Source organism: Saccopteryx bilineata, chromosome 3 (genome assembly GCF_036850765.1).
Source record: "Saccopteryx bilineata isolate mSacBil1 chromosome 3, mSacBil1_pri_phased_curated, whole genome shotgun sequence".
In the NCBI taxonomy this organism is placed as follows: Eukaryota; Metazoa; Chordata; class Mammalia; order Chiroptera; family Emballonuridae; genus Saccopteryx; species Saccopteryx bilineata.
In genome coordinates, this window is record NC_089492.1 from 43,010,285 (window position 1) to 43,082,373 (window position 72,089).

The 72,089-nt window shown below is 39.3% G+C and overlaps 2 pseudogenes; one reads left to right on the forward strand and one right to left on the reverse strand.

The window, feature by feature from the left end:
* Positions 1-29,757: 29,757 nt before the first annotated feature.
* LOC136332526 (U2 spliceosomal RNA) lies at positions 29,758-29,853 on the reverse strand (annotated as a pseudogene).
* A 28-nt stretch (positions 29,854-29,881) lies between these two features.
* Positions 29,882-29,959, forward strand: LOC136332574 (small nucleolar RNA U3; annotated as a pseudogene).
* The last annotated feature ends 42,130 nt before the right edge of the window (positions 29,960-72,089 follow it).

A 72,089-nucleotide genomic window follows, 5' to 3' on the forward strand; every position in this document is an offset into this window, starting at 1 on the left:
TTAACATTCTCTCGGTGCTATTTTTGTAGGGTCCAGGGGTTGTTAGAGATGGTGCTAGAGGCAAAGGCCATGCAGTCAGTCACACAGACAAGGGTGTAACAAGGAGCTCTGTCCTTGAGATGATGCACCTGTCTTTGCATTCTTCCCACAACAAAATAGTTCAGACTGGTCATCTCCTGTCTCAATCTTTCTTTTTTTCTTTTTTCTTTTTTCATTTTTAGTGAGAGAGAAACAGACATACAGACAAGGACAGGCAGACAGGAAAGGAGAGAGATGAGAAGCATCAACTTACAGTTGTGACACTTTAGTTGATCATTGATTGTTTTCTCATATATGCCTTGACCAGGAGGCTCCAGCTGAGCCAGTGACCCCTTGCTCAAGCCAGAGACCTTGGACTTTAAGCCAGAGACCTTTGGGTTCAAACTAGAGACCATGGGTTCATGTTGATGATCCCATGTTCAAGTCAGCGACCCCGCGCTCAAGTTTGATGACCCCACGCTCAAGCTGGCAACCTTGGGGTTTCAAACCTGGGTCCTCTGCATCCCAGGCTGATGCTCTGTCCACTGTGCCACCTCCTGGTCAGGCTCCTGTCTCAATCTTCAGGTTCCTCTCAGATGCTTGCTTCCAAGGACATTTCCTAAGCCCTCTTGCAAAGATAAACCTCTCACTGTATTTCAAAGGGAATAACTAGGAATCTATTAAGAAAGAACAAGCAAATTAACTATTTTATAACCCTTACATAATCTTTTGTTGATTAAAACTAAAAGCTACTATTACTGAAGCCAAATTTCTAACTTTTTGTGTTCTCCTATCAGTACCAGACAGTTAGGAACAATACCTACTCTCTAGAGCTGCTGAGATTATTCAGATTGGCCAATCCTAAACCAGTTTAGCCTACCTCACTCATTCCTTCTAACAGAAACCACAACGGAAGATCTTGCTCAGATTTCCCCCCCTCTCTCAGCCTCCTAACAGACCCTAGTGCTTCTCCGTGTGACCCTACCCTCTCAGTTTGCATTCCTTCTGTTTCTAGGGTACTGTGAATATAAAAACCTTCTCCTTCATCATTGTCATTTCGTGTCTTTGTGCCTTACCATACCTGATCAAAAATCCTGAGTGCTCTTAAAACTGGGGGACAGTGAGATTGGGGAATATGATCCCTTGACACCCTACCAGTAGAGTGTTGGCTGCACCTCTCAAGGGAAGGTTCAGCTCCTGTCCAGGTGGCTCTTTCCATGTGACCCTGGCCACCTAGGTTCTGGTAATCACCCCTCTCCCTCTTTGCCCATTTAGACAGGTGTGTAAGCTCTTACTATTTCCTGTGTTTCCCTATACCTTTCCCACTCCTCAGTAAATAGTCCCTTTATTAAACTGTTTGAATGATTCGAATCTGCATATGCCACTGAAACCAGAAAAGTGACCCACAGGTCCAGCTGCCTGTCACCATGAAAACCAATTACATGACACAGGTGCTGGTGCAAAGGAAAGAGGTTTATTCAAGTGCCAGCCACCAAAGAATATGGGGGGACTTCTGTCCTCAAAGCTCCACCTCTCCCTTCTGGTACAGGTAGGATTTTTATAAGGAAGGAGATGGGGGATGGAAATAAGCAAAAACAAGAACAAAGGAATCAAAAGAAGAGGTTTGAGAGTTCTTGCTAAAGGGGAGTGCGGGGTTATGTAAGCTAGCTAGAGTGTTCAGATAACAGATTGAAGGCCTCATTTCTTCAGAAGCTGGCATATCTGAAAGTTGAAGTCCATTTTCTCCTTTGGTTGTTACAGGAATTGAAGCTAGCAAGTAACTTATAACGAGGGTCCACAGATTCCCACAGTCAGGTTATCTTCTTGGCCTTGTGCAAGAATCAGAACTGCAAGCCCCAAGGATAGCAGGAGTGAGGAGAAGCAGTTATTTTTCCTACTTGGATGTTAACCCTTGATATGTATCAGCCAGAAGAGAATGGGCCTTTTAACTGTAATGAGAACTTGTCCAGAGGTGAAATACAGGGTTGATTTATTACAGAATATATAACTGTGGTTATTGGAACATGGTTATAATAGCACAAACTGGATTTAACATTTTACTCGAATCCTTTTATAAGCTTACTTTGTTGGTATTTTCTTATTTAGCTCTCTTTTATGGCTATTCAGACTAATATCGATAAATCAGTAATGTAGCATATTTATTCCTGGTTACACCATCTACTTCCTTCTTAGGACCCTCAACTAATGCAGACAGAGATACAAATCATTATAACACTGTGCCCAGTAGGTTCTTAACAGTTATTGAAGGAAATGAATTCAATAAGGAGCGTACAAAATGCTAAAAAAAAAAAAAAAAAAAAAAGAAAGAAAGAAAGAAACAAAACAGGAGGCAGAAACCAATTGTGTTGGGATTAGAGATGCTTTCAGACAGGAGTTGGCATTTGTACTGGGCCTGGAAGGATGAGAAAAATTTCATCAGACACTGCGGATTGGGGACTGAGGAATATATCCTGGATGGGAAAACCACCGCAGACAGAATGGTTGGCGACAGCAGGAAAAAGCAAGGATTTTGTGTAGAACAGTAAGAAATCCAGTTGCCAGAGGACAGTATTTGTAAAAAGGTAATGGTTGTTGATATAACTTGAATGATGACAGGGAATACATCACAGAAGTGAGGTCAAAATGGCCTAAGGACCACAGGGTTTAAAGCAGGAGTGACATGGTAGAGCCGGACTTTAAAAGAAAATAAATAGAGCAGGTTCCAGGGGCAGGGAGGGAAGTCTGCAGGGAGGAAGATCAGCAAGGAGGATCACTTATCTTTATCTTTCTAATGAGGGATGAATTTTAATTGGGCAATTAGTTAGTTGCTTCAGTATTATTATTATCCACTCATTGACACATTTTTTAGGAGTGACCAGGCAGAAAACTTGCCATTTGGATACCTCCTAACAGCTAGAGAAGAAAGCAGTTGGGAAGAAAGCACTGGGATGGAGCTTGTAAAGCCAGGAGCCACAGCCAGGGCCACTATCAGAGCAGCCCAGCCCTTGCAGGTTCGCATTGGATTCGGACAGTCGGTAAAGAAACAGCGGAGCCAAAAACTGGTGGGCCATAGTCTTTAATTTAGCTTGCACCCGGCGGGCAAGTAAAAATACACACTGGGCTCCAAAACCCAGTCACATTCAGTGCTCACAAAGCCACTGACTTATCCGAGTTTCCTAGAATCAAAGGTTTCTAGCTCACCAGACTTATTCACCTCTGTTCCCCGTCTCCTTCCTTATCCCAAATACAAACTCTACACAAACTGGCATCTCACTCAGCACTCCGCCATCTTGGCTGCTTTTCCTGGCATTCTCCACGTGGCCTCCTTCCGCTGCTGGCTCTACTTTCTCTGCTCTCTCATGCTAACCTCAGGAACCAAGAACCAAGCTCTCGTTCCGCCCCCCTTTTATAGTGTAGAAATCCAAACCCTTAATCCAATATACAAAATAGGGAAGTCTCTAATACAAAGTCACTTCTCTGAGGCATGATTGGATTGTACTGCCCTACATCAAAAAGGGTAGGAAAGGCTTAATCCCAAAACCAAGCCCCAGGCTACAAGGATTCCGCCTGCCTTTAGCCCACCCCAACACACATTAATATCACCTGGGCGGCGGCCTCCTCGTGTTATCTTTAACAAAGTGAGCATAATACACTTTATCCGCCCAACAGAGCTCATGAGTGGTCTCTGGGTTTCCAAACACCCAACAGGTCAGTCTAGACTAGAATGAGGCTCTGGAGCCATGTTGGTCAAATAAGTTTGTAAACATGATATATATGTTTGCTCGCTTGTGACTTATAATGGGTGTGGGGGACAGGCTATAAGCAGGCCAGGTTGTTGTAGCCTGAGGTTTGGTTTTGGGACTAAGCTTTTCCCCACACCCTTGACTGATTGTATGATCTGGGTGGTGCACTCTCATGAGGAATCCAATTATGCCTTGGATAAGTGACTTTGTATCGGAGACTTCCTTGTTTGTATATTGGATTAAGGGATTTTGGTTTTCTACACTATAAAGTGGGACAGACCAGGAGCTTGGACACACAGTTCCTGCTATCACAATTGCAGGGGCTCCCCTGATCCCTTGCCCTTCATGGGAAGAGCTGGTTTTCTGCTTTTCCCTTGTCTTCTTTTGTGGTTTGCCTGTCTTGGTGAGACACCAATAAACAGGATGGCCCCCCATCCTCTGACTCCGCCATTTCTTTATCGTCTGCCCGAATCCAATGGGAACCTGCATGTGAATGGTCACGATGGCGGCTCCTGGCCTTACAAGCCATCTCCAGAAAGGCACAGAAACATGGCTTCTTCTTAGCTAAGCAGGTGGTCAGAAACAACAGAGTGGCAAAGAGCTTGGGTTTGGGGGGATTAAGCACAATTTCATCTCCTTCACTTACTAGCTATGTAAACTTGGGTATATTATTAACATTTTTTATTTCTATTTCTTTGGTTCAAAATGAGGATTATAATTTTCCCTCTCCCTTCTACCATAAAGTTGTTAAAAGGATTAATATGGAAAATTCTTGGCACATTAGCACCAAGTACTCCAAAGATGTGAGCTATTATCATTAAGTATATTACAGCCATTTCCTTTCAATAACCTCTGACCATATACTACAAATGTGTTATTAAGTCCTCTGCAGAGGGATATATCCTTGTTCTCAGTACACTTAGTGTATCTGAGTTATCCCTGACAAGTTTTTCCAATTTCCTCCCCTAATCACTGCCCATGAGCAAAAAATAAACAGAAAAATTAAGTCAGAATTAAACACCAAATACTTCACATGGATTTATGGAATTCATCAATTGAAATAGGATAACAAGAGATTAGATAAGGAATGCTTCAGAGAAAAACAAATGCTGCAATAGGCAGAGTTGATTATCATTGTAGGGTTCCTTTATAGTGATCTTGGTAGTAAGGAAGTGGGTAATAAGACAAGGAGAAAAGTAGTCAAATCTTTTTTTTTTTAGAGAGAGAGAGAGAGAGACAGACAGACAGACAGACAGACAAGGACAGACAGGCAGGAAGGAAGAGAGATGAGAAGCATCAATTCTTTGTTGTGGCACCTTAGTTGTTCATTGATTGCTTTCTCATATGTCCCTTGACTGGGAGGACTACAGCAGAGTGAGTGACCTTTTGCTCAAGCCAGCGACCTTGGGCTTCAAGCCAATGACCTTTGGGCTCAAGCCAGTGACCCCATGCTCAAGCTGATGAGCCTGCGCTCAAGCCAGTGACCTTGGGATTTCAAACCTGGGTCTTCAGCATCCCAGGCTGATGCTCTATGCACTGCACCACCACCTGGCCAGGCAATAGTCAAATTCTTAAATAAATAAAACACTTATCTTCATTACCCTCAACAAAATATTGTTCTAGAATCTCTGAGTGAAGTATTAAAAATGAAAAACTACTGTAAAGGATAGCAAAAGAGAGCCATTATCCTTCTTGGACCATCCCCCAGCCACCCAGTTCCTCTCCCTAGAAGTAACCAGTTACCAATTCCTTATGAATCTTTTCGAAGATATTCTGTACATAATCAAACAAAAAACTTTTACCCCTTTTTTATTCAAATGGTAACAGAGCAAATGCACTGTACTTTTTATTCTGTTTCTCTATTTACCAATGTACCTTGATAACCATTGTAAAATCAATACACAAGAACTTTCTCATTCTTTTTTGGTTTCACAATATTGTATCATATGTATAGGCCATAATTCATTTAATGCATCTTCCACTGATAGAAATTTAGATTGTTCCCAATCTTCCGCTATTACAGAGTGCTACAATAAATAACTTTATTCCCATAGCATTTCTCACTGGTAGAGATAGCATTTTTAAAAAGTATTTCAATGTTTTCCATCTTTTGGGGGCAGGAATCACAGACACTGAGAATCTTGTGAAAGTGATGCCCCTGTAGTGATGCCTATCCAATATTCCCTCTAGCAGGCCAGTGCATCAAATTCCCAGCCATGGTGAGTAATGGGCTGCTGATGGCTCATTGTTGTCCCTTCCTCCAGAGTGCCACCTGGCCCAGAAGGTTTGGAAATTCCCCACATCCAGCAACCCTGACTGACACAGGGAGGCAAAGCTACTTCTTTATCCTCCAGCATGACCGTGGAACCAGGTTAAAGCTGGGCTTCAGCTGAGAACACTTCTCTTGGTTCTTTCCCCTGCTCTATCTGCTTTCCCTCATCCCTTTTCCCTGAGGCCATTCCCTCATGCAACCAAATACTATTTTAAGCTTTGTTTTGAAGTTACCAAACCTAAGATAGTCTTTCTCCTCAGAAGAAATATACACACAGACACCCAAGTTCAATGACAGTCTGAGGTCCAGAAAAACCTTGTGTGGAATAACACAAAACATCCCTCTAAGCACCCTAAAACATCCCTCACAAATAGAAATACCACCTCACATGTGGGATTACATTGTATTTAATCATTTCTTCTGTACTTTAATTTCTCTATTTCCTTTTCAGTAAAAGATGTCAACTTGATTAATTGCCTTTAGAACTTCAAATATTTTAATCAATAGTTGAACTTCGTAATTCTTGGGTTAATACATAGACATTTTTACTCCAAAATAGATTCCAGTTCTCAGATGCACGCCCACATGTTTTTAGTTCTGGAAAAATTGTGGAAATAATAAATATTTTCAAGTTGAATACCTGATATTCCTTTTGGGGGCAATGTGGAGGCTATTTTCTCATTTTTTTTTTATGTTAGATGCCCCAATTTCCTTAGAGATTAACAGAATTCTGGGAGACTGGGAAACATATTCTTCTGAAATTTGCCAGTTCCTGATACCTAGTTTCAAAATATATAGAAAAACCTCTTCCTACATCATTGCAAATGTTGCAGATTCTTCCAGCTGGGTTTATTGAATCAAATAGATAGATGATGAAGAATGACTTTACTTTACTAACTAAATGGCATCTATAGCAGCTCTCCATCAACAGTTATCAGAGTTTTGTTTTTTAGTGCTGCCATATATGAGGAGAAGGGATAGATAAAAGGATAAATAATAATAAGAATAATACTAATAACAGCAACAATAGCATTAATAGCAGCTGTTATTTACTGCTAATCAGTTTACATGAATTATATCTGATTTAAATCCCCTTAACCCCTAACAAAGGACACCTACCAGGAGGTGCTTTTTTTCAACCTCAATAATATATATTTATATTAAATCAAGAGTCTCTAACCTTTTCCTGATAAAAAGCAACCTGAAGCCTTATGGTCGTCCACAGTAGGGATGGGTTCAGTAGAAAAGAAGTAAGGAGCTATGGGGTAGAGAGAACTTGTTGAAAATTAAAATTGCCCATAAATGTGCCATGAACCATGGAGAGGGTCTTGAGATGGTAGAGGCTGAGCAAAGGATGACTCAGGTCTGTTGAATGAGATTTCTGAGGTGTGAATTAATCACAATCTTCTCCTTCCTGCCCTTTGGATTCTGAACCCATTGAGAACTACATAAAAGTTATATAGGAAGCAAAAAATCCACTTTATTGATATAAAGCTTATCAAAGAGCATAATTTGAACCCTCAGACACAAATTGGTCCTACCCCATTCCCCAACTTAAATCAGGGGACTGGGCATGAGAAAGCAGCATGGAGATCAGGCCTGGCCTCACAGCTTGTGAGTGTAAGAGAGAGAGGGGGGGGGGCAGGAAAAGGGGACCTCATGTGTACAAGGACTTTAACTCGTTAACATCATCTAACAGGGAACATGAATATATGGGAACAATGGGTGCCAAAATAGAGTTGTTTCCACAACTAGGTAAATCAGTCTTGCCAGAGAAATAAGATTGAGAGGTTAGAGAAAGACCAGAAACATTATTCTAGAACTCTTTCCTCTGAGGAATAGAATGGATAGTCCCTTTCCTCTATAGAAATGCTAAGACAGGTTACTGAACCTCTTGCCTCAGCCTTCGTGTCACCTAATCCTCAACAGAAACATCTGCCATAAAACCCCTTTTGCTCAATTTTAATTTTCTTTCCTCAATGAATGCTATATACCACAGGAATACCAAGATCTAGCTTCTAATAGAAATAGACAAAACAAAAACGGAAGTATAAAGAAACAGAATGCTTCAGGCAGATTCTCTACCACTGATGGGCTTCTCATGCTCACTTCACTTTTGCTCCCCTTCCTCTGGATTTAAAATATTTTATCCCATAAAGGGGAAGAGCATTTTCATAATTCTCTACTCTTGCTTCTTGGGTCCGATAAGTAAAGGTCCAAATGTCAAAGTAAATATGCTTAGGTTATCTCTGGAACACAGTTGTTCTACTCACTTGGTAAACACTGTCCATTATTTTTTAGATTTTTCTAGGAAGAAATTGGGAGTCAATCATTATCATCTTTTACATCTTTGTAAAAAAGAAAAAATAAATAAAATGAAGCATGGAAGCACATTACCTACCAAACTAAAATTTGAACCATCAAGGTAAAGAGATCTGCATGTAGCTCAAATGTGGACATATGGAAATTGCATAAAAAACATATAAAACATGTAGCCCTTTGGGAGTATTTAAAATGTTTTAGATTGGAGAAAATTTAGATAACTTTGGCTATGGTGAAAATTTTTTAGCTACAACACCAAAGTCATAATTTATGAAAAAAATACTTGATAATCTGGACTTAATTAAAATGAAAATTTCTGCTCTGTGAGAGACATTATTAAGAGAATGAGAATACAAGCCTATAATTGGAGAAGATGTTTGCCAAAGAATGTCTAATAAAGGAGTGTTATCCAAAATATATTACAAACAACTTAAAATTCAACAATAAGAAAACAAACAGCTTGATTTTAAAAATGGGCAAAAATATGAACAGACATCTCACTAATAAAGATAAAGAGATGGTAAATAAGCAATGAAAGGATGCCCAACATCATTTGTCATTAGGGGAATGCAAATTAAAACAATAATTTAGAATTGTTGTTTTAATGCTGGTAAGGATGTGAAGCAACAGGACCTCTCATTCAATACCAATGGTAATACAAACTATTATAGCCACTTTAGAAGACAGTTTGTTGGTTTCCTACAAAACAAAACATACTCTTACCAACTAAAGGATAAAAGCAAAGGTTGTTTATTCTGAATTTGCTATAGCAAGAGAGTCAGCCACTATCACTTGCATTTTGTCAGAGATTCAAAGGCAGGCAGAGGAGTAGAGAAGCTTCATAGTTGAAAAAAGGGAAGGTTTCATGCTTGCTCTGGTTGAAGGCTATTGGCCTGAGGAAGCTATAGGTGGGCCAACCAGAAGTGAAGCATCCTATGTGATGGTTAGGGGGAAAAATTTGGTGTTTTCTGCCTAGTTCTTGGGAGCAAGAACAAAGAATAGGGAAGTTGTCAGTTATTAATTAAGTTCTGGTCACTTTGTACAGATTTTTATAGAAGTTATTATTTAGTTTCCTGGGTTGTCACTGAGGATGGCAGTTGGCTTCCTCAAATCCAACAGCAAGTTGGTTGCCTGGATTGTTCATTGTAGATAAAGAGGTTGGTTTTCTGGGGCGGTAACTGTAAGTTGTGGGTCAAAGTTCTATTCTGACATATAGTCTGGCCATTGTTCATTTATGTAATCAGTCTCTCAATAGATAAATTATGGTACAACCAGATAGTGGGATATTACTCAGCACTAAAAAGAAATGAGCCCTGACCGGTTAGCTCAGTTGGTTAGAGCATCTTCCCAAAACAACAAGGTTGCAGGTCCACTCCCGGTCAGGCCACACATGGGAAGCAACTAATGAATACACAATTAAGTGAAATAATGAATGAATGCTTCCCGCCCCCCCTTCCTCGGTCTCTCTAAAAATATCAATCAATTAAAAAAATTACACCCTGGCCAAATATCTCAGTTGGTTGGAGCATTGCCCTTAAGCACAGAGGTTGCAGGTTGGATACGCGGTCAGGGCACATATAGAAACAGCTCAATGTTCCTTTTTCTCTGTCTCTCTCTGTGCCTCTCTCTCTCTCTCTTTCTTTTTAGTGAGAGGAGGGGAAGCAGAGACAGACTCCCACATGAGCCCCAACCTGGATCCACCCCGCAAACCCACTAGGAGGTGATGCTCTGCCCATCTGGGGCCCTTGCTCAGTTGCTGCCGGAGCCATTTCTTAGTGCCTGAGGAGGAGGCCATGGATCCATCCTCAGAGCCTGGAGCCAACTTCCTCCAATGGAACCTTGGTTGTGGGAGCGGAAGAGAGAGATAGAAAGGAGAAGGGGAAGGGTGGAGAAGCAGATGGGTGCTTCTCCTGTGTGCCTTGACCGGGAATCGAACCCAGGACATCTAGGACATCTACACGCCAGGCCAACGCTCTACCACTGAGCCAGCTGGCCAGGGCAATTTAGCTCTCTTATGAAAATCATCATCAGTTCAAACAATTTGTCTGATTGATGAAGAGGAGAGTTAAAAATCAAAATAGCAAGCAGGCTCCCAAAGAGTTTTTTCTGTTGACCTTGGGATTCTGAAAGAAAGTAAAGCAGGGCCTGTGCAAAGTCCTCACCAAGATTTATGGGCAGAAACTTAAATACTGCAGCGATTTCACCTCTGTTTAATTGCTCCATTGTCAAAGACCTCCACAGTGGAAAATCTGAGTCTGAGATGTAGGGGGGGATAGCTTTGAGGGTTCACAGTGTCTGAGACACCATAGCTGAGAAAAGAAAAACCTCACTTTTGCAGAGGCACTTGGCCACATTTTGCGCCCATCCGAAGTAACAGCTCTTGAATTAAAAGGTCAATGTGTGAGGTAAGGACTCCTGACTGCCCACAAATATTTTTAATACATTGTATGTCCCTATACTCATCACTTTGATTTAGTATCTCTTGTCTCAATCTTGACCAAAGATTCTTCTCCTACTAACATACACATGCAAGAACATGCTTAACTTTCCAAAATAGAACAGCTTGCCAAAGAAAAACTCTGGGACATTTGTTGTTAAAAACAGCATCCATTTCTTAGAATTAGTACTAATCAAAGCCAAGAGTTAATGTCTTAAAACTGACATGATGAGATGTTTCTAATTTAGTCTACATGGGGCATTTACATGGTAGAAAACAGAAAACCTCTACCAAAACCCAGATCATCACAGTACAGGTAGTATGTTTTAATTCAGAGAATTGACCGTAAGCTTGGTTAATAGCGAATCATTTCTAATTTTCTCTGTTTTTCTATTTTTTAAAATTTGTTCTAAATAATGTTTACATGGCAACCAATATAAATAACAAGTCACCCAACTGAAAGACTTCCAACAAGCGAATACAAAAATAAGAGTACAGGACACTGCTGGCTGCTGTTGAAATGGTTTCATAGATGTAGCTAAACCCAGAATTTATGCTCATACTTAAACACATGCATGGAATCTCCTACAGCCAAATTTATTCAGCCCACCTGGGTAAGTTCACAATATGGCCAAGATCCTTATTATAAAGAAAAGGGAGGCAAGGGAAGCACTTAATCCATCTTCCTTGGATTTCTGAGAAGCCAACATCTTTAGCTTTGGCCAAGTGGGATGTATTTAGGTGATCATCTTAAATTCTTCCAGATCTTTAATTTAAAGTGGTTATTGATTTCCCCTAGAAGCCAACTGGCAGATAGAGACACTGGAGCTCAAACAGGAGCATTGGTAAAAGGAGTACACGTACAATGGATGGGCAGCAATTCCACTCCTAGGTACACACCCAAGGAATTGAACTCAGGGGCTCAGACACATACTTGTACATGAGTGACCATAGCAGCACTGTTCACAAGCAGAAACAACTTAAATGTCCAAATGTTTTATATATATAATTAATTATATCATATATACAATAGAGCAGAAAGTTAGGCCGACATGAGCAGAGCAGGAACAATAGGCTAGATATAGACGGGTCACCAAGGCGGAAAGCCCCAAGTGCCTAACCACCCGCAAAACTGAGAAGACAAATATTGTAAGGTGGGACCTTACCCCCAGCATGACTTTTCCTTCCCTAGCATATTGCTGTCATGTGGTAGACTTCCAGAGAGGAGGAACAAGGGGGCTGGAGAACAGCCTCATCAGACTCCTATGAAAGCTCTTGCACAATTACTCCCTTAAACATTAAGTCCTCAGGATAAAGAGATTCTGACCCACATCAAATAATCTTAGGAACAAAGCCTCTAGTCTACTGACCAGAGACCAAGTTTTGGTCAACTAGAGATGACATGTAAGCCTTATTTGTATATCAGCTCCAGAACCAGAAAATCAGCAAAACTAGATGAAGCAATGCCAAACTTGACATCAGGACCAGATGCAATGACGAATGACCCCTTACCCTAGTGCAAACCAATCAGTAGAGACCACAACCCTGAAAGGACACACATGGAAAGCTGATTCATATTCTATTGAGATCCTCCCCTGAGACCTCCAGTTAAAAACCTTCAAGATGAAGGTCTCAGTGCATGTGCTCTCTCTCTCTCTGGAGCATACCTGTACCTTCCCTTCACCCCCCCTTCCTCTCAGGTATGTTACCTTTGCCTTTCTTTCTCCTAAACTCCAAGGGCTCTTCTTTTGCTCTGTAACTTGTTTCCTGAGTCTACACAGCCCAGCTGGCTCACTTATCCTATGGCTCATTTCTACCTCAGTGACTTTCTAAATAAACTTTGTCTTCTATTTGAGTCTTGGCTCTGAATTCTTTCCTAGCCAACTCAAGAACTGAGGCCTAACATCTGAGGCTGTTTTCTGTTCTCTCTCTCTCTCTCTCTCTCTCTCTCTCTCTCTCTCTCTCACACACACACACACACACACACACATACACACACACACACACACACACACACACACTGGAATAGTATGCAGCCCTAAAAAGGAATGAAATTCTGACACATGCCACCAAATAAACCTCAAAAACATTATGCTAAGTGAAAGAAGTCAGAACCAAAGGTCACATATTATATGATTCTATTTATATAAAATAAGGTCAGAATGGATAACTTCATAGAGACAGAAAGCAGAGAGATAGTAGCCAGAGGCTGGTAAAAGTGTAGGTACTTAATAGGTATAAGATTTATTTTTAGGAAGATGAAAATATTTTGGAACCAAATAGAGGTGATGGTTGTACAATGTGTAAATGCAATAAATGCCACTGCATTATATAGTGTAAAATAGTTAATTTTATGTTATGTGAATTTTACCTCAACAAAAAGCAAGGAAAATGGCCAAGGGATGACATACAGATCCCACCAGAGAGGAAGAAAGTGTCTATCCTGTATCTCAAGCCGTAGAGCCTCTCTACCTTCCCCACCAAAGATCTCATTGGGTTGCTAAAGATGTGTGGGGTTCCTGGAAGTTAAGAAATCTCCATGTCACTGGCTGGTCAAGTTCTGTGGCTCTACCTCCTCAGAGTTGTTTAAGTATTACATAACACATAGTACAGAATGCATATGGCATTTGCCTGGTACTCAGTTAAGTGCTTAATAAATGATTGCTGTTTTTATCCCATGAGATTTAGGGAGGCATCCTGGAGGAAGTGATTCCTTTGCTGAGCTCTGAAAAATGTTGAAAGTTGGCCAAATAAAGAAATAAGGAGAGCATTTCAGGCTAAAGGTTTGGGAAGAACAGATACAGAGGCATAAATCAGCAATATTGCTAAAAGTTAAGGTGTCAAAAAGTGGGCAGCCAAAAAAATCAGGAGGGGCCAAGTTGTAGAGAGGATTGCATGCCATGTTAAGAAGCTCAGGCAGCATTTTCCAGCTAATAAAGGAATGCTGTGAACATCTAGCGCCTCCCCCTCTTTTTCCCAAGCTTTAAGTCAGCTCTTGATAGCTTCATTCAGCAACCGTCCCACCCGTAGACTAAAACCTGAAACTTACCCTGACAGCTGGGGGATGCATAATAGAGCCTCCAAGAGACCCACCTGGCATGATACAGTCCACTGCAAAGCCTTGGACACCCTCTCATGTAGGATGAGAGCCACAGGTTTTCCAGGATTTCCAGATGAAACCTGATATCCACTCCTTAATTCTGTCCAAGAGCATGGCCACCTTCAGAGCAGAGCCAGACCCAGCTCTCCAGCGCCCCGTTGTACTTTCTTGCTCTTGCCAGTGCCTTCCAGAAATGGAGAGCCTCTCCTTCTCTCTTCTATCCTCTATGGACAGACATTCTGCCAGGTACGAACACATTTCCTGGACCATGCTGCCTTCCAGCTGCTTGTTTGCTCTAAGTACCATTTTTAAGCATTTGCTACATACCAAGTCTATTGCTTGTTGGGCTTTTTAACTCCATTGCTTTAAGCTTCCCAGTAACACGACAAATCAATGAAAATTTTAAAAACAAAACAAAACAAGACAAAAACACAAACTAAATCTAGATCTTCCGCCTCCAAAGCCAGCAACATCTCATAGGTTGTGCTGCCTTTCTCAAAAGTTAGTCCCCTCTCCAGGAAGCATTCCATCAGAGGTGAGAGGACAGTTTGAGAAAAAAGTTTTATAAGCTCCTTGAAACTACCAGTTTATAATTCTGCCCAATGACTGGGAATATAAGATCAAACTGTAAAAGAGAGAGAGAAAACAATATAGAAAGGCCCATATTGTTAACAACATGCTAACTCATAACCTATCTACTTTTCACTGTCTTCTTCTCAAGAAAAGAGAGAACAGTAGAGGGATTGAATGGCCATGGTATAGATTTAGCATTCAGTAATCCAAAACAAAGATACATGTAAGAAAAGCATATTCTTACAATTCATATTCTTATAGGCAAGAATTATGTTGGCAAATCAGGCCGAGAGTCCCTCTCCATGATGACATCAACTTGGAAAAGAAATAGAGCCATGTGCAACAGCGCAGAACTGCAAAACCCTGGTTTGCCAAGAGTGAACTAGATGGTACCTGATTTTTGCTGCTTTGCTAATTTGCTGAATTTATAAAGCAAAAATCGAAAGCAAGACCTTCTTCCATGTCTAGCCAACTATTTCTGTGAGTCTGTCTGCATGACCCAAACATTTGGGTGGCAGAGTTCCAGGCCATTATTCTGTTATTTTGACAACTTTTCATCTGTGCCCATGCACTGGAAAGCTGGAGAGCTGTGTGCAATGGTTTGGTCTTAGAACAGTAAATATTTTCAAAGTGATGAGGTATTTACAAGCTGAAAGTGCAACTAGGGTCCAGTGTTTCCAGGAATAACATGTATAAAAGCCCAGAGGCTCTTAGTAAAGTAAGTTGTGGATTTCTGCTGCTCCTGCCTTTGGCTGAGATCACATGAATTTTTATGATTTTACCCATGAGTCATGAGCATGAGACTGTTAAACAGCCAAATTGGGATTTTCATCCAGATTGATAAATTCCATAAAACCCTCTCCACTATAGTTTCAGATGATAGTTTTGAAGAAGGCATTCACAGACATTTTGTAAAAGTGATCAGCATTGACATGGTAGAATAAATGCATCCTTACTATATCCTGCATTGTACATATTTGTTTAATAGCAAAGAGGATGAAAATAACTAAAGAATAGAAATACAGTTGATCAACTAAAGAGATGCCTCTATTACTTCACATCATTTCTTGATCACCTGTTATGTGACAGAAACTATTGCTAGCTAACAATATAGAAATGATAAACATACTCCCTTCTTTCAAGGGAGTTCACATTTAATAGGAGAAATAAACATGTATGCAAAAAATTGCAATCCACTCATGATTATGCAGATGGGCACTTGGGGAGCACAGAGGAAGCATGGATTAGCTGGGAGGCTAAAGGTAGGCATCGCATTTAACTGGGTCTGGAAAGGCATATCAGACTTTGTCAGACAGTAAAGTTAAGGTGGGATTTCTGACAAGAATTCCACATACAAAGGCAAGGACTGCAATGAGGAAGGAAAAATTGGAAACTGACAATCATTTAACATACTCTAGTACCTTAATTTTGAGCAATTGTAGTGAGAAAAACTAAAAATCTGCAAATAACATACACTTATCAATCTGAAGTAGATTTAGATGGAGCAGCGTGGATCATGGAAATAGGGCCAGAGATAATCTAAAACCAAAAAAGATGAGACGATCTGAATTCAAATATTATGACACACGATTCCAGTGATTCTGGACTATGCATTTCCCTTAGAGTACACTGTAAAATGAGTGGATGTTAATGTTAGAATCACAATATGTACTGTTTGAGAATAAGTATGCTATCATGCTGCATATACTAATTCCAAAATGCAAGTCCAGTTATTTTCCACAAATTCTTTTGGTATGCTTATAATGACCTAAAATAAACATACCCTTCAAGTATTGATAAGGAGAGGTACAAGTAACGCATAGATCCCACTGATATTTGCCCAGTGGATAGTGTAGAGAGGCCCTTATAGAAAGGTGTCTACAAAAGATCTGGCACATAGTAAGCACGCAGTAAATGGTAGCTCAATGGTGACTAAAGGGCATATAAAAATAACTAGTGAAAATTCACAAGGTAGCCCAGGAAAGTTTGGGCTGGCTGTGTGTGGTTTCAAGTAGTCAAAGGTTGGTTAAGCAAAATTGAAAATCCAGATCTATGTATTTGCACATTAGAATCCAAATCTATACTGTCTGTGTGGCACCAGAACCCCAAGCTAAGAAATTAATATAAGAAGTAGTAGAGGAACAATTGAAAACCCTAGGGCTTCAGTAGATGCAAATGTCAAACTGTCTTGTCCAGAGAATCCATAGCCTCAGGTTTATAAAACATCCTTGCAAGGGAAATCTTTTCTAGGAATGAGCTCACGATCAAAAACTGCAAACCACATGAAGAAACAAACTACCATAAAAGGGAATCAGGTGGCATAAGAACTGAAAATAACAGAATGCTCTAAAAATTATTTGAGGCAAGTGATTTGAAGATGATGGAGAACATCGACTTGCACACTAAACTGAATCGAAAACTGTAAAGAACAATAAAAGGTAACTCCATCTGCAAATTCTTCAGCCTTCATTTGTGGACTAAGATATCAAAGTCAAAATGTTGTTTGATACCTAACTGGCCAAAACCTATCCAATCTGGTCAAACCAGTCTTTTATAAGTTATCTTGGAAAAGAAAGAGAAATGAAAACAAGCATCTCACTTTGTACAGTCAATTAAACCAGTTAAATTTTATGATAAAATTTCATAAACAATTTTATCTCTTTATGTTTTAGCTGGTGCTTTCCATTTGGTTTTAAGTGTAGGCTTCTTAGTCATTTATTTTGTTAATAAGAGCTGTCAAAACATTAACATGCTGAAAAAATACATATTTTTTGTACCTCATTGTTTCATTAAAACAACATTCCAAATGGCTTTACATGGTTTATTTTAACCTTAAGAATTCTATTTCTGGTGGGATCTTGATAACATTATACAAAGTGAAATAAGTAAATCAGAAAAAACCAGAAACTGCATTATTCCATACGTAGGTGGGACATAAAAGTGAAACTAAGAGACATTGATAAGAGTGTGGTGGTTACGGGGGGAGGGGGGAAAGGGAGAGGGAAAGGGGGAGGGGGAGGGGCACAAAGAAAACTAGATAGAAGGTGACAGAGGACAATCTGACTTTGGGTGTATGCAACATAATTGAAAGACAAGATAACCTGGACTTGTTGATCTTTGAATATATGTAACCCGATTTATTGATGTCGCCCCATTAAAAAAATAAAATTATAATTTAAAAAAAAAAGAATTCTATTTCTATGACTGCCACACTTTAGTAGGTGTTGAAGGACAAGACAATGGCTATGAAGCAGGGGACCCAAATTCCTGTGTGCTCAACTTGGGGGTTTTATGGATGAGTAAGATTTCAAAAATAATATTGAAGAGGTGATATAGAATTGCAATCTTATTGAAAGGCAGAAACCGCAGGCCAAACCAAAAAACACAAGGCTGGTGCTGCTCACAAAGGAAAATTTATTATAAAAACACCTGGGTGCAAATGAGCTGAGACCAGCAAAGGGTGTCAGTCCTGAGGGAGAGATAGGGCAGGATTTATATGGATTAGTCAAGGGGTCTTGGGCAAAAGCGGTTGACCCTTGTGCTGGGGACAATAGAATAACCAGCATGGCATTCTCCCTTGTGCAGGTAGCTCCCATCAATGAACCAAGTCTGGTCTGCCTCAGTCAGAGGGTGTCTTTCAGATGGAGAAACAAGGTAAAGTAAGAGAGCAGGAGGAGTGTTTAGAGTAAAGTAAGAGAGTTCAGAGTAGGAGGGCAGGGGTAAGAGAGTGGCTGGATTCAGTGGCAGGCAGATGCCAAGAGTAACCTGTGGAGATTCCAGGAAGAGCACATGCAGCTGCTGGATCCTGGAGGGTGACATTAGGCTATGGACATGGCATCGGGAAAGCATATCCTTTAGGTTATGAGAAGAATGGATGGTTAGTGGGTTCTAGAGGCACAGTTTTTGAGTCTCTAGGGCAGTGGTTCTCAAAGTGTATGCCAGGGCGCACTGTTGTGCCCTAGAAGATTTCCAGGTGCGCCCTATGGTATTACAGAGAAATATGTGCCTGTTGGGGACCAAAAAACCAACAGGGTTTTGGAGTTTAGATTTTGGGGGACAGAGGTGTGGAGAATTGGCTGTAAGCTGACAGTCTGCCCAACACCCCAGCTCACTTGCCTGATTAGGCTGTTAAGCTGTGGTGCTGGATTGTTTATACTACCTCCCTCCTCGGAAAGACTGGAGGCAAGTTTCTTCTATCCTTTGTTTGGTGTAAAGTTAAGATGATATGTATGGGGGTTTTCTGCACTCAACACAATTAAGAATAAAAAAGAGGAATTCTTCAATGTATTGACAAGGAAATGAGAGTTTGCCTTTCAAATATATGTCCAAACACTGAAAAAATCGCTAGGAGACAGGCTTATGTTTCTCATAAACACAAGAATGAAAAAACTTAACAAATTCACTGGGACCTGCTGAATTTACTTAATCTTACTAAGAATATATCTATATCTATATCTATATCTATATATATATATATATAAAGATAACTTTTTGTCATTTTTTTAATTTTTAATCCCTCTTTTTTTATGAATTCTAAAAAGCATAACTCAAAAAATGTAACATAAAATTGTTTGAGGCACATTTAAAATTCTACAAATAATTGTAGGTGTACTATATACAAATTTCTGAGAAACATGTTATAATAATTAAGTCAATTATTAGAGAAAAAATATAAAGTCCAAGAGTGTTTTTATGTTAATTAAACAAAATAAATACAACAAAATTAAACTTATTCTGACATTAAAAAAGACTTCAAAAAGCTTGAGAACCACTGCTCTAGGACGAGGATAGCAGCCACTGCTAATGCTCCTGGACAAGCAGGCCAGCCTGGGACTGTAGGGTCCAGTTGTTTAGAAAATATGCTACTACCTGTAGTGAGGGTCCACTTAATTGTCCCAAGAGGCCAATAGCAGTACCCTGCAGTACACTGGTGTATAGTATGAACGGCTTAGAGAGGTCTGGTCGAGTTAGAGCAGGAGCCAAGATGAGGGCCTGTGTTAGCTAGAGAAAAGGGGTCTTGATGGGAGTTGTTGGGTCAATGGAATCTGATAGATTTCCCTTGGTGTCTTGGTAAAGTGCCTTGGCCAACAGAGTGAAGGAAGGAATCCACAATTGAAAATACTCTGCTAGACCAAGAAAGGAGAGGACCTCCTGCTTTGTTTCGGGGACTGGCAAGGAAGAGATGAGGAAAAGCCAGTTCGGGGTAATTCCTCAGGAGGTGGATGAAGGTGAGGACCAGATCTAGGTAGGTGACTGTTAGGGTGTAAAGTTGTGCCTTTTGGGGGAATACTCTCTAACCCCATTCTGCAAGGAAGTTAAGAATGCAAACAGTTTGATTCTTTGAGTCTTGATCTGAGGGGATACGGAAGCGCAGATCATCAACATACTGGATAAGGGTAGAGAGTCCTAAATCTAAAGCCTGTAAATCAGTTGTTAGGGCCTGTCTAAAGAGGTGAGGGCTATGCCGGAAACCCTGAGGCAGAACCGTGCAGGTGACCTGCTGGCATAGGTGTGTCAGGATCAGTCCAGATAAAAGCAAAGAGGTCTTGTGAATTAGGGTGTAAGGGAATAGTAAAGAAAGCATTTTTTCAATCTAGCATCATAAAATGGAAAGTTCCCGCTGTAATTTGAGAGAGGGCAGTATATGGGTTGGGAACAACTGGTGTAAGAGTTGAACTGCTTGATTGATAAAGTGGAGGTCCTGAACCAAGTGATAGGATCTATCAGGTTTCTTTACAGGGAGGATTGGGGTATTAAATAGTGAATTAGTGGGGTAGAGAAGTTCTTTATGGAGCAGGTGAGTGATAATGGGTTTGAGCCTTCTTTGTGCAATGGCTGGGATGGGATATTCTTTCTGGGAGGGGAACTAAGTGGGGTCCTTAACCCTAATCTGAACTGGGGCATGATGACAGGAAATTGAAGGGATTTGATGTCCCACACTGAAGGGGTGACAAAGGAGCTGGTAAAAGGCAGTGAAGTTTCAGTGAAGTGACTCCTAGTTGTTTGGAAAAGGAGTAGGAGGTTAGCTGATCCTGAAGGGTCTAGCATGTCTCCAGGGGTAGTACAGAAAGTAAGGGTAGCTTAGACAGGATAGCCCATTCTAGGAGCAGTGTGGGACATGAGGGCAGGATTAAAAAAGCATGGGTAAAGGTTTGGACCGCCAAGGAGCAGGACAAAGGAGCCATAGAATGGGGCTGCAGGACCTGGCCATCAATTCCCACAACTGAGATACCCAAGGCTGTTCAGGGACCTCTATATTCAGGCAAAGCAGAGTCGGTTGCCCCTGTGTCTATAAGAAAAGAAACATGCCTACCTGCTACCACCAAGATTACTCAAGGCTCAGAGGATGTGATCTTCAGGGTGTCTGTCCTCAGGCACCATCAGTCTTCAGGAATGAGGCCAATGAGGTCTATGTAGGATGGACCAGTTGCCTCTGGAAGTGATGGGGACCTATCTTGAGGGGCTCGTCCACGGTCAGACTTCCAGTATGATCCTCCACAGAGGGGATATGGCTTGGGAGGTTTGCTGGGATTAGGAAAGTTCTTTGTCCAATGGCCTTCATTGCCACACCTGAAACAGGTGCCGGTCAGGGTATTATTGCTACTTTGGCCCTTGGCCTGAGGTCCGTTTTGACCATTTCAGGACTGTTGCCCCTGTTGCCCCTGTGGGCCCTTGATGGCAGCAGCAAGAATCTGATATTCAGCCACCTTCTGTTTCTTTGCCTCCTCATCTCTGTTATTAAAGACTAAAGGCCAGATGTAAGAGATCCTATTGAGGGGTTCGGGAGCCATTTTCTAACTTTTGTAATTTGCGCTAGATGCTGGGTGTAGACTGGAAAATGAAGTCCATGTTAAGGACCAGTTGTCCTTCTGTGCTAGAGGGGTCTAAGGTGGTATATCTCTGAAGAGCCTCCTTGAGGCACAAGAGGAAGAGGGCAGGATTTTTAGTGGGGTGCTAGGTGACTTCCTTTAACTTCTCATAATTTTCAGCCTTATGGGTTGCCTTCTTGATGCCCTCTATAAGGCAGAGAATCATGTGATCCCAGGCTCATTGACCTGACCTCCTAATCCTGGTAGTCTCAGTGGGGATCATGAGTGAGGACAGCTTCATCACTTACTGGTTGACTGGGGCCTTGCTGCTGGATAGAGTTAGCATGAGCCCGGGCATGAGTCTAAATTCAGTCCTTCTCTTCAGTTATGAAGAGGACTCCATGGAGATCATGCCAAGTAAATTCATAGAATTGGGTGAGATACTCAAATTCCTTTTGATACCTGGTAGGGTCAGTGAAAAGGAGCCGAGGCAATTAGATATTTGTGATAGGTTGATTAGGAAAAAAGAGATGTAAAGCCAGTAGCCACGGCCACCCTCACAGCCACCTGGCCCGTGCAGGTTTGCATTTTTTTTTATTATTAAATTTAATACAGTGACATTGATAAATCAGGGTACATATGTTGAGAGAAAATATCTCTAGATTATTTTGACATTTGATTGTGCTGTATACCCCTCCCGCAAAGTTAAATTGTCTTCTGTCACCTTCTATCTGGTTTTCTTTGTGCCCCTCCCCTCCCCTAACCCCTCTCTCCTTCTTCACCCCATTCCCCCTCCCCCAACCCCCCGCCCCTGTTGCCATCACATTCTTGTTCATGTCTCTGAGTCTCATTTTTATGACCCTTCTATGTATGGATTCATCTTAGTTTTTTTTCTGATTTACTTATTTCACTCCGTATAATGTTATCAAGGTCCATCCATGTTATTGTAAATGATCCAATGTCATCATTTCTTATGGCTGAGTAGTATTCCATAGTATATATGTACCAAAGTTTTTTAATCCACTCATCATCTGATGGACACTTGGGCTGTTTCCAGATCTTTGCTATTGTGAACAATGCTGCCACAAACATGCGGGTGCATTTCTCCTTTTCAAGCCGTTCTATGGTGTCCTTGGGGTATATTCCTAAAAGTGGGATAGCTGGGTCAAAAGGCAGTTCGATTTTCAGTTTTTTGAGGAATCTCCATACTGTTTTCCACAGTGGCTGCACCAGTCTGCATTCCCACCAGCAGTGCAGGAGAGTTTCCTTTTCTCCACATCCTCGCCAGCACTTATTCTGTGTTGTTTTGTTGATAAGCACCATTCTGACTGGTGTGAGGTGATATCTCATTGTGGTTTTAATTTGCATTTCTCTAATGATTAGTGATGTTGAGCATTTTTTCATATGCCTATTGGCCATCTGTATGTCCTCTTTGGAGAAGTGTCTATTCATCTCTTTTGCCCATTTTTGGATTGGGTTGTTTGTCTTCCTGGTGTTGAGTTTTACAAGTTCTTTATAAATTTTGGTTATTAACCCCTTATCAGACGTATTGTCAAATATGTTCTCCCATTGTGTAGTTTGTCTTTTTATTCTGTTCTTGTTGTCTTTAGCTGTGCAAAAGCTTTTTAGTTTGATATAGTCCCATTTGTTTATCCTGTCTTTTATTTCACTTCCCCGTGGAGATAAATCAGCAAATATATTGCTCCGAGAGATGTCAGAGACCTTACTGCCTATGTTTTCTTCTAAGATGCTTATGGTTTCACGGCCTACATTCAAGCCTTTTATCCATTTTGAGTTTATTTTTGTGAGTGGTGTAAGCTGGTGATCTAGTTTCATTTTTTTGCAGGTAGCTGTCCAATTTTCCCAACACCATTTGTTAAAGAGTCTGTCTTTACTCCATTGTATTTCCTTACCTCCTTTGTCAAATATCAGTTGTCCATAGAACTGTGGGTTTATTTCTGGGTTCTCTGTTCTGTTCCATTGATCTATATGCCTGTTCTTATGCCAGTACCAGGCTGTTTTGAGTACAATGGCCTTGTAGTATAACTTGATATCAGGAAGTGTGATACCTCCCACTTCATTCTTCTTTTTTAAGATTGCTGAGGCTATTCATAGCTGGGGGAGGGACTGAACCTTTCACAAAACAGGTTCGCATTTGATTCGGACAGACGGTAATGAAACAACGGAGCCAAGAACTGATGAGCTATCACCTTTAATCCTAGCTTGCACCCAGCAGGCAAGAAATATACACAGTGGGAAAACACTTCTCTTTCCATTCAGGGCTCCCAAAGCCACTGACTTATCCGAGTTTCCTGGAATCAAAGGTTTCTATCTCACCAGTCTTATTCTCACCTCTGTTTCCCATCTCCTCTCTGCACAAATTCTGCACAAACTGGCTTCTCCTTCAGCACTCTGCCATCTTGGCTGCTTCTCCTCTCCTCCATGTGGCCTTTCTCTGCTCTCCGCCAGCATGGGCTCCTCTGACCCATTTTATAGTGTAGAAACCAAAACCTTTAATCCAATATACAAACAAAGAAGTCTCTGATACAAAGTCACTTATCTGAGGCATAATAGAATTCCTCATGAGAGTGCACCACCCCACATCATGCAACAGTCAAGGGTATGGGGAAAAGCTTAGTCTTAAAACTAAGCCTTACGCTATAACGATCGTGCCTGCTTACAGCCTGTCCCCACAGTCAATGCAAACTATAAGCGAGCAAACATATATATCATATTTGCAAACTTATTTGACCCACAGGAACATGGACTCAGACAATGCCCTTGGGTCCAGCTACCTCCCATAAAGGGCATTCTAAGATGGAGTCCACAGTAGGGGAGGTACAAGGGCAAAGGATGATCCCAGAGCAGGTGTGCACCAGGGTAGAAAGGGTAGACAACTGCAGGGAAACCTGGGGGGAAGTAGAGGAGAGTGGCAGAGAGGAGTAGGGAGGGGGCTCTGGTTGTGATGGGGAGCAACTTAGGGGTCAAGAGGTTGGGGAGAAGGAAGAGGTGGGGTCCGTATTCTGCAGGATCAAAAGAAGAAACACTAAAAGGGTCTCCCAGAGGGGGGAGATTCTTTGGTTTCCAGTGGAAAAGGAATATTTGAGAGAGAGAGCAGGAATCACAAAGTGTGGGTTCTTACCTGAGTGTAAAAAAGGCCTGAACATAAGGGGCTTTGGACCACTTTTTGTTTCACTGACATATATTGTCAAGATCAGTCAGGATGTTGAAATCAAAAGTGTCATTTTCAGGCCATTGGGATGAATTGTCCAGTTCATATTGAGGCCAAGTGGTGTTACAGTAAAAAAAAAAAGGCACTTTGGACTGAGGCCTTGAGCTAAAACCAAGGGTCTGAAGGTTTTTCAGGAGACAGCCTAGAGGCATTGTCTTGGGGTTGGCCAACTGAGAGTTCCCCATATGTATGTCAGGAGATCAGCTGGGTGGTGAGGTGAGCTAGGAGAAGGCAGACATCCCTGCTGTCCTAGGCTCACCGGACTGGCAGCTGGCTGCTTTCCAGGTGTCCCCATATGACAGTCCAGCCAGAAGAAAATGCCTGGCAGATGCTTGAATGCCCCCTGACCAATGCTGGATTTCTGAAAACCTGCTCTGAACAGATTTCAGGAGGTTTCTGGGAAGTTGCCAATTATAGTACCATTAGGTTCACTCACCCAAAAAGGATTGTTGCCGGGTGTGGATGTGGTGAGGCAAAACAAGAGGGCTGTAGTCAATCCTGGTGTCCAGCTTTTGTTTTATCTCTGTGCAGGAAAAGGGACTTTTCCTTCTTGGTGGGTTCAAGAGGCGTGGCCAGAGGGTGGATGGAACCAGTCCCGCAACTCCACTGACAAGAGAGGCAGGAGCCCAGGATAAGTGAGCCTGAGAAGAGCTGAGCTGCTGCTGCTCACTGCTCCCCAAGTGGCAAGCCTCTCCCCTCCCGGGCTGGGGACTAATCCACAGACTAACCTGCAGTGTATATCTCCCAGGTTTCAGCACCAGAATGAAAGGCAGAAACCGCAGGCCAAAGCAAAAACACAAGGCTGGTGTGCTCACAAAGGAAAATTTATTATAAAAACACCTGGGTGCAAGTGGGCTGAGACCAGCAAAGGGTGTCAGAGAGAGGGAAAGGGCAGGGTTTAAATGGATTAATCAAGGGTCCTTGGGCAAAAGTGGCTGATATTGCTGCATCTGCAGATGCAAGCAAGATAGCTTCCTTTGTTGGTGGTTGAGTGGTGCAGTTCCTCAAAATTGTTTGCACCTGACTCAACCATCCCTTATCAGCATCTGGCTGCAAGGGAGGTCTAAGCCAGGTTACTGAGTAAGTAAGTAATTTTTTCTTGTTCAGGCTTGCAATGTTCTTAAGATGGTGGCTGAATAGCCATTTTATCTATCACTTATTTTTTGCTAGATAAAGAACATTCAAAATAAATGTCTACCATTTCCATAATCTCATTTTTAACAGAATATTTTGGAACCAAAATAAGAAAGAACATAATTTCATAAAAAATGAATAGTCCCCAAATTTGCATAAGGTAGCTTTATTTAAAAACATTACAGCACACTTGTTTTCCCCATTTTGCCATAAACTAATAATGTATTGGTTGTGGTTTCAGATTCAGTTACTCCTCATCTTGGGGATATAGGGTGTGGGTCCTCTGAACTCTGATTCAAAGCAGAGGGGTTGCACAACTCTAGAATCTCTATCAAATTAGATACACATTCAACATGAGCATGGGCAGACTCTATATACCCTGACCCACCATTATAAGCTAGACTGACTATAAAACTATGGGAGTTTAGAGTGCTCTTTATGGTTTCTGTTGCGCTTACATATACATGCATTCTCTCCTTCCATCTAAAATAGAAAGATGAAAAAGAACCCTACTGCAAGGTGTTATATTTATTCCTGTCACACAGATGAAGAAACTGAAATTCAGAGCAGTCACTTGCTTACTCATTTATATGCTTGTATAATCAATAAATATTTACTTAGTGTCTCCATGCTCTATAGTACTGTGATAACCTTCAATGATATTAAGATTGTTGGGCAGATAAAATGTATTATGCTCACTTTGTTAAAAATGGCGCTGCCCACGTGAGGCCATCGCCCAGGTGATATTAATGTGTGTTGAGAATCCTTGTAGCCTGGGGCTTGGTTTTGGGATTAAGCCTTTCCACCCTTTTTTGATGTGGGGGGTACAATCCAATCATGCCTCAGAAAAGTGACTTTGTATTAGAGACTTCTCTGTTTTGTATATTGGATTAGAGGTTGTGAAGCTACAATATAAAATGGGGGCAGAACTAGAGTTTGCTCTCTTGGTTCCTGGGATGATTAGCATGAGAGAGCAGAGGGAGCAGAGCCGAGTGCAGCAGAGGGAGGCCACGTGGAGGAGGCCAGGAGAAGCAGCCAAGATGGCAGAGTGCTGAGTGAAAAGAGAGTTGGTGCAGAGTTTGTATCTGGGATAAAGAAGGAGATGGGGAACTGAGGAGAATAAGGCTGGTGAGCTAGAAACCTTTGATTCTAGGAAACTCGGATAAGTCAGTAGCTTTGTGAGCACTGAATGTGAGTGGGTTTTGGAACCCAGTGTGTGTTTTTACTTGCCCGCCGGGTGCAAGCTAGGATTAAAGACTATGGCCCACCAGTTTTTGGCTCCATTGTTTCTTTACCGACTGTCCGAATCCAATGCGAACCTGCATGGGCTGGGCGGCTGCTGTGATAGTAGCCCTGACCGTGGCTTCTGGCTTTACAAAGATGAATAAAAAAAACCATCCAGATTTTTTATTTACTCAAATTATATGGGTAGTTAATGCAGAGCTGGGACTGGAGCCCAGGTATTTTGTGCTCTCTCTAGCAAGTCACGCTGCCCATTATCTCTCTCTCTTCATTGGGAATAGTTGTCTCTACTATAGAGAACCCTCTGCTCCCCCACATACTGTCTGAGCTCCCTCACCTTGGCCAGATTGAGATAGGTTCACATATATTGCTATGTTCAATATTTATTTAAGGAAATTAAGCTCTGGAATGGAGATGGCGGTGGAGAGGAGGAATGAGGAAAAGACCACTAGAGACAGTGTACAATCAACAAAATAAAAGCCCTGCAGCTAACCTGGAAGTTCAAAGACCAGGTATTGTTATTTGAACATAAACATGATTTTAAGACCTTTAATATTGTCCCTACCACCCCAAGTACTTATCAAAGTATTCCTTCTAAATATATGTAGTTCTGTTCCTGAAAGGAAAGCCAAGTTATTGGCTTATATTCCAGTAATGCCTTATTTTAACACCCTAATTACCTACCCTAAAATTTTTCTCTGCCAAAACATGTTCTAATTATGCACCACCCATTCAAACTCCATTTTTTCCAGAAAGACTACTTGGATGCATGAAGAACATTTTATCCTCATAATTCAATCTCCATACATCTCTGCATTTGATGTCCATATAGTCTAGGATTATACCTAAACTGCACCCATCAGAATGTAATTGGACTAAATGTGTCCTAGTCACATGGTTGTTATGCTTTTAAATATCACTCTTACAGGCCCTGGCCAGTTAACTCTGTCAGTTAAGAGTGTCATCCTGAAACAACAGGTTGTGGGTTCAATTCCTCAGTCAGGACACACACAGGAAGCAACCCAAAAATGCAGTACTGAGGGGAACAACAAATGCTTCCCATCTCCCTCCCCTCTCTCTCCTGTCCTCTCTCTGTCTCTCTAAAAAGCAATAAAAATGAAACCCTGGCTGGTTGGTTGGAGCATTGTACCAGAGCGCAGAGGTTGCCAGTTCAATTCCCTGGTCAGGGCACATACAGAAACAGCTCAATGTTCCTGTTTCTCTCTCTAAAAAAATTAGTCATTCTTAAATATATTGCTATGTTATCACTTGCATTTGAAAAATATTTGCAGATACTTGTTTCATATGTCTGCCATGATGAGACATGTTAGAGATTAGAGGCTAGTTCTAAACAGAAATAGATGTACATACATATTTGTAATGTGTTTAATTCAGCGCCAAGTAATAATAGATCATTATGAATTTGTTTATGACAATTTTGAAGTTAAGAGGGAAAGAAAAAAAATACTAGCCTTAATCCTTCACTTACAACTCCACTGTACACTCTGTTTAATGAGCTGCTTAAACTCTTCTATTTTTATGAAAATAGAAAACAATTAGTGCTATATCTGAATATAATTTGGTCTGCCTAAAAGGTGCCCATTCAATAAACATTTGAGAAATCTATTGCCAACTTCATGTTAGGTGGTCCTCTGTGCATCTATGTGCTTTGTCACAAATGCCTCATATATATAAGCCTTTCTTTCTAAGGCTTGTATGACCCCCTTTCAATTGCATGCAAGCTTCTCTGTGAAAAAATTGTACAGTGCTTTCCAAATCATTGCATTGTGGTCTCCACAACTTTATCAGAGGCACTGAGAGAAAATACTTGTTACTGACCCATCACAAGGCATAGGACCACCATTGTAAAACCTGCAAGGTGCCAAGATATAATGATTTGATAAGTCCATATGAACCTAGGTGATGTAAGCTCTCATGTATGTTCTTAGACTTCATCTTAAAAGACACTAAATAAATGCAATTGCAAGATAATCCCACTAACTCTTGTGAGAAGTCTTTGCCTTCAAAAATGGTTTGCATAAATTGGGCAACCAACAAATATTTGTTTAATAATATTGAACAATTAAATGAATGAAATTAGACTCTTTGCAGCCCAGTGATGGCTCCATCCTCATATTTAAAAGATAATGAGATTAAATAATAAGAATTGTACTTTCTAATACTAGCACAGGTCCTGGGGAAAGAGACCTCGGGTCTCATGGATTGCCAGTAATTTTTTTCCATAAAAATTTTAAGATGTTTTTTCTATTTCTGCAAAAAAAATACCATTATACTGTAATTTTGATAGCAATTACATTGATCTATAGATGGCTTTGAGTAGTATGGCCAATTAAAAAATATTAGTCCTTCTGATCCATGAACACAGAATATCTTTCTATTTGTTTTTGTCCTCTTAAATTTCTTTCATCAAGTTCTTGTAGTTTTTATTGTATTGATCATTCACTTACTTGGCTAAATTTATACCCCAGTATTTTTCTGTTTCTGAAGCTATTGTGAATGAGAGATTTTTAATCTCATTTTCAGATGTTTTCTTCTTAGTGTATAGAAATACAACTAATTTCTGTGTATTGATTTTTAATACTAAAATTTTACTTAATTCATTGATTTATTCCAACGATTTTAGGTGAATCAAATTTTCTTTATGTAAGATCACATATTTTGGGGGGAAGGAGATGAACATCATATGGTGTACAGAAATTTATTATAGAGTGGGGCACCTGAAACCTATATAATTATGTTAACCAATGTCATCCCAATAAACTCAATTTTAAAAAATCACATCATCTTCACATAATGACAATGTTCCTTTTTCCTTTTCTTTTTTTTGAATGCCTTTTATTTACTTGTCTTGCCTAATTGTTCTGACTAGAATAGAGTGGGCATCCTTGTCTTATTAAAATGATAAGAACAGATATTACACTTGATCTTAGCCAAAAGGCCGAGAAGCGATGGCATCCTTGTCTTATTTGTGACCTCGGAAGACTATACTTTCAGGGATCATTTCTATAGTTTGTTATTTGTGACCTTGGAGGAAAAGCTTTCAACTTTTTATTAATTACTATTATGTTAGCTGTGGGTTTGTCACATATGACCTTTATTGTGTTGACGTATGTTCTTTCTAGACCAGATTTGTCAAAAAATGTTGTATGTCAAATGTTTTTAGCTTTTATTTTATTAATTTAGTATATCATATTTATTGACTATATATGTTGATTTATTTTTGCATTCTTGGAATAAATGCCACTCGATCATGGTATACAATCTTTTAAATATGTTGTTGTACTTGTTTTGCTAATATTTTATAGATAATTTTTGCATCAATATTCATCAGAGATGTTGGTCTCTAGTTTTCTCTCCTTGTAGTTTCATTATCTGGCTTTGATAGTGGGGTGATGACTTCCTTGTAACATGAGTTTGAAAATGTGTCCTCTTCTTTGATTTTGGAAGAATGTAAGAATAGGTATTAATTCTTTTTGAAATATGTGGTAGAATTCATCATAAAGCTATCTAATCTGAACTTTCTCTGTGTTGGCAAATTATTTCATTGCTGATTTAATATCTGTACTTGTTAATACCTGTTTAGATTTTTTTTTCTACATTCCATCTTGATAGGTTGTGCCTGTCTAAGAATTTATCCATTTCTAGGTTATTTATTTTTGTTGTACATGATTGTCATAGTAGTCTCTTATGGTCCTTTTAATTTATGTGGTATCAGTTATAATTTCTCCTCTTCCAAATTTTATTTATTTGAGTCTTCTCTCTTCTTTTCTTAGTTCATGTAGTACTTGATTTGTCAATTTTGTTTATTTTTTGAAAAACTAGCTCTTAGTTTGGTTGATCATTTTTATTGTTTTGTGGTTTCTATTTCATTTATTTATGTTTGACCTTTATTTTCTTCCTACAGCTAATTGCAGCTTAGTTTCTTTTATTTCTAGTTTCTTGAAATTTAAAGATAGGTTGCTTAATTGAGACCTTTCTATTTACTAAATATATACACTTATCATTATAAACTTTCTTCTCAAAATTGCTCTTGCAGCATCCCATAGGTTTGGGTATGTTGTGTTTTAATTTTCAGTTTTTCAGAGATATTTTTATTTTCTTTTTAATTTTTTTTGACCCATTAGTTGTTTCAGAGTGTGTTTTTCAATTTTTACGTATTTATCCATTTTCTTACTTTTCTCTTTTCACTGGTTTCTAGTTTCATATGATTGTGGTCAAAAAAGATATTTGATATAATTCCAATCTCCCTGATTTTTAAGTGAGAGGAAAGGAGATAGTGAGACAGACCCCCACGTGCACACAACTAGGATCTACCCAGCAACACCTGCCTGGGGTTAATGCTCAAATCAACTGAGATATCCTCAGTACCTGAATCTGATGCTTGGACCAACTAAGCTATCCTTAGAACCTGGGCCAATGCTTGAACCAATTGAGCCACTGGCTGCAGGAAGGGGAAAGAGAGAGATGGGGGAGAGGGAGGAAGACAGAAGCAGATGGTCACTTCTTTCATGTGCCCTGAATGGAAATCAAACCCAGGACCACCATAGATCATGCCGATGTTATATCCACTGAGCCAACTGGCTAGGGACAATTTCAATGTTCTTAAATTTGCTAAAATTTATGTTGAAATCTCTCATATATCCTAGAGAATGTTCTATAAATATATTTTAGGTTTATTTAGTCTAACATATGATTCAAGTCCATCATCTTGATTTTCTAAGTGAACTATCGCTAAAAGTGAGGTATTCAAGTTTTCTACTATTATTGTGATATTATAAATTTTTCCCTTCACATCAGTTAGTAGTTGCTTAAGAGATTACCAGTAATTTCTTTTATTTTTTAAATCTTCCCACTTTGCTTCTTTATTTTGTTTTATAAGTGAGAGGAGAAGAGATAGAGAGACAGACTTTCGCATGTGTTCTGACTGGGATCCACCCAGCAATCCTCACCTGCAGCAGATGCTGGAATCAACCAAGCTATCCTCAGTACCTGAGGCTGATGCTCGGACCAGCAGAGCTATCCTCAGTGCCCAAGGTCAACACCCAAACCAATCAAGCCACTGGCTGCTAGAGGGGAAAAGAGAGAGAAAGGGAGAGGGAAAGGCAGAGAAGCAGATGGTCACTTCTCACATGTGCCCTGTCCATGGACTGAATCCAGGACATCTGCACGTGTGGCCAACACTCTATTCACTGAGCAAACCAGCCAAAGCCTCTTTTGTTTATTTCAAGATAGAAATAAACTCTATTGCTATGTGAAGTTCAGGAAGTAGGTTAATTTGGAAGAAACAGTATTCTCAAAATAGCCGTTCTGAAGAGAACATCAACTCAGTTTCTTGCATAAAAGCCATTTTCAATTACTTGTTTAGTCCTTCCATTCCCTGTTGATTTCTTTTCTCCTTTCCTACTTGAATAATAGTAGAAGGTAATATATCAAAATCACCTCTTCCTTCTTCCCCATCAAAATAACAGGAATCTAGAATCACAGCACTCCAAAGCCTGTGTACTAAATCTGGTTGCTTCTCCATCTGATAGGGGAACCCCAAAATGAGAAATTTGGCTTTGGTAATAGTATCTTCTTAATTGTAATGAATAGGAGATATATGTAAGTGTTAGGAAATAGTTAATCTGCTTGCTATTCTCTCTTAATGGCTTCCTGGCCTTTACTTTGAAATACAGTGAACAGTTTACCTTTGCAGGATGTAAGGGAAAACTTAAATTGGGGAAGGACCTGACAATTAGGTGAGTTTAAATCACAATAGTTGTTTGTAAAACCTGCTCACAGAATTTACTGTGAAAAGTTAAGGCCTATAAATTAATTAGAAGCTTATTTCACAAATCTTAATCTGTACTTTGTTCCCTAAGAAGTACAGGGAGTTGTCTTGCAGAAAGTTCCCAGAGGCACTAGATCCACACCATTTCAGAACAACATTAAGGACAGCAGATAGACCTGTGCCAATGTCAGAAGGACATTTTGGAAAGGCAGCCCTGCAAACCAGACTCCTGCCTCCTGCACACTGCTACATGACTAACTGCATGCTCTATAATGAGTTACTAACCTCCCAAAGGATGTATAAACTGGCCCACAATCCAAGACTTTTAAGGCAGTTCTTTTGAACAGGAGTCTTCTGCCTTCTCAAGTTGCTGCAATTTAAATTAAAGATGCTCTTATACCTATTCAGCCCCATCTCTCATGAAATTGGCAAAAAAATAAAATAAAAAAAGGTGACAGACTACATGAATCCCAGCTAGTTCTGGTAACACACCTAAAAAAGTAGATGCTTCTTACAGAGAGAGTGGCTAGAGGAGGCATGGGTTCCTACTATCTCTTATGGAATATTCCAAGGCCAACTGAAATCACACAAAAAGGTAGTTTTCCAATAGTTGCATACTTTTTTTTGAGAGAGAGAGAGGGAGGCAAGATATGGGAAGCATCAACTTGTAGTTGTATCATTTAGTTGTTTATTGATTGCTTCTCATACATGCCTTAACCCAGGGGCTCAAGCTGAGCCAGTAACTCCTTGCTCAAGCCAGTGACCTTGAGATCATGTTGATGACCCAGCATTCAAGCCAGCAACCTTGAGGTTTTAAACCTGGGACCTCAGCATCCCAGGTTGATGCTCAATCCACTGCACCACCACTTGTCAAGCTAGTTGCATAGAATTTTGTAGCCTGAGTAGATAGGAAAAAGATACTCAGATATGAGAGAGGGGTGCAGATAGGTAGGTGAAAGGGCATTTGAAATGAACGTGACATTCCTCCTTAATCCAGAAGATGAGAAGGCCTAATGGCTGCAGAGATTTATTTGCAATAAAAAGCTCTTATTTCAAAATGCAATTATGCATGGCATCACTAAGCCCACAGTACTAGTGATTATATTAAACCTAATTAAGTCCTCTGCAATCATAGTCACTATTTTGGGGCAGGGAAGAAAAAAAAAGATACACATTTCAGTTAAAAGGAATGAAAATAACCTAGAACAGTGTTTCCCAAATCTGCTGTGTAAGAAGCATCAGAGGAACTTGTTGAAAACACAGATTCTCCCTTCCTCCTCCCCAAGTCATTCCTTTTTTGAATCAGAATGGCTAGGGTGGGGGCCTTGTATTGATTTTATATATATATATATATATATATATATATATATATATATATATATATATTTTTTTTTTTTTTTTTTTTTTTTTTTTTTTTTTTCAGTGAGAGGAGGGGAGGTAGAGACACAGACTCCCTCATGTGCCCTGACTGGGATCCACTCAGCAAGCTCTGTTCATCTGGGGTGTTGTTCCATTGCTCAGCAACCAATCTCTTAGTGCCTAAGGCAGAGGCCATGGAGCCATCCTCAGTGCTCAGAGCCAACTTCTTCCAATTGAACCTTGGCTGCAGGAGGAAAAGAGAGAGAGAGAGAAGTGAGAGGGGAAAGGGTAGGGAAGCAGATGGGCACCTCTCCTGTGTGCCCTGACTGGGAATCAAACCTGGAACATACACATGCTGTGCCAGCACTCTATCATTGAGCCAACTGGCCAGGGCTGATATTTTTCAAAGCTTCCTGGGACATGTGAAGCTGCCGTCCCAGGAATTAGCTTTGAGGAAACAGTGGTCTTGAAGGCTGGTTTGCTGCCCGCCCTAACCTTGTTTGACAGACATTGAAATTGATGTTGTACTGGGACTAATATGCTTAAAAAGTTTATAAAAAAAGAACTTATGTATAAACCAGAGACAAGCTCACTAATTACGAGGAGGTGTAGTCTTTATCCAAGATCAAAATGACTATGGCTGTTTTGCAGAATACCTAGACAATCACACTTTTAATCAGATGGTTGCCTGCTATTGTGAAATCAGGTCAAAGGGATGTTGCCAGTGGCCTTTTTATGCAAGCCACCAGAAGTGTGCACAGTAATCTCTGTACTATATGCCTCATACCAGCTTTCCTTAACCTTGGCCAGAGCTGAAGAAACTAACAAATTCTTGCCCTCAGACATTTTTTCTAGAATCTATGAAGACAATCATTCACTCTGGGCACCTAGTCATACTCCATGTGTCTGTCACATTACAAATATTTTGGTGACTCCTGAGATGAGTAAACTTATTCTGTATCCCTTTGTTCTGATCTGATGATTGACCTTGTGCAACTTATATTTCAGTAGGGAAGAGACATATAATAAATATATCTTAAGAATGAAAAATATGAGTACTTTCAGAAACTAAACTAAAGCAAGGTGTAGAAAGTGACTTGGGCTAGAAATTGATCAAGAAAGGTTTCTCTGCAGACGTGACATCTGAGTTGAGTGCTACAATCTTGTAATTATATGTACTCTCAAAGCATATTTATTTCCAAGGTAATGCTGAGCCTAATATCTGGCATTATAAATACATTAACTAAAGGAGTCAATATATGTCTTTGTAAAATTTGCTATGAACAGCTAATGGGGAAAATGTTCATCTAAATCGTTTGAAAACTCTTCCACTGCTAAACATAACGAATGATATTTATAAATATGCTATTTTTAAATCAAACATAATTTTAAAATGAAGAAATGGGCTCACAATAAAGAGAAATCCCCAGTCAACAAAAATACTAAGAGATATGAAATCTAGTGAGGTCAATATGAGCACTGAAGCTTCAGCTATGATTAATGGCATAAAAATTAGTGCTTAGCTGGTGACGATCCTGGAGGACCTTAGAAAAGCAAATGCAAAGCCTCTCTTGAAGAGTCCATATATTGTCATTGACAGGATTTAAGAGCCAGGATTTAAATATGGATCTGTTCAACTTAAAAGTCTTCCTGTCTGGCTTTCAAGGCCACAATGGCTTTAATTCATTCATTTGCTTTTTTTTTTTTCATTCAGTCAGTCAACAGTAAAGTGTTAGCACCTACTATATACAGTACCAGGCATATGCCAGGCAAAGGATGGATAACAGGCACAGTTGGTTCCAACCTTCTTGTGGCTTATCCCCTGTCATGCTGCCACCAGGACTACTCACCAAGGAGGAGGGTCTGTCCCTCTCCCCAAGAGCTATGCCCTACTACTCATTTTAAGCTGGTTCTCCAAGGCCTTAGTTTATTCCTGTTAGATCAGGCACTACAATGAGGACATTTCTAACTAATTTTTCTTTCCATTTATGAGCAAAAACATTTTCCTTGTTAGAGAAAATGCCAATTCTGGATAGATGAGATCATCTATAAGTGAGACTAATATAAGTAAATAAATTAAATAACATAAAAGGGACAGATTTCCTGTGTTTTCCCCTTGAGGTCTAGCCTCTGGTTCTTCATGACACAAATCTTCCTCAAGGACTAAAGGTAGAATAAGGACTGGCTTTTTCCTGGGCTACGTCAGAGTCTCTGCAGTATCCATGCACGTCACTGTGCCGTCAGCTGCCTACGCCTGACTTGGGCTGGAATATTTCTCCAACCAAGTTACCAGGGTTGTATGTGATGTGTATACAAATTTGATTAGCACGCAACTGATGGCATTGATTCCTGATGCTGGCAGGAAGCCGAATTCTCTGCTCAAATGTCCTGCTCCCTGCTGAAATCAAAGGGGTTAGCAGCCCCCCAGCTCCATCTGTTGACTACTTCAGGCAACAGTCACCTCCTGTCCAAGAGACTTGGTTAGCATCCCAGAGGTTCAGTTCTTTTTATTCCGTTTTCCTTTAGCCTTTTGACTTCAGAATTAATTTCAGGATTAAAGTATGTGTGACTAACCTCTGTATTGAAACAGTGTAATTACATATTTGTCCTTAGTATTCAGAAAGGAAACTGTTGGTGCCATTATTTTCTACTCATATCAAAGAAGCGGCCAGAGGTTTATGTGGTCAGGTTGCTGACAGGAAAACTGAAGTTATTATCATGCCTATTATTTTTGTTACCTTTTCTGGCCGTTTCCTGTAGAGTCTGTTGTTGTCCTTTCTCTCGGTTTTACACACTTTTCTGGTGTCCCAACAAAGCCCATCCATACCACCCTCTACCCCCAGCGAGGGCTCGATATTTTATCCTTATGTAGAGTTGGATTGGGATGTCTTACCACAGACTGGAATGTTCTATTTGTTGTTTACCCAGCTCTTTTCTGTAATTCTCCCAGTGTATCACATCTCAAATTAATCAAGTATTTTGATGCGTGGATAAATGGATATCTACCCACCTCAGCCACTGCTATTCTACAGCAAACAGGTGCCAGTGATAAAGATGGAATTTTTCTTATACTGCTTCCAGGCTAAATTTAGCCTTGATGGACTGGGTTGCCAGATTTAGGCTTGATAACATAAGGGAAATTTTCTAGCCTATTTCCTAGCACAAAACAAAATTTAATAAATGTTTTTTTTCCTTCCTTCTGTGGAGGAAGTCATTCAGCCTGGACTGTCTTAGAGAGTCTCCATTCTTAGATATCTGAGAGCCTGTACCCAAGATTAGAGGAATCAGAGCTATGCTCATAGACATTTCTAGCTTCCCAAAGCAATCCAATCTGGCAGAATTAGTGAGATAATAGAATTCTGGAGCTAAAATGGCCCTTAGTGATCATCCTTATTGACTCATAGTCAATTTGACAGGCTTTAAGTAGATCATTAAATTTAAAAATAAGCAGACAAGATGATAGTCTTTACTGTCAGATCTCATCTTGGCTCTTTCTTGAGCACTGCCTCCAGTAAACTGACTATACTGGCTCATTGTGCTACTTCTTCCAAGAAATAATCCACTTTCCTCGTGTTCGTCTACTTTGATATATTAGTTTCTTTAAAAAGATAGCCAGTGACTTAGGGTGGTTCTTAAAGAGACACTGCAGACCCCTTGAGAGCTCTCATAACTTTTAAATTGGGACGACTTTCTTCAGAAATGACAGCGCATCAAAATACAGGTATGAGAAAAAGGTGGGTAGGCCAGCGGCAAAGAGCTCAGGCTTTGGAGTCAGGCACTCCTGGGGTTGAGTTTGGGTCTGGCACTTTCTGGTCGTGGGACCTAGTGTAAGGGAAGTCAGTAACTCCTCTGACCTTCCCTCTTCTCATCTGCAAAATGAGAAGATTAATACTTCCAGAGATTGCTAAGGAAGTTAGATGATTCTGTGTATACAACATGTTTGGCACATTATAAGCACCAAATACCATTTATTTACAGTATATTGCTTGTTGCACATTTGAACATCACTGTATCAGTCTCAAAAGATGTGTTGTTGATTACCTATCATGTCATTGAAGGTGGAGTAAGATTCAGAGAAGACTTTGCTAAACAACACAAACTGTAATTTCTTTTTCAGGATAGTCCACATTCATTGACAAAAAGAGATGTCCTGATAAATATAATAAAGAAGGGAATTGAATGGTACTTTTGTCTTTAATGATTGAATACCACTTCTGCTGAGAACTAGATATACCTTACCTTGCTGTGAACTGCATCGCACAATACTTTCTCTTTTGATCTGCTATCCCTTTTGAGCAACTCATTAGGTGCGTCACGTACATTTTTTTCCTTTAAGACTGTCAATAATAGAATATTATTGAAATGTTACATATCAAGCTCAGTGAAATTAAGTGACTTTGTTGCAACAGAGGTTTACCTGACATTAAACCCCCTCTGGCAGGTATGTGGATTTTTAAAATGTGGCATTTTTGTGTGCACGTCACTGACTCATGTTTAGTAGGTGTGCTCTCTGAGTTCTTTTTCCCATGATGGAGGTGATTGGTATTCAAAAAATATTTCTTGGACAAATGAATCTTCACTTTCTCATCAGACCTCACTTCTAATCATCAATGTGTCTTTGTGTTATAGCTAACAAGGTCCAGGAAATGGAATTTCCCCCTGAGCAAGCTAACCATGTAAGATGAAGGGAAGGATCACATATACTCATTTCTTTCTTATAAACCATGTTTGGCCCAGCACTTGCCTACCCCCCAGCCTTCACACTACCTACTCTCCCCAGCTTTCTTACAGTCAGCCCTACTGGGCTTCTAGCTGTGGACCACAGCATACTTCTCCAGCCATGGGGTCTTCAGCTTTCTTACAGTCAGCCCTACTGGGCTTCCAGCTGTGGACCACAGCATGCTCCTCCAGCCATGGGGTCTTCACATCCTGTTCCACCTCCTTGGAACATCAGCCCCTTCCTGAAGAGTCAAATTCTATCCACTCTTTAAATCTTATATAAACTAAAACATCCTTCAGGAAACATCCTTGATCCTCAGTTTTAGTTATTTATTGCAAACTTTGTCAAGATAAAGGGGCTTAAAACAACCATCATTTATTTGTTCATGAATCTGCGATGGAATTGGCCTTGGGTGGGGACAACTTGTTTCTGCTCCACATGGCATTAGGTAGTCTAATTTGGCTGAAGTTGGAGGATCCAAGATGTTTTACTCTCACGTGTGGCACCTCAGCTGGGATGCCCAACAAGGTTCTGTTCTCTATGAGATTCTCCACCCAGACTTACATGGTGGTTGGCTTCCAAGACAGCAAAAATTATCACTGCAAGACACCTTAAGAACTATACTTGAAACTGCATTATTCCATACGTAGGTGGGACATAAAAACGAGACTAAGAGGCATTGATAAGAGTGTGGTGGTTGGGGGGGGGGGAGGAAAAGGGGGAGGGGGAAGGGCACAAAGAAAACTAGATAGAAGGTGACGGAGGACAATCTGACTTTGGGTGATGGGTATGCAACATAATTGATTGACAAGATATCCTGGACACATTTTCTTTGAACATATGTACCCTGATTTATTGATGTCACCCTAGTAAAATTAATAAAAAAGAAAAGAAAAAAAAAAAAAGAACTATGCTTGAAAGTCTCTTCTGCTACATTCTATAAATCAAAACAAATCACAAGGCCAGGCCAGATTAAAAGGTGGGGAAATACACTCTATCTCTTGGAATGACAAGTGCTTGGAGGGCTGGAAAGAAAAGCGGGTGGCTGTTTTTGCATCAATCTTCCACATGCTCCAGGGTAGGTTAGCTCTATTATATACAGCACAACACCTTTCTCTATAAAATGAAGAGCACTTGTAAGTATTTATTCAAAGTCTACATTCTCTCATCACCTCCCACAGCAGCTTGTAAAATCTACCTTAGAACAGGAACCTGTTTGTCATGTTCACTGTTAGTTATAAATATTGAGTGAATGAATGAATGAACAAAGGAGTAAGTGAGCATACTAGTCCAGGCATAGAGTTACAAATCAGTTATCATACCTGTAATAAGTATAGTTTTCCTTTCTTGGTGATCGTAAGCTTGACCTTTAAACGTGTGGCACTTTTTATTCTCTGGAAATATTGACACACATCTTATGAAGATTGAAATTTGATGATCTCTAAGGGCAGAGAAAAGTTTACAGTCTTTAAGAGTGCATGGACAATAGAGTTCTCTAGGGGAAAAAAGCAATGATTAAGTTGTCAGCAATCTTTCTTAAAATTATTGTAACATTACTTGCTTTTTGGTGCCTGGAAAGCTGCAACATTAGAATATCTTGCCTTTCTGATGTTTGTCTAGAAGTGAGTGTTTTGAAAACACATCAGAAAATTCCTTCCCCCAGCTTCCATCTTTTTTTTTTTTTTTTTGTACTTAATAGTAACAAAAACCAGAAGAGAATTTCAAGAGAACAACAAAACCAAACATAGCTATGCAGTGTTCACAAGGGTTCGTTTTTAGAAACTTACGTTTCAAATGTTAACTAGTGGTTTCTGAGAGGGAAAGAGAAACTTTATAACCAGAAAGAAAAAAAAGAGTCAGGGTAATCAATCAATGTGTATTTCTTTTGATGTTATTTTCCATGAAAACAGAACAGGGTGTAAAGCACAGGGAAACTGGGACTTCACAACCAGAGCAGAGCTTGAAAAATCTGATTTTGACCTATGAGTCATTTGATGCATAGATGCCAGATCTGGAAATTCACTACTCACTGCCCAGGTCTTTATCTGCATGAGGTGATGAAAAGAGGAAATTGGATTATCTGCCACCATTTCATTGTGTCCCTTATACTACCCATATTAATTATGTTTAGATGCCAAGAATATTTGCAGGCATTTCTAAGAGTAAATGAGTGAATGTTGAAAGTAGATATCATGATTTTTTTTAAAAAACAGCTTAGTAAATAAAAACTGAGTTGCTTCAAATTTTTATTAAATATATACACATTTGCATGCGTATATGTGTGTGCACATGTGTGTGTGTGTGTAAAACTTTTCTTTTTCACCAAATTGAAAAGATAGCCTTGAAATGTGAAAAGGCCTTCTTCAAACAAAGAAGAAAAAAACAGAGAAGCATATAGTTAAAAGAATAAAAAGGCAATAAATAAATATCTATTAATAATCACTTTAAATGTAAATAGCTTAAACGCTCTAACCCAGTGGTCGGCAAACCATGGCTTGCAAGCCAGATGTGGCTTTTTGGCCCTGAGTGTGGCCAGCTTAGGAGTACCTTAATTAAGTTAATAACAACCTACCTATATAGTTTAAGTTTAAAAAATTTGGTTCTCAAAAGAAATTTCAGTTGTTGTACTGTTGATATTTGGCTCTGTTGACTAAAGAGTTTGCCGACCACTGCTCTAACCAAAAGACATAAAGTAGCAGGATGGATAAGAAAGCAAGACACATATAAATGCTGTCTACAAAAGAACACCTCAGAACAAAAAATACACACAGGCTAAAAGTAAAGGGATAGAAAAAAAATTCATGTAAATGGAAAGAAAAAAAACTGGGGTAGAATACTTATATCTGACAAAATAGACTTTAAAACAAAGGCCATATAGTAAGAGACGAAGAAAGACAGTACATAATGATAAAGGGAGCAATCCAATAATAGAATATAACCTTTGCAAACATTTATGCACCCAGGATAGGAGCACCCAAATATGTTAAGCAAATATTGATGGACATAAAGGGAGACATTGACAGAAGTACAGTCATAGTAGGGGACTTTAACATCCTACTGACATCAGTGGATAGATCTTCCAGACAGAAAATCAACAAGAAAACAATGGCCTTGAATGACACACTAGGTCAGATGGATTTAATAGATATCTTCATAGCATTTCATCCCAGAGCAGAAGAATATACATTCTTTTTGAGAGCACGTAGAACGTTTTCTAGGCTAAACCACAGGTCAGGGCACAAAACAAGTCTCAATAAATGTAAGAAGATTTAAATCATATCAGACATCTTTTCTGATCATAATGGTATGAAACTAGAAATCAATCACAAGAAAAAAAACACTGAAGAACACACGAAGATATGAAGGGCTAATTACTTGTTAACTAAACAATGACTGAGTTAACAATCACATCAAGGAAAAAGTCAAAAGATATCTTGAAACAAATGAAAAGGAAAATACAACAACCCCAAATCTAATGAACACAGTAAAAGCAATCTTAAGAGGGAAATTCATAGCATTACTGGATTATCTCAAGAAACAAGAAAAATCTCTTACCTCACTGATGGTGGTGCAGCGGATAGAAAATCAACTCATAATGCTGAGCTTCCTGGTTTAAAACTTCAAGGTTGCAGGTTCAAAACCCCAAAGTCACTGGCTTGAGCGTGGGCTTACCACCTTGAGCATGGGGTTGTTGGCTTGAGTGTGGTATCATAGAAATGACCCCAAGGTCACTGGCTTGAGCCCAAAGATCACGGGCTGAGCCCAAGGTCACTGGCTTGAGCAAGGGGTCACTGGCTGGGCTTGAGTCCCCTGGTCAAGCCACATATGAGAAGCAATCAATGAAAAACTAAAGTGAAGCAACTACAAGTTGATGTTTCTCATCTCTTTCTTCCTTCTCTCTCCCTTCCTGTCTCTCTCTCACTCTCAAATCAATAATAAAAAAAATTTTGTTAAAAAAAATTTGTTAAAGAAATAAGAAAATTTCAAATAAACTAACTTTATACTTAAAAAACTTGAAAGATAGCAATAAACAAAACCCAAAGTGAGTAGAAGAAAAGAAATAAAAGTAAGTGGTTACCAGGGAGAGAGGGGTGGGGGGAGGTAAATAAATAGGGACAAATATGTATCCCACATAAGTAGGATATAAAACTGAGACTCATGGACATGGATAAAAGTGAAATGGTTACCTGGAGATGGGGTAAGAGGGGAGTCAAGAGGGACAAATATACAGTGACAGAAAATGATATGACTTTGGGTGATGAAGACATAATGCAATCAGCAGCTCAAATGCTAAAGATGTTAACCTGAAAGCTACCTACTCTTATTGATCAATGTCACCACACTTAATTTCAAAAATTTTACTTCTTCTCTTATTCTTTTTTCTTTTTTTATTATTTTCCTTTTGAACTACATTATCCATAGTTGTTACATTTTTCATTCTTGTTTAATGTGAGGGTTTTATTTCAGAAACATTACTTCTGTTTCTTTGTTTCTTTTCTTTTTTCATTTTCTTTTTATTGTTTTGTATTTTGTATTTTGCCCTGTCTTTCTTTTTATTCTCCCTTCTAATTTCTTCTCCTTTATCTTTTTATTTTTCTTCTTCTTGTTCCTTTTTTCTTCTTTTGCTTTCATCCAATCATCATTTATCATCAAATTTTTATATTTTGGACTCATATTTTTCTTTGTGCCATTTGCTTGTTTTTTTACTTCATTTTTTTCTCTATTTTGTCATCTCTCCTCAGTTCCTGCTCCTTGTTCTCTGTAGTTTTTGACCCACTTATCATTATACTATCTTCATTTTTCACTGTATTTTTTCAATTTTTATTTTACTCTCTTAATTACCTCTTATTAGTGGTATTAACAATACCACTTTAGCCCTGGCCGGTTGGCTCAGCAGTAGAGCGTCGGCCTGGCGTGTGGGGGACCCGGGTTCGATTCCCGGCCAGGGCACATAGGAGAAGCGCCCATTTGCTTCTCCATCCCCCCTTCCTTCCTCTCTGTCTCTCTCTTCCCCTCCCGCAGCCAAGGCTCCATTGGAGCAAAGATGGCCCGGGCGCTGGGGATGGCTCCTTGGCCTCTACCCCAGGCGCTAGAGTGGCTCTGGTCGCGGCAGAGCGACACCCCGGAGGGGCAGAGCATCGCCCCCTGGTGGGCAGAGCATCGCCCCTGGTGGGCGTGCCGGGTGGATCCCGGTTGGGTGCATGTGGGAGTCTGTCTGACTCTCTCCCCGTTTCCAGCTTCAGAAAAATACAAAAAAAATAATAATAAAATAAAATAAAACGATACCACTCTAAAATGCCATTAAGGAAAAAAATCAAATATCATGGATACAAAAGACAAAGACATAGCTCAGATAGATGATGAAAACTCTAGAAAAAAATTTCAATTATGTGGAAACCTTGCAGTTAAATGACAGGGAATTCAAAATTGAAGTGCTAAAAATAGTGAAATATAAGAAAGCTCTAAAAGGCAACTTAGTGAGCTCAAAAAACAATTTAATGAATATAAAGAATACTTCATCAAAGAAATTGAAACTATAAAAAGGAACCAAACAGAGATAAAAAACTCAATACATGAACTGAAAAATGAGGTGACAAGCTTAGCTAATAGAACAGGCCAGATAGAAGATAGAATTAGTGACATAGAAGACAGGCAATTAGAGATACTACAGAGAGAAGAAGAGAGAGATTCACAAATTTAAAAAAAAATGAGAAAGCTCTACAGAACTGTCTGACTCCATCAGAAAGAGCAATATAAGAATAATGGGTATATCAGAAGGAGAAGAGAGAGAAAAAGGAATGGAGAACATATTCAAACAAATAATAGATGAGAATTTTCCAAGCCTGTAGAAAGAATTAGAGCAGAGGTTGGAACCTTTTTGGCTGAGAGAGCCATGAATGCCACATATTTTAAAATGTGAGAGCCATACAACATGTTTAACACTAAATACAAGTAAATGTGTGCATTTTATGTAAGACCAACACTTTTAAAGTACAATAAGTCTCTGAATTCTTTTTAATAATGTTGTTATACTGTTGCTAACCAATGATGAATAAAGTACTTCTTACCATTAATGCAATTTCTGGTGCTGCATGGTTTTGCTAATGGCTTTGTAGTCTGGTTGATACATGGTGAGGTTAAGCTTCATGCAGGCGTTGAGACTTCCATCCATTAAACGTGTTCATAGGTTGGTCTTAACATTCTTTAGATGTGAGAAAGACTGCTCACATGCACACGTAGTACCAAACATTGTCAGTACAGCAATACTCACATGCTATAGTGTGTGGTATGTGACGGGAAGCATGTTCCAAGTTTTGACAATCAGCCAGTCCACGAGTTGAAGTTTTTTCATTTCTCCCTACTTGTGTTTGCTCGTCAACTCTGCTTGCTGTTGTACAAGTCTTTCCAAATCTTCATTCAGTGATTTGAACTTATTCACCCACATGTCTGAGGCCTTCAGGTCAGCAGCTTGTAGATCAAAATCTCTGACAGACACACCAGGAATGTAACTCAGGTTGGCACTGTCCGAACACACTAGTGTGGATGGGTGATGAACTTAAAAAGATGAGTGCACTCACGAAATTTTCCAAAGCACACTTTGAATGACTGCAGGAGATTAGATGTGAAGCCTGCTAGCTGCTGGAGATCAAGATGTTGAGCAGGGTCACTTGCTGTGCATGCATCTTTAAACTCTCCCAGTTTTTCAAAGTGTAGTAAATGAACTGTTTCAATGTCGGCAATGAAGAGTTCCAGCTTGTTTTCAAATGCAAACACTGCTTGTTGAAGGCATAAGACTGTATTGCCAATGCCTTGCATTTTCACATTGAGCTGGTTCAGATGTTCAGTTTGTCCATGAGATAGTAGAACTTCAGGAGCCACTCAGTGTTAGCTAACTCAGGATGCTCAACATTTTTCATTTCAAGAAAAATCCGGATTTCGCTCAGACAAGCCGCGAAATGGCTGAGCACCTTCCCTCTTGACAACCAAAGCACATTGCTGTACAGAAGCAGACCAGGGTAATTATTCCCAACTTCATCCAGCAGTGTTTTAAACTGGTGATCATTTAAAGCTCAGGCGATAATAAAGTTGACCACCCGAATGACCAGCAACATCACCTCATCAAGCTGCTCACCACACATCTGAGCACAAAACGCCTCCTGATGTAGGATGCAGTGAAAACTTAGGATGGGTCTCTTTTCATGTTCATGAAGAAGCGCTATGAATCCTCTGTTTTTCCTTACCATACACGGAGCACCATCAGTACACACCGAAATAAGTTTATCCATTGGTAGATTATTTTCTTTAGCGAACTCAGTTAAAGACTTGAATAAATCCTCCCCTTTTGTTGTCTCTTTCATAGGCAAGACAGAAAAACTTTCCTCAAGTAGTATGTCACTGACAGCATACCTGGCAATCACGCTGAACTGGGATAAATGGCTTACATCTGTTGACTCATCCAAAGCAAGAGAAAAGAATGATGCTGCATTTATGTCCTTCACTTATGTTGCCTCAATTTGATTTGCCATCATGATGGTACAATTGTGAGCTGTTCTTGCCAACAGAAGCATGTCTTTTATTCATTTGATTATCTTGTCTTTATCCTAAAAAGTTCATTGGCAACATCAAGCATGAATGTTTTGGCATACTCCCATCTGTGAATGGGATTCTGTTTCTCACAATTGCTAAAGCACCAGCAAAGCTAGCCAAATTCCAGTCACCTTGTTGGGTCCAAACACGGAGTTGCTGCTGACTAGCTTGCACTCTGCACAGTAGCTCTTGATATGCTTTCTTTCTGCTGTCCGCTGCTGGATATATCAATGCAAATGTAGTATGGCATGTATCAAAGTGCTGCTTTATATTTGACTGTTTCATCAATGCAATTTTATTATTATTACATATTAGACACGATGAAGAACCTGCTCTCTCCACAAAGGCAAATTCCTCTGTCCATTCCTGCTGAAAAGTACAATACTCCTCATCTCTTTTTTTTTTTTTAGCCATCTTCTTCATCAAAAGGATTTCTACAATTAGCTAGCTGACTACTTGATTAAAAGGAGGGAAGTTTACTTCCTGACCTCACAATGACTCATGTATGTTATTCATTATCCAATAAAAATTTGGTGTTGTCCCAGAGGACAGCTGTAATTGGCTCCAGCCACCTGCAACCATGAACACAAGCGGTAGGAAATGAATGGCTTGTAATGAGAATGTTTTATATTTTTAATGTTATTATTATTTTATTAAAGATTTGTCTGTGAGCCAGATGTAGCCATCAAAAGAGTCACATCTGGCTCATGAGCCATAGGTTCCCGACCCCTGAATTAGAGCCTCGAATCCAAGAAGCAAACAGAACACCGAGTTATCTTAACCCAAACAGACCTATGCTAAAGTACATTGTAATGAAATTATCACAGATCAATGACAAAGAAAGAATCCTCAAGGCAGCCAGGGAAAAGAAGACTAAAATATATAAAGGAAGGCTCATTAGGTTATCACCAGATTTCTCAGCAGAAACTCTGCAAGCCAGAAGAGAGAGAACCCCAATATTTAAAGTACTGAAACAGAAGAACTTCTAGCCAAGAATACTATATTCCTCACAGCTTTCCTTCAAAGATAAAGGGGAATGAAAACATTCACAGATATAGAGAAGATGAGGTCATTTATCACCAGAAACTCCCACTTCAGGAAATACTAAAGCAGGTTATCTGACCAGATTGAAAGAACAAAACAAAACAAAATCACAAGTAAAATCTCCAACAAGAGAACAATAAAAACAAGAATAATTTGTGACAACAAAAACAAAAAAAGAGGAGAAAACAAAAATGAGCAGTAACAAAGAAGGATGAAATGCAGAACACTCATGAGATAATGTACATATAATGTATCATATTCATATAAAATGAATATGATATATATTCTTTTAATTATCTAATGGTAACCACCCCTGAAAACACCACTACTGAAACACATGGCTTAAAAAAAGAAGAAACAGAGGAAAGAAGTATGGAATACAACCAAACAAAAACAAGTGACAGAAAAACAAAAAAGAAGAACCAAACAAGAAACACAGCTATTAGAACACATTATATAAAATAACATTAGGAACACCTGACCAGGCAGTGGTGCAGTGGATAGAGCATTGGACTGGGATGTGGAGGACCCAAGTTTGAGACCCTGAGGTTGCCAGCTTGAGCGCAGGCTCATCTGGTTTGAGCAAAGCTCACCAGCTTGGACCCAAGGTCACTGGCTCAAGGAAGGGGTCACTCGGTCTGCTGTAGCCCCATGGTCAAGGCACATATGAGAAAGCAATCAATGAACAACTAAGGTGTCGCAACAAAAAACTAATGATTGATGCTTCTCATCTCCCTCCGTTCCTGTCTGTCTGTCCCTATCTATCCCTCTCTCTGACTCTCTCTATGTCTCTGTAAAAAAATAAAAAATAATAAAATAAAATGGCATTAGAACCCTCAAGTGTCACTAATTACATTAAATGTAAATGGATTGAACTCACCAATAAAAAGACACAGAGTAGCAGAGTGGATCAAAAAAGAAAATTTAAAAGTATGCTGCTTTCAAGAAACACATCAAAGCTATAAGGATAAAAACAAACTCAAAGTGAAAGGCTGGAAAACAATTTTCCAAGCAAATAATACCCAAGGAAAAGCAGGTGTAGCCATACTCATATCTAACTATACTGACTACAAGACAACATAGATAATCAGAGACAAAGATGGTCATTTTATATGATAAAGGGGACATTGAATCAAGAAGACATAACACTTCTTAATATATATGCACCAAACCAAGGAGCACCAAAGTATATAAGACATCTATTAACTGATCTAAGAAAGAAACTGACACAAATACAATCATACCTGGAGACCTCAATACACCACTGATGACTCTAGATCATTCATCCAAATAAAAAATTAATAAAGAAATATTGGCCTTAAATGAAACACTAGAACAATTGGATATAATAAACATATATTGGACATTTTATTCCAAAATGTCGGAGTATACATTTTTCTTCAGTGTACATGGTACATTCTCAAGAACTGACCATATGTTGGGACACAAAACTAACATCAACAAATTCAGAAAGATTAAAATTATACCAAGCATATTCTTTGATCATAAAGCTTTGAAACTAGAATTCAGCTTCAAAAAAGAAGTAAATAAACCCACAAAAATGTGAAAATTAAACACCATACTTCTAAAAAACAACTGAGTCAAAGAAGAAATAAAAGCAGAGATCAAAAGATATATACAGACAAATGAAAATGACAATACATCATATCAGAATCTCTGGGATGCAGCAAAAGCAGTAATAAGAGGGAAGTTCTTATCATTACAAGCTTATGTGAACAAATTAGAGAGAGTCCAAGTAAACAACTTACATCACATCTTAAGCAACTAGAAAAAGAAGAACAAAGACAACCCAAAACCAGCAGAAGAAAGGAAATAATAAAAATTAGAGCATAAATAAATAAAATAGTGAATAGAAAAACTATAGAAAGAATCAATAAAACAAGGAGCTGTTTCTTTGAAAAGATCCACAAAATTGACAAACCCTTTGCAAGACTCACTAAGGAAAAAAGAAAAAGAGCTCAAATAAAATCCAAAATGAAAGAGGAGAAATTAACACAGATATCATAGCTATACAAACGATTATTGTAGAATACTATGAAAAACTATATGCCACCAAATTTAACAATCTAGAAGAAATGGATAAATTTCTAGAACAATATAATCTTCCTATACTGAAGTATGAAGTAGAAAGCCTAAACAGACCCATAAGCAGGGAAAGAATATATATAAACAACTATCAAAAACCTCCCAAAAACTAAAAGTCCAGGTCCGGATGGCTATACTAGTGAATTCTATCAAACATTCAAAGAAGATTTGGTTCCTATCATACTCAAAGTCTTCCAAAAAATTGAAGAAGAAGCAATACTTTCAGAGGCCAACATAACCCTCATACCTGGCAAGGACAATACAAAAAACAAACAAACAAACAAAAAACCCTACAGACTAATATCCTTAATGAATACAGATGCAAAAACCCTAAACAAAATACTAGCAAATTAAATACAACAACACATTAAAGAAATAGTATATTATGATCAAGTGGGATTTATCCCAGAAGCACAAGGATGGTTCAACATATGTAAAATGATGAACATAATATACCATATCAAAAAAACAAAGGACAGGCCTGACCTGTGGTGGCACAGTGGATAAAGTGTCGACCTGGAAATGCTGAGGTCGCCGGTTCGAAACCCTGGGCTTGCCTGGTCAAGGCACGTATGGGAGTTGATGCTTCTAGCTCCTCCCCCTTCTCTCTCTCTGTCTCCTCTCTCTCTCTCTCTCTCTCTCTGTCTCTCCCTCTCCTCTCTAAAAAAAAAAATGAATAAATAAAAAAAAATTTTTTTTGTTTTGTTTAAAAACAAAAAAAAACAAAGGACAGGCCCTGGCCGGTTGGCTCAGCGGTAGAGCATCGGCCTGGTGTGAGGAAGTCCCGGGTTCGATTCCCAGCCAGGGCATACAGGAGAAGTGCCCATCTGCTTCTCCACCCCTCCCCCTCTCCTTCCTCTCTGTCTCTCTCTTCCCCTCCCGCAGCTGAGGCTCCATTGGAGCAAAGATGGCCCGGGTGCTGGGGATGGCTCTTTGGCCTCTGCCCCAGGCGCTAGAGTGGCTCTGGTCACAACAGCTAGAGTGGCTCTGGTCACAACAGAGCGACACCCCAGAGGGGCAGAGCATCGCCCCCTGGTGGGCAGAGCGTCGGCCCCTGGTGGGCATGCCGGGTGGATCCCGATCGGGTGCATGCGGGAGTCTGACTGTTTCTCCCCGTTTCCAGTTTCAGAAAAAAAAAAAAGGACAAAAACCATATGATTCTATCAATAGATGCAGAAAAGACATTTGATAAAATACAACATCCTTTTATGTTTAAAACACTCAATAAAATGGGTATAGAAAGAAAATACCTCAACATAATAAAGGTCATATATAACAAACCATCAGCTAACATCATATTAAATGGTAAAAAGCTAAAAACTGTTCCTTTAAAATTAAGAACAAGACAAGGCTGCCCATTCTCTCCACTCTTATTCAATGTAGTGCTGGAAATTCTAGCCAGAGCAATCAGACAAGAGAAAGAAATAAAAGGCATTCATATTGGGAAAGAAAAAGTAAAGGTTTCACTTTTGCAGATGATATGATCCTGTACATCAAAATTCCCAAAGACCCCACGGAAATACTATTAGAAACAATAAACCAATACAGTAAGGTCAAGAGATACATAATTAACATACAGAAGTCAATTGCTTTCTTATATGCCAACAATGAAACTTCAAAAAATGAACTAAAAAAATAATTCCTTTTACAGTTGCAACAACAACAACAACAAAAAATAAAATACCTAAGATTAAACATAACAAAGAATGTAAAGGACCTATATAATGAAAACTACAAAGCATTGTTAAAGAAAATAAAAAAAGACACAATGAAATGGAAAAATATTCCTTGTTCTTGAATAAGAAGAATAAATATAGTTAAAATGACCATATTACCCAAAGCAATATATAAATTTAATGCAATTCCAATCAAAATTATAATGTCATTTTTTAAAGAAATGGAACAAAAAATCATCAGGTTTATATGGAACTACAAAAAAACCCAAATAAAAAATAATAATAATAATAAAAATCCCGAGGAGCCAAAATAATCCTAAGGGGAAAAAATGAAGCTGGGGCATTACAATACCTGACTTCAAATTATATTACAGAGCCATGATAATCAAAACAGCATGGTACTGGCAGAAAAATAAACAGTCAGACCAATGGAACAGAATAGAGAGCCCAGAAATAAAACCACATATGTATGATCAAATCATCTTTGATAAAGGAGCCAAAAACACACAATGGAGAAAAAGAAAGTCTTCAATAAATGGTACTGGGAAAACTGGAGAGCAATGTGCAAAAGAATGAAATGAGACTATGGTTGTCTCCTTGTACAAAAATTAATTCTAAATGGATCAAAGACCTAAATATAAAATCTGAAACAATAACATACATAGAAGAAAACATAGGTACTAATCTCATGGACCTTGACCATAGAGAACATTTTATGAATTTGACTCCAAAGGAAAGGGAAGTAAAGGCAAAGATAAATGAATGGGTCTATATCAGACTAGCTTTTGCACAGCAAAAGAAACTGACAGAAAAACAAATAGCCAACTAAATGGGAGATAATATTTTCGAACAACAGCTCAGATAAGGGGCTAATATCAAATATATAAAGAACTCACAAAACTCAACAACAAACAAGCAAGCAATCCAATAAAAAAATGGGAAGAGGACATGAACAGACACTTCTCCCAGGAAGAAACACAAATGGCCAATAGATATATGAAAAGATGCTAATCTTCATTAGCTATTAGAGAAATGCAAATCAACACCTCACACCTGTTAGATTAGCTATTATCAATAAGACAGATAACAACAAGTATTGAAGAGGCTGTGGAGAAAAAGAAATCCTCATTCACTATTGGTGGGAATGTAAAGTAGTACAACCATTATGGAAGAAAGTATTGTGATTCCTAAAAAAATTAAGAATAGAACTACCATATGACCCAGCAATCTCCCTACTGGGTATATACCCCCCAAACTTAAAATCATTGGCATGTAAAGACACATGCAGCCCCATGTTCATTGCAGCATTGTTCATGGTGGCCAAGACATCAAAACAACCAAAAAGCCCTACAATAGAAGATTGGATAAAGAAGATGTGGTATATATATATATATACTATGGAATACTATTCAGCCATAAGAAATGATGACATAGGATCATTTATGACAATGTGGATAGACCTTGATAACATTATATTGAGTAAAATAAGTAAATCAGAAGAAAACTAAGAACTGTATGATTCCATACATAGGTGGGACACAAAACTGAGACTCATGGACATAGATAAGAGTGCAGTGGTTACCGAGGGAGGAGAAGGGAGGAGAAAGAGGCGGTGGTGGGAGGGGAGGGGCATAAAGAAAACCAAATGAAGGGTGACAGAGGACGATTTGACTTTGGGTGATGGGTATACAATATAATCGAATGGCAAAATTATCTGGAGATGTTTTCTCTAAATCTATGTGTTCTAGTTGACCAATGTCATCTCATTAAAATTAATTGTCTAAATAAAACTATTTTTAAAAATTAATAAAAATTTAAAAATAAAATATAAAAAAACTTGTAATATAAAAATATAAAGTAAAATAAAAATAAAATAAAATACCTGGGAATAAATTTAACCAAAGATGTAAAAGTCGTGTATTTGGAGAATTATAACTCTGAAGAAAGAAATTAAAGAAGATTAAAAAGTGAAAGTATGTTAGCACAGTAGTAGAGTGTTAACCCCGCATGTGGACATCTTGGGTTCGATTCCCAGTCAGGGCACACAAGAGAACTGACCATCTGTTTCTCCACTTCTCCCTCTTCCTTCTGGCTCTCTCTCTGTCCTCCTCTCTCTCCCTCCCGCAGCTATGGCTTGATTGACTCAAGCAAGATGGCCTCAGGCACTGTGGATGACTCCATGTCCTCAGTCTCAGATGCTAAAAAAAAATGACTCAGCTGCTGAGCAAGGGAGCAATGGCCCCAGATGGGCAGAGCATCTCCTTCTCGTGGGCTTGCCAGGTAGATTCTGGTCAGGGCAAATGCAGGAGTCTGTCTCTCTGCCTCCCCTTCTCTCACTAAAAAAAGGGGGGGAGGGAGGAAGTATGTACCCTGTTCGTGGATAGGAAATATTAACATTGTTAAAATGTCCATACTACCCAAAGTAATTTATAGATTCAACAAAATTCCTATCTAGATACCAATGGCATATTTCATAGGACTAAAACAGATATTCAAAAAATTTATATGGAACCACCAATGAATAGCCACAGCAATGTTGAGAAAGAAAAACAAAGTTGGAGGAATCATGCTACTGGATATCAAACTATACTACAATGACATAGAAATCAAAAGAACATGGCATTGACATCAAAAAGGCCATATACATTAGTGGAACAGAATGGACAGCCAAAATAAAATCACATATTATGGTCAATTAATATTTGACAAAGGAGAAAAAACATAGAATGGGGTAAAGATAGTCAATTCAATAAGTGGTGTTTGGAAAATTGGACAGATATGTGCCAAAAAAAATAACACTAGATCACCTTCTTATATCATACAAAAGAATAAACTCAAAATGGATTAAAGACTCAAATGTTAACTCAAAACCATAAAACTCCAAGGAGAAAGCATAAGCAGTAAAATCTTGGACATTTCTTATGGAAATATTTTTTCTTATATATCACCTCAGGTAAGGGAAAGAAAAGAAAAAAATAAACAGATGAGACTACATCAAACTAAAAAAATTTTGCACAGCAAAGGAAACTATCAGCAAAGTGAAAAGACAACTCACTAAATGAGAGAACATATTTGCCAATGATGCATCTGATAATTTAATATCCAAAATTTATAAAGAACTTATAAAAATCAACACCAAAAAACCAAAACGATCCAATTAAGAAATAAGCTAAAAGGACTTGAATAAACACTTCTCCAAAGAGGATATATAAATGGCCAAAAGACATATGAAAAGATGTTCAACGTCATTAATCATCAAAGAAATGCAAATTAAAACCACAATAAGATATTACCTCACACCTGTCAGAATGGCTATCATCCACATATCAACAAACAACAAATATTAGTAAGAATGTGGAGAAAAAGGAACCCTCATTTACTGTTAGTGGGAATGCAGATTGGCATAGCCACTGTGAAAAGCAGTATGGAGTTACCTCAAAAGAATCAAAGTGAAATTACTTTATAACACAGTGATTCCATTTCTGGGGACATATCCAAAGACACCCAAAACACTAATTCGAAAGAATATCTACACACCTATGTTCATTACAGTGTTATTTACAATAGCCAAGATTTGGAAGCAGCCCAATTGCCCATTAATAGATGAGTACATAAAAAAGCTGTGATACATTTACACAACAGAATACTATATACTTAGCCATGGAAGTGAATGAAATCTTATCCTTTGTGACAGCATGGAGGAACCTGGAGAGCATTATGCTAAGTAAAATAAGCGCATCAGAGAAAGACAATACCATATGATTTCACTCTAAAATGGAATCTAATGAACAGAATCAACTAACAAGCAAAACAGAAACAGACTCAGGGAGAGAGAACAGACTGACAGTTGTCAGGGGTGCAGAGCATTGCGGGGCTGGGTGATAAAGGTGAAGGGATTAAGTGGGGGAAAAAACCACCTCATAGAAGTAGACAACAGTATGGTGACTACCAGAGGTAAAGGGGAGTAGGAAGAGGACTAGGGGGGACAAATGGTGATGGAAGGACACTTGACTTGGGGTGGTGAACACACAATACAATATACAGATAATGTGTTATATAATTGCACCTGAAACCTATATAACTTTATTAACCAATGTCACACATAAATTCAATAAAAGTAAATTAATTTTAAACAAAGATAATCTTGAAATAGAAGAATGCAGGCAAGCATGGCCTCTTAGTCTCATAGACCAAATCCTCATCTTCTCAGAGCTGCAAGTGCCATGTTTTTCATTTGAGTTTCTAAGCCTGAGTTCAGCATTTATTTCTTTATAAATACTGATAAACAAAGTCTCTAGGAAGCAATTATGAAATAATGGCCACTAGTTTTGAAAGCAGAATAATGACTTTCATTTTCTTCTTTTTTGCTACTTGGAAAATCTATACCACTCTATTATCATCAACTACCCACACACACTCCCCAATAAAAACAATAGTAGTTTATAGGCTTTTTCACCACAAAAGAGGGAAAAATTCTGTGAGCCCGAATGTATTATCAGAAGCAAATGCCTTCACAAAATTCCATCAGATATCATCCTAAGTTGGTGAGCCTTTACAACTGAAATATAAATGAAAGAATGTAGTTTTCGTTGGTTTCTGTCATCATGTGCCTCAGCACAGGTTGCTTTTGTAGCAGCAAAGTTGCCTAGCAACCTGCCAGCTGTCAGTCCCACTCTTTTCTGCTTGTTCTTTTACATTGGTTCTCATGAGTTTTCTTCCTGTTTGTTTGCCCTGCAATATTGCAGGATTTGAACACTCCATACTTGGAATGGTGGCACAGAAGTTGCTTGAGATTATATCATGGCCGACCTTAAATGACAAGTTGTGAGGTTTCTCTCCCTCATTCGGTAGGTGATGGGCAGTCACTGTCATTTTAAAGCAAGATAGCAACAAGATCAGAGCTTGCTTCTACTTAGGAGTTTGTGCAGTAATATACCACACTGTTGATCATGAGAACAAAAAATAAGGCACAGAAAAGAGCCATGTGGATGAGTAGAAATAGTGTCAGACTGTGAGGGCCCTGGAGACACCAAGGTGCTGGCATCACTTCAGGCCTGGAGGTGGGCACATCTGCAGAAGCAGCGAGTCAGAAAGATACATGGAGAGAATTGTAAGCATCAGGCTAGAAATAATGAGTCTGTAGTGTCAGGGAAACAGAGAGGCTAAGAAGGCTACATTTTCTCCAAAGTGTCCTGTAGGAGGTCTGTCATCAGAGGAACTGTTCCAGGAGCAGGTGCATTACTAGGTGACTTCTTTCAAATCACAAAGATACTGTCAGGAAGTGGGCACACTGGGACAGCTCTTAGTGATTTCCTAAAAGGCTCCACTATGCCACCACCTACCCATAGGGCTGTCCCACAACTCTGGCTGAGCCAAGTATAGCACCTCCTCCTACCGGCTCCATGATCGGCCCAAGGTGGGCAGAGGTACTCGGCTGAGTAATCAAATTCCCCAAAAAGTCTTCAGTGGAAGTTCAAAAAACAAAGATCTTAACCTGGAAAGATCTGAGTCTAGAACATGTTCTGCACCATTGAATGCCACCCATCTTCAGAAGAAGACAATGAAACCAATTTGCAAAAGTAAGCAAAAATGAGAACCAGACGGAGAACGCTGGTGGTGATCTTCTCCCTGAATCCAGCCTCTTTTTTGAATTAAGCAAGTTCAAGCTGGGTTTCTAACACTTTCAACTAAAGGAGTCCTGAATGGTATTGTCTTGCCACCTTGACTTTATAAGCAAGGAAACTGATGATACTCAGAGAAGTTAGCTAAATCCCATGTGATCACAAGAATATATGTTAGGGAGTAAACTTTTGTACCTGAGTTTGCTTGGACCCCAAAGCCAGTGTTCTTTCCTTTTTTAATTTTTTAAAATTTTTTATTTATTGATTTTAAAGAGACAGAAAGAGAGAGAGAGAGAGAGAGAGAGGAACATTTATCTGTTCCTGTCTGTGCCCTGACCAAGAATCAAACTGTCAACTTCTGCATTTCGGGACAATGCTCTCACCAACCGAGCTATCCAGTCAGGGCTAGTGTTGTTTTCTCTATACCGTTTTGCCTCCTGACTAGTTCCACAATTGTGGCCCTCAAGAGAGGAAGCAAACAAACAGATGTATCTGGATCTCTGCACATTTTCCATAATCCTTTAGTGAAGCTCTCTGTGACCTTTTAAATGCCTGATGCTATAGAAAACAAAAGATTTGCTCATTTTATAAATGGTCTCTATTCCTCTCCAGATGGTAATTCTTCTGTCTACTCCATCTTTATAAGCAAAACACCTACTGTCAGCTTGGGAAGAATCCTCAGAAAAGTTCTCAGAGAATAGAGAAATTCATTGCATTAACAATCCCACAAGTCTATGAATAAGGTCTTTACCCAAGAAGGAATATGGTCTGGCGCTACATTTCTGTCATATAGACTTGCCATCTACTTTCTGGCTAAGTATATTTTCTCAGCGCCCCTTAATTATACAGACCAGATGCATTATGACTAGAAATAAACACACACATACTAAAAAAAAGCATTCAAGAAAAATTGTCTGTGATGAAGAGTCATAAATTGAAAGAAATCAACAAGTTAAGTAGCCTAGTCATTGTCACAGTCCATCTTCTCAATTCAATTAGTTTTAGTACCGAGTGTAACGGTGAACATTTTAAAAACTTGGGGCCAAAGTATTTTAGTTGTTTTTTTTTTTTTCTTTTCCTTTTTCTTTTTTGAATAAGCAGCAAAGAAAACATCAATACTAATTCCAAATCTTTGATAGAAAAAAATCAACTAGACACCATGGTACAGAAAATTCATTGGTAGTACTCATTTATTACATTTATTTATTTATTTGTATTAAGTGAGAGGAGAGGATATAGCGAGATGGACTCCCACATGCACCCCTACCGGGATCCATCTGACAACCCCCATATGGGGGTTACCAACCGAGCTAACTTCAGTGCCTGGGGCTGATGCTTGAACCAATTGAACCAGTGGCTGCTGTAGGGGAAGAAGGTGAGAAGAGGGAGAGGGAAGGGGAGAGAAGCAGATGGTCACTTCTCTTGTGTGCCCTGATCTGAAATAGAACCCAGGACATCCATACGCCGGGCCGATGCTCTATCCACTGAGCCAACTGGCCAGGACCTATGTTTAATTTTTAACTAGACAAGCTAATACATGGATATATTATATTTGTTTAAAAAAAAAGAAAAGAAATTACAGGTGTGATTCAAGACCCCTACTACCTTCTATCTGCCCAGAGATAATCATGATTTCCTATTAGCTTGTTTTCTTCCAGATTGTTCTCTAATTATTTATATAAGTGATGATACTCCATCTGAAGGGTATGTTTCCTTTGCACCTCTCTGAAAAGCAAGGCTTATGTCAGGTCTTAAGAAGTACTAAAATATTTATTAACCAATGTCACCTCAATTAATTTAACTTTAAAAGAACAAGGTATTATAAGTTTTGAATTAAAAAATAAAACAAAACTAGAAAGCACACTGGATTAGGACTTAGTAGGCCTGCATCTGAATGTCAAATCTACTCCCTGTATTCTGGCTGTCTTTAGGCAAGGCACAGAAGTGCTCTGCAAATGAGGTTAGCCAAACCTACCTCAGACTTTATTCATTCATTTATTCTACAAATATTTACTGAATTCCTTCTAAGTGCCAGGCACCTGGTCAAAGTCCTGGTCTAAGGTGGCTAACAAAAAAAGTAAAGAACATTTACAATACAGTGTGATAAGGAGCATATCATAGAAGTATCAGGGGCTGTAGGGTCACACAGGAGCAAGGGAAGTCTTCCTGAAAGACGTGTAACTAAACTGAAATCTGAGTGACAGGTGGAAATAATTAGGCAAAGAGGAGTTTAGGATAGGCTTAATGTGTGGGATTTTGAAAAGCAGAGCAGTTTTCCAAGCAGAAGAGAGAATAAAATACATTTTAGGTTATTATTATTTTTAATTTTAATAATTTTAAAATTTTAATGAGCTAACAGAATTTGAAAGGGGCAAAACTAGAGATGAGGTGGGAGAATTTGGTAAAGACTTTAATATACCATGTGAGGGAGTTGAGGCTGAATCCCACGGACTTGGGGGGGAGCACTTGATTTAACCAGAGGTTGGGGAAGTGACAAAATTACCTGGAATCGGCAAGATTAGCTTTTCTACCACAGCCTTATAAGGGGGTCTTATAAGCTGAGATCAAGTACAAGGAAACAAAGATAGATTTGGAAGCATCCGACTCTGTAATCATGAAACTGAACCTGCCTCCTTAGGATAAGAAGGGAGAAATCATAGCAGGAGCATGAAAAGGTGGGCGGTTTGAACCACAGAGACATGTACGCCACATCTGTCCTGGGTGATACGTTACATAGATGGCCACCCGATCCACAGCTTGAGGCTGGGAAGAGTCGGAAAAGGGTATAATTTTTGAGCAAAGGATTATGAGACCTCAGAAGGTATGGTGGAGGCTCTTTCCTAAGCCCATGGCTGTGCCTGTCCCACATTTGGAGGTGTATCTAGCTTATAGAGGTGCTATCACTTCAAAACAAATATTGACATCAGGGAGGCAGAAGTGGGGAAGTCCTGAGTGTTTGTGGCCGAGGGTTTCCAACACATTTCTTTCCACAGCTTCTTATTATTCTCAGGATAAATGATTATCCAGTATCTAACACAACATTTGCATGCAGCAGTTTGAATTAATTAATTAGCTAATGAATATCTCTATCATTTTCTTCTGGTTCAGTTCTTTGCTCACCTTGTCCTTGTCCCATAGCAATTATCATGCATGCTGCACCATAATTATTTGTTGAGCTGTATGTCTCACCCGATGAACTCAAGAGCAAGGACCATGCCTTCTTTATTTTTTATAGCTTCAAATTTATGTAAAATAGAGAAAATGTAAAATGGATTTCAAAATTCTCAAGCACTGTCTCCTGAGGGAGAAGCTGGATCAAGGGGAGATTAAGTGGCTTGTTCAGAGCAGGCAGTAAGGGTGCTTCTCGGCTGCCAGCCACACAGTACTGTATTTTTACCAGTACCCTTTCACAACTTGTTTTAAATACTAAGACCAGTGATAGTCAACCTGGTCCCTACCGCCCACTAGTGGGCATTCCAGCTTTCATGGTGGGTGGTAGCGGAGCAACCAAAGTATAAATAAAAAGATAGATTTAACTATAGTAAGTTGTTTTATACAGATTTATTCTGCCAAACTTAGTGAAAATCTGACATAAATTACTTGGTAAGTAATTATTATTATATGCTTTAACTTGCTGAAACTTTGCTTTATAAATTTTATAAAGTAAAGTTACTTCCCTACTTTATAAATCACCATTACTGTGGAACCGGTGGGTGGCTAGAAAATTTTACTACTAACAGAGATAAAAAAAAGTAGGCGGTAGGTATAAAAAGGTTGACTACCCCTGACCTAGACTATAATATAAAACTTTTAAAAACTTTTTCTTGTATATAATATGATATTTATAGCACTTTAAGGCATCTTTGGTTTTTATTGTATCTTAGTTTATTTCCACAAAAGGACTTTCAAAATGGTGATTAACACTGACCTTTGCACAGAAGAGGCATATCTGATATGAACTGGTTGGGAAAAAATAACCTGTTCTATCATCAGGAAGCATGTGACTCTTCCCTGCTCAGAGAGAAGATTCTACAAACCCTGCAAAAGGCAGGAGAGTTTTCACATTACAATGAGGATGCCTGTGTTATATTTTAAAAAGAACACACCAAAGGATGCAGCAGCAGCATAGACAGTGTAGAAAAAGACAAAAACTCAACCTTCACCAAAATTTAGGATTTTTGTTGACTGCAGCATTGACCTATCACCAGCATCAGAAAGTTTTCACTAACTGTAAATACTTAGAACTAGATGATATGTTAAATACGATGTTAAAACATATGATATATGACATCTAGAACATATCTACAATAATGTAGTTCTGAATAGTAGAACTAGAGATACATTAAATTGATGGTTCACTTGTATTAGTTTTTTATTCTGCTGTCACAAATTAATTACCACAAACTTCACCATTTAAAACAATACACATTTATTCTATTACAGGTCTGCAAGTTGGAAGTCCTAATATCAAGGTGTTGGCTACATTTTTTTTCTGGAGGCTCTAGAAGAGCTTCAGTGCTTTTTCCATCTTCTAGAAGAGTGGTTTTCAAACTTTTTGAAGTCGGGACGCATTTAAAATTCTACAAATAATTGTAGGCGCACTATATACAAATTTCTGAGAAATATAATAATTATGAGTTATGCTTTTTAGAATTCATAAAAAAGGGGTTAAAAAATTTTTAAAAAGACAAAAAAGTTATCTTTTTTTATATATAGATAAATTCTTAGTAAGATCTAGTAAATTTGGCAGGTCCTGGCATGAATGTGTTAAGTTTTTTCATTCTTATGTTTATGGGAAACGTGAGCCTGATTGTGTCCTAGCAATTTCTTCGATGTCTGGGCATATATTTGAAAGGCAAACTCTCATTTCCTTGTCAATACATTGAAGAATTCCTCTCTTTTTACTCTTAATTGTGTTGAGGGTAGAAAACCATAATTCACATAAATAGGATGTTTAAAATTGTAGTAAAATATTCAAAGCTTTTTTAGATATTGCCAAATATTCTTCTTTTATAGAAATCTAAAAGGCTTCAAGAGACTGTTAATCCAAATTCGGAGGAACCCGAAATATGGAAGACAGGAGCAAAGTCCGTCGTTTACACATTAAAGTTTTATTGTTTAGCTTGGCCAAGCGGCGGGAACTCCGACAGAAATCTGATGGAGACCGCGCTGGCCCTTTGTTCTACTTAGTTTTTATAGTTTTGTAAGTGGGAAGTACAGAAGCAAAAATTGCAATTAGGAGCCCCTTACCGCTATTGGTTATAGTCATATGTCCTTTAACATGATAGGACCACATTCAATTTGCAAACCATACATCATTTTGGAGAAAACAAAATTTACAAGTCAACACAATGGTAGAAAAGATATCTCTTTACATATTAAAAGGCCTTCCCACATTTTCTAGTGTTCATCCGCCATCTCTCTGTCCAGAGTCAGAGGTATTAACCACATGCATTTACATAAGAGAGGTAGTTTCCGTGGGGACAAATGCCCGCAAATGACTCATTGCTATAAGAAAAGGTTTATTTTGGCTTTTCCCTTCCTGCACCTTGCTAGCCATTCACTCCTTTCCCCAGAGGTGTGGTGGAATGTCAGGGAATCTATGCTTTCCTTCCCTTTTCATTTACAATACAATGGCAAGAGCCATCCTGGTTATGCCAATCACACAGTACAGAGACTATTCTCACAATTTCTCTATACACCTTAACCCAAATTAATAAAATGTTCTCCAAGCCTCCTAAAATATTAATATTAATTCTGTAGCCTTTGGTACTTTACAACACCTGTGGGTGAAATGGCTCAGTGGCTCCTCAGAGACAATTCCTTATTCCACGATCAGTGGATATAGCTGCCAGTTCTTCTTCTTCTGTTAATGTTAAACCAAAATCACTTGAAGCTTCCATAAATGAATGGGTTTCTAATCCAATCGTATTGTTCAGTGTTAATTGATTGTAAATGCTATAAATTAAATTCTGCCTGTCGCCTTCAAGTCCTATTTTATTTACGCTTAACTTTTGCTCACTTCCAGAATCAGATTCTTCAATATCATGCTTCTTTTTAAGAAATCTATCCATTTTATTTGGGTGTATTTATCTAAATATAATATAATGATGTGTTAAAAATAAATATAATGATGATGTGTTAACAAAAAGAGTGGTATTTCTGTAATGAAATGGTATAATAGAGTAACGATATTTATTTTTATATCTGGGCACATGCCATGAACCAGCACAGCTAGTAATCCCAAGTGGGAACGTGCAGAATTAAGAAAATATGCAGAATTAAGAAAATACAGGGTCGGGAAGGCCCTATAATTGGTGCTGGCAAGAATAAAGCTTGCCCAAAAGCTGCACCTTGCTTTATTTATAGGGTGAAATGGGCCATTAGCAAATCAATGAGATCTTTGATCATGTTTCCAAGGCAACCCAAGAATTTTACCAAGTGCAGAAAACCCCCACCATACATATCATCCTAACTTTACACCATACAAAAGATAGAAGAAACTTGCCTCCAGTCTTTCTGAGGAATATTGGGGGTAGTGTAAACAATCCAGCACCCCAGCCTAACAGCCTTTTGCAGCCTAATCAGGCAAGTGAGGTGGGGTGTTGGGCAGACTGTCAGTTTACAGACAATTCCCCACACCTCTGTCCCCCAAAAATCTAAACTCCAAAAACCCTGTTGGTTTTTTGGTCCCCAACTGGCACATATTTCTCTGGAACACCTGGAAATCTTCTAGGGTGCACCAGTGCACCCTGGTGCACACTTTGAGAACCACTGGTCTAGAGGCTGCCTGCATATCTTGTCTCATGTTCCCTTCCTCAAAACACTCTAATTTCTGTCTCCGTCATCACATGTGTTTTTCTGACTCTGACCCTCCTGCCTCTCTTACAAAGGACCCTTGCAATTGGACCATCTGAACAATCTACAATAATCTCATCTTGACATCATTAACTTAATCACAACAGCAAGTCCCTTCTGCCATGAATGGTAACGTATTCACAGGTCCCAGAGATTAGAACATAAACTTCCCTTGGAGGGAGCATTATTTAGACTACGCTGCCAACCAAGATATGATGCCAGAACTAGAGCAAGCCTGCCACAAGAAATCCGGCCTTGATCTGCCTTACCCTGGATGAAAAACTTAAGGTCTGGAGCAAGCAGAAAAATGAGCAACCAGAGTACTTCTCATCCTTTCTTCCCACTTGACACACCTCATTATTCAGACATTATCAGAATACAGGAAGAGAAGTAAGAGGGTTCAGATGGCATAGCACAGTGACGACTGACCTGGGCATCAGTGTCCCCACCTAAGGGAAATGCACCACAGCAGACTGGACATGAAGCATGGGCTTTGGAAGAAGAGCAAGGGAAGGCCCAAGGGTCCTTTGAAAAAAAACATGCTCCTTAAATCAACCCCAGTCTCTTTTTTATATGAAAAACACTTAAGGATGCTAGCAGAAAAGAAGTAAATTAAACTTAAAGCTGACCTGCAGCTCATACAAAACAAAGACGTGGAGTTTGGAGAAGTGAAGGTAGCATAGTGTCAGCCATGGGTAATCAAGACACAGCCAGATGATGTGGATCAATTTCTTTATAGACTAGGCTTTTCTACTGTCTGTTTGCAGTGTTGATGGTGATGGTGCTGGTCATCAGTGATACTTAGGTAGAGGCCTGCCCACCCTGCAGACACGTCTCTTTTCCTGGGTCCTCTTCAAAACAGGCTATCACATGGTGGTAACAAAGAGAATAGCTGCAGCATCAGAACTCTGGGAACCTGTAGTATCACCATGAAAATCCCTGGACTAAGCGCCCACACCAGTAACAGAGAGCCTGCCTGTTGCCTTCTGGGAATACCCTTCCTCCTGCCCCCAGATGCTGCACCTGTGAAATAAAGGCTCTATGTCGAAAGAGAGGTTGTGGTGCTGCAAGTGGCAAAGCCTGTTGTGGGTACCGATTCCTCGGTAGGAAATGGGGGAGGGCATCCAGGAGGTGGCATCAGGAGGGTCAAACTGAGGGCCACTTGGTGAATCGGTAGGGGTGCTAGGTGAGATTAAGAGGAGGATTTGTGACACAAGGGTGGCTATAAATGTCCAGGTGGTCTGGAGGAGGCCCGAGACCACATTGAGCAGAGAGGTGGCACTCTGGCCACAGCGCCCCTCCTGCCCATCCCTGCTATATCCAACAGCATTCTCTGCTGATCCTGCACTTCCTGCAAAGGCACCCCGCATGCACACTCCTCCTGTCCAGGTCCTCTCACCACTCTCTGCGCCATGCCTTCTTGTGGTGCTCACCTTCCTCCCCTGTGCAGTCCCTCTAGTCAGACAACCTGCAACAGGTGCCAGCAGGACCTGTGCCTCCTGGAACTGCGCCCCGCAGCCTGGCTCTTCCAGGAGCCGCCACTGGGGTGGGGGAATGTCAACTGTGGACCTCAGGGCCAAGCTGAGGGTGTGTGTGGGAGAAGCTCAGATCCTCTCACAACGGAAGGGGAATCTGTTACACCTCTGGGGCCACAATGCCTTCTCAGGGACCTCAGGGACACTCCCCCCCCCATGCTCCACACTTCAGCCCTGCTTTTCAGTGGACTCTTTCTGGAAACAATGTAATAACATGCTCCAGTCCTCTGCTTGGTCCCGTGTCCTCCAGCTGCCATCACAGTCGCTCTTCTATGCCTAAACTTCCTGGAAGCCATGTCACCCTCTATCACATACTGTGGGACACATGTCCCAGCTGGTTCTGCAGGCACTTCACACTCAGTCCTTACAGCCCCACCTCCTGGGCACCAACCTAACGCCTATTGTCAGAAGTGTAGGACACATTACAGTGGCAATCATACTGTGATATATATGTATGAAATCCATACCTGTACACCTTAAACTCACAGTGTTGTATGTAAAATATGCCTCAATTTTTTAAAAAGTAGCCAGTTTTGTAAACCTGGAGAAAAGAAAGAAAAAATGAAAGAAATGAGTTTAGGACTAAGGGACTGGCAGAGACACATTGCATGCTGGGAAATGTTTCTACAAGTAAAGTGCAAGGGCAGGACAAGTGTGCAGAGAACCCTAGTAGAAGTGTGCTCTGGGAGTTATAGACTGTCCTGTCCCAAATCTTAAGAGTGTCTGAGAGCCAAGTCGTGGAGATAAGGATGCAGCTTGCCTCAGGCCAAGAGAACTGCTCAAGATAAATGACAGCCAGACAGGGAATTGTTTACATCTCCCTGCCATCCTTCTAAAGAGCTGAAAAGGGCCTTTGGTCACTCATTTGGCTTCTTTCAGTCTGGAGTCCACACATACTATCTAGAGAGATCTTTTCAAATCTGAACCACAACTGAGAGCTAAATTCAAGTTCTGCCCTAGGGAAGGTAATTAGGATCAACTTACTGAGGACAACTAAGAAAGCTGGATAAAAAAAAAAAATTAAGGATCAAAGAATAAATGAGATAGTAAAGAATTGTTGGTTCAGATCGAGAAGATAAAAATTCAGATAGCTAAGCCCAGTGCTCAAATGCCCTTTGTTGTAAGGGCAGTTGTTGATCCAAAAGAAACAGTTGAAAACTGAGTCCAGCAGATTCCCAGGCTGTGAAAACAAAAGCCAGAACCCTGAACCCAACAAACACTTATGATGTTAAAACATCCCCTTTTAAAGCAGAGACTCCAACGTTTAATAGCCTCAGAATAAGCAAACCAGAGGAAAACCTCACAGTGACCTGCAGCCTAGTTTTACCACACTTGAGTTTTGAGGAAAACTCAAAACTTGTTCTTGGATGTAGTCCTAGAGTAGGCACCCAGCAAAAAGGAACAAAATTGTTCTCAGAGTGAATATGTCCTCATCTTAGGTCTCAAATTACTACTACAAACAATTTTTCAAATGCATTAGTCAGTACATAGTGAAAGATAACCAGACACACTCAGGAACCAGACACCATAAGTAAAAATAAAGCAGAAAGGCCATACAAGAGAAATAGATACACAAAGACTGAATCATTGTAGTTATCATAAGCAAACTGTAAAACAACTATGCTTATAATGTTTATAGAAATAAAACACAAACTTAAAAGCTTTAGCAGGGACCTGGAAATTATATGTTAAAAGTAACAGCAGAATTGAAGAGACTCAAATAAAAGTTTTATAATTTAAAAATGCAGTAAGCAAAATTATTAGCTCGGTATAAGGGTTTAACAGTAAATTACGCATGGCTGAGGTGACAATTGGCAAACTGGAAGGTGGAGAAGAAGAACCTATTAGAACACAGCACAGAGAAACAAAGAGATGGCCCTGGCAGTTTGGCTCAGCAGTGGAGTGACGACCAACCAGACGTGTGGATGTCCCAGATTCAATTCTGGTTGGGACAAGTGTGAAAGGCAACCATCTGCTTCTTCCTCCTTCCTCCCCCTTCTCTCTCTCTCTCTCTCTCTCTCTCTCTCTCTCTCTCTCTCTCTCTCCCCTCCTCCAGCAGTCATGGCTCCATTGATTTGAGCAAGTGGGCCCTGGGCACTGAGGATGGATCCATGGAGCCTCCGCCTCGGACACTGAGAATTAGTTCTGTTGCTGGGAATAGCTCTGTTGTGAGCATGGCCCCAGATGGGCAGAGCGTGGACCCCAGACAGGATCACTGGGTGGATCCCGGTCTGGGTGCATGTGGGAGTCTGTCTCAATATCTCCCCTACTCTCACCTGGAAAAAAAAAAAGACAATAGAAAAGAAAAAGGAAACAAAGAGATGGAAAATACAAAAGAGAGAATAAGAGACTCCGTGGATCTGGTGAAAGGTCTAACAGGTTTTTTTTTAACTTCCAGAAGAAAAGAGGGGAATGAATGGGGCAGTGGCAATATCTGAAGTAATAATTGGGATATGGCTGGAATCAGGATCCTTGGATGTTCCATCCAAGTGTCCAGAGCATTCCTGGAATTAGCCACCTGATTGGATCAGAGCATACAGAGGTCCTCAAGGGGGCAGTGTTATCTAATGTCAAACACCAGTCTGAGCATCTCAGCTCTGAAAAAGCCCAAGTGCTCACTGACGAAAGAGGAGGCAGTTAGCTAGATTAAAAGGGGAAAGAGTGTTCCAACCTGAAGAAGCAATATTTGAAGAGACTAGAAGGCAGAAAGAGGGGAAGAGACAGAGAATGAGAGTGAGAGAGAATGTCAATAACTCCTAAAAACAGAAATGAGTTCAATATGTCTGAGGCATAGAGGTGAATGATGAGATGATAGAGAAGACTCGGAAGGTATAGGTGAAACTGGTACAGGAAGAACCTTATGGACCAAGGAATGTTTAGGTTTAATTCTATGGGCTATGGAAGGACTTTATTTTTTTAAGCAAGGAAATGTTATAATCAAATTAACATGTTAGAAGAATCACTCTGGGTAGAGTATGGAGAACTGATTGGAAAGGGGATAGTGATAGTTGGCGAGAATCAAAGGCTTGTTGCAAGTCATCCAGGTAAGAGTTGAGAGTGACCTGCGTAGGTAAGGGTGACCTGCTACTTCTTTTAACGGCATTTAAGAAATCACAATATCAAATGTTGGTAAGGGTACAGCAAATAGGTATTCTCAAATGCTGTTTTTGAGATAGTTGATTAATGCAACTTTTTGGAAAGCAATTGGGAAATATGTAACATGGGTTTAAAAATTAACATAAACTTTGACTCCGTAATCCAACTTCCTAAGTAAATAACTCAGAATGTGCAGTTCATTTCAATATTAATTATAAGAAACATGTTAAAAACAACCTAAATGTCCTACATTGGGATCAATCAAATATATGTTCACAAATATTTATAGATTCTAAAATTCATATGTAAAAGTCATTTTTTCTTTATCCCTTTACCTTTTAAATATTTCTATAGTTAACATGGATTGCTTTTGTAATTAGAAATAAATCAAAGAAGCTTTTACAAAATCTTACAGAGAACACAGGTATAAATTCCAAAAATGGAAATTATGCAAGACATATACTTTGGCCACCACATAATAAGATTTTAAAGTAATATCATATGTATAAACATCTCTGCACATGAGGGATGGAAGTAATACCACATTTTATTATTTCTAAGATTGATTTAACTTTAAGTTAAAGATCATCTTAACTATAAAGATAACAGAAACTTAAGAGAAGTAATTTTAGACAAGAAGGAAAGAAATGTTCCTAAGTAACTCTTGGAGTAAAACAAAAGCTAAAATGCAATTAATAGAAAATGCACAACATGCTTATTCAAAATTTATAAAAGATCACCAAAGCTATGCTCAGAGGCAAGTAAATAGTCCTAAATCTTTTTATTGTTTTTAAAGTATTAATATTTCTTTCATTAAATTTCTTTTTAAGATTTTATTTATTGACTTTAGAGAGAGAGAAAGGAGGTGGAGTGGAAAACATCAACTCATAGTAGTTGCTTCTCACATGTGCCTTGACTGGGCAAGCCCGGGGTTTCAAACTGGTGGCCTCAGCATTCTAGGTCAATGCTTTATCTACTGCACCACCACAGGTCAGTGTATTATTAAACAAGAAAAAAAAAACTTTAGTTAATTAAGTTATTCAATTTAGGAAATTAGAGATTTGACTTAAACCCAAAGGAAGATTAATTAATTTCTAATCAATAACACAGAAAAACTATAAATGATTCAAAGCCTGTTTCTTTGCTGGAAAAGAATAGCAATGACAGCATTTACAACAAGAATCTCTAATAAATTGAATTATTGAGAGAAAGGAAAGCAAAATAAACGCAAAGCATTAAAAGGGAAGATTATAAGAACAGATAAGCATAAAAACTTTAATAGATTGTTTTCTGGGAAAATGTTAAATTATCAATATTTATCCAAGATGTTGAAAGTTGAAGACACTATCACATAAGAAATTGGAAACTTTATCAAAAAATTATCTTCAAAAAAGCTTCAGAGCCAGATAGTTGTTACCAATACCATGCTGTGTAAATTACCTCAGAAAACAGAAAAGGGTATATGTGTGTGTGTGTCTGTGTGTGTATGTATATATTTGTGCCAATTTATATATGAATAAAGGTGAAAATTCTAAATAAAATATTTGCTAATCAAATTCAACCACAGATTTTTTTTTTTTTTTTTATTTTTTTATTTTTTGTATTTTTCTGAAGCTGGAAACGGGGAGAGACAGTCAGACAGACTCCCGCATGCGCCCGACCGGAATCCACCCGGCACGCCCACCAGGGGCGATGCTCTGCCCACCAGGGGGCGATGCTCTGCCCCTCCGGGGCGTCGCTCTGCCGCGACCAGAGCCACTCTAGCGCCTGGGGCAGAGGCCAAGGAGCCATCCCCAGCGCCCGGGCCATCTTTTGCTCCAATGGAGCCTTGGCTGCGGGAGGGGAAGAAAGAGACAGAGAGGAAGGAGGGGGGGCGGGGGTGGAGAAGCAAATGGGCGCTTCTCCTATGTGCCCTGGCCGGGAATCGAACCCGGGTCCCCCGCACGCCAGGCCGACGCTCTACCGCTGAGCCAACCGGCCAGGGCCTCAACCACAGATTTTAAAAAGCTATTTTAGTTAAAATAAAAAACTATGTTATAATACTTTTCAAAACAGATCAGTTCAACATATGTCAAAATAGCATTTGATAATACTTAAAACTTAATGCTGGCCTTAGCGAGATAGCTCCATTGGTTAGAATATTGTCTCAAAGTGCAGAGATTGCCAGTTTGAATCCGGTCAGGGCACATACAGGAACAGACCGCTGTACCTGTCTGTCTCTCTATCTCTTCCTCTCTCTTTATTTAAATCAATAAATTAAAAAAAAATCTAATGCAGGCTTAAAAAATGTCATGGTAAAATAGAAAAGGAAGAATATTTACTAAATATGGTATAGAAAGTATAGCATATAATATATATAGTAAATATAGTATATCAAATTAATAGTCATTAATGACCCTTAATGAACACCGGAAGCTTTTCCTTTGATATAAGGAAGAAAATGGAATTCTTCATTATCGCTTCCCTTATATGGCATTAATTTTACAGTAAGTATAATAAGAAAGGAAAGACCAGTGAAATAATAAAAGAGTTACTGAAAAATAGACAAATGTATCATTTTCAGATTATATAATTTTCCATCTAAAAAATTCTAAAGAATTAATTTAAATAATTATAATTAATAATAGAATTTAGTAAGAAGTAAGAGAACAGAAGAGAATGATAGGAAAAGAGAAAAAAAGGGAGCTGACAAAGGAAGGAAAAGAACATGGGAAGAAGTTGTGGATTCTGCCTTATCATAAATACCAAACTCTAAACACAATTTCCACTGTTGGAGGTCTAACTCAGTAACAAAAGATGCTCCAGCCCTGGCTGGATTGCTCAGTGGATAGAGCATCGGCCCAGCATATGGACATCCTGGATTTATTCCCTGGTCAGGGCACACATGAAAAGCAACCATCTGCTTCTCTCCCCTTCTTCTCGCTCTTCTCTCTCTCTTCCCCTTCGCAGCCATTGGCTGGATTGGTTTGAGCATCAACCTCTGGTGCTAAGGATAGGTCAGTTGGTCTGAGCATTGGCCTCATGCACTAAAAATAGCTCAGTTGATTTGAGCATTGATGGGGGTTGCCAGGTTGTCCCAGTCAGGATGCATGCAAGAGTCTCTCTATCTCCTCTCCTCGCACTATATAAAAAATAAATAAATAAGTAAATACATAAATATGTAAATAAATAAATAAATGGTGCTTTTCAAGGATCATTTACAAGAATTGCTTTATATACTTTTTATGAGTGTCAGAGCATTTTTGACTAGCTGAGCTTGGACTCAGACAATATGAACAGAGAAAACATTTTCATTCTCAGGTCCCAGAGTCTCTTTCTGCATTCACTCATCTATCTGGAGCTTTCTTTGTGTAACTATTGAATAGATAATTGAAAGAGAAATTTGGCAGGGTCAGACAAATTCAGCTGATTAAAAACTGACCAACTTCTTGCCTGAGGGATATGGCCTTCTCCCTTCTGGAGATGATCTTCAGATATAGCAGATGACAGTTACTTAATCAAGTTCCAAGCTTTTATTCTTACATCCATGTATGTCCCACAAAACCTGGGAGGAACAGGTGAAATAAAAGTTTTGGGTACCCCTCAAATCCCCCCTTCCCTTCATGTCTTATGCTGTACTGACACAGAAACTGTTCCTTGTTAGTGTGTTGGTTTTTCAAAGAATGAGGGGAAAAAAATGAATCAGCATTTGAAATGTAATGAAATCTGCCACAATGGGGTAGTAAAACTACATCCTGCTGGCAGTCCTCAACCATCTGGGCTTCCCTGTCCCAGCCCCAAATCCCTGAAGAGGAGCCCTACCTGATGATACATA